This window comes from Cyprinodon tularosa, unplaced genomic scaffold (genome assembly GCF_016077235.1).
Source record: "Cyprinodon tularosa strain WSP-4 unplaced genomic scaffold, ASM1607723v1 ctg314, whole genome shotgun sequence".
NCBI lineage: Eukaryota > Metazoa > Chordata > Actinopteri > Cyprinodontiformes > Cyprinodontidae > Cyprinodon > Cyprinodon tularosa.
The window spans coordinates 911,613-983,701 of record NW_024039024.1 but is presented as its reverse complement, the minus strand read 5'-3'; the positions used below and the strand labels follow the sequence as shown (position 1 = coordinate 983,701).

Genomic DNA, 72,089 nt, shown 5'->3' with positions numbered 1-72,089 from the left:
TTGTGATCTCACCTGGTTAAGTACTAAACAGGCTTATCACCACAATATTTGGAGCTAAAAGTAAACACCTAATAAATGAATATTAAACAGGTGGTTATCTCTTCCTCCATAATTCTCAGATCATGCAGATCTAGTCTCATTCAGTTTTCCTTATACTGTCTCTTATTTTTTATCATGAGGAACTCTCATTCAGTCTATCCAAACTGAGTGGTAGAAAAGTAGACCTATGCCTGGAAGTCTATGCTCATAAATCGCAACAATAAAACAGCAAAACGGCTTATAAATCTACTTACAATGACAAACTATCTTAAGATATGAACTAAAGGTCACAAATCAGTCCTAAAAACATCTTTAGATGAACCCTTGTTGAGCCACAGAACCAGATAAGCGCCTTACAGGGAGTTTTCAATCATTCTGTTTAATGTTATCTGAGTCTATTTCCTAATGCCAGCTGCAGCCAATGGTTTGTCTTACTTTTTGCTGATTAGCTTGCTTTATGTGACATTTTTTCTTCCTAATCTTTAGTAAAACAAAACACAGCAAAGCCCTTTTTAAATTAACCTGGGCATGAACCAGAAATCTACCACAATGATCAAGCTAATTCAAATCAAATGAACTGATTGACACACTCACCATAGCACAGGGGTTTTGATAAAGAACTTCTTCTGCTTTAAAAGTGGTGCGCTCTGCTCCTCACCTATAAGTTAACAGCTGCCAATCAGCTAGCTAACAGCTGTTTCTGTGTGCAGCATGCTCACAAAGTTTTTCTACCCTAATAACAGTCTACAAACAACATTTACTCTCCCAATCATAAAACGGTAAAATCGCGGACAGCTTTAGCCGGGGACAGGTGGTTCAAAACGGGGACTGTGCCCCTAAATCAGGGATACCTGCCAGAGAGTAGCGTTTACAGCTGTAGGTAGACCAGTGGCAGAACCACAACATTTTTTGAGGGATGTATGAAAACTGCAGGTCCCATAACCAGATTAGTCAGTCTAGACTAATCACATTGTACCAAGAGGGAAATGAACAAACACAATAGACAGAACAGGTTTTAATGAAAGGAATGGCTCATAAATATGCACTCATATTTATAAATCTATACTGTTTAAATCAATGATTTATGCTCTGTTTGATACAAAGCTGGATAGAGTTGTCAAAAATTGCTCTTAATTAAGAGCTTTACTTTAACAGATTTCTCTCAAGTAAAAATTAACCAACCAAAATATTACTCAAGCAGTAATAAATATGTTTTCATTAAAAAGGCTACTGATATACTGAGAAACTAATGATCACAGCTGATTATTGTTTAAAATAATATAATCAATTAATGAGACCTCAAAATAATATGCATGAAATATAAATACACCATTTAATGTATATGCAACATAGTGCCAAACATATTTGTTCATCTGCTTATATATGTGTTTGAAATTTGATGATATCCTATTCACAATCTATAGAATTTTGTTGATGGATTTCCACTGCCAGCAAAAGCAACTTTTAGTAATCTGGAAGCATTTACCAAAAGTCTGTTGGGTCCATAGTAATTTGTTTAAAGCAGAATTCAATGCTCCAGTTGAGTTCATCCTAAAAGTGTTGTATACGGTTGAGGTCAGGATTCTGTGCAGGCCAGTCAACTTTCTCTAAATCAAACTGCAAACAGGCTTCAATTGGAAGGGAACCAGACTTTCACTCAGTTTTCTTTTAAAACTGTTTAAACACCCATCCAGGAGTCGTTGTCAATTTGTTGGCTCACACCAGAGCCAAAAGAAGTGACTGCAGTGTATAATAAAGTGAAAAGTGTGGATTTGAGAAAATACAGTGGACCAAAACCAGCAGATAAGCCCAAACCGCTGGTGACTGTGACATTCGTAGCCCATGTGAAGGAGTCATCTATGGGTGGTGGCTCTTGCTGCGTTAACTCCACCCTCACCCTGAACAGATCTTGTTTATCATCTGAACTCTGGCTTCTGCAGCAAAAACTTTTTGTCTTCCCCAGTACTGTATATACTGCTGAAGAACCTTTGTGGGTGTTTTGAATTAATCAGTGAAGGTTTTTTTTTTAACTCCGCCACCGAGATTGTTTTTATTAGCGTCAGTTTTTAAAATAACAACAAAAGTTATGGACAGATTTTAATTACTTTTTTTTAATCAGAATTGCCCCTCAAGCCAGTGAAAAATCTATTCAATTCTGGTGTTAATCCAGATCAGGGTTTGGGTACAGGATGTTTTACAAATATTCTCAAACATTGTGAGGTAGGCATAGAAGTCGTTCCCCACTAAACCACAAGGTGGCAGCAGTAACTATTGGGAGCTTAAAGGAATAGTACACCCAAAACATGATTTGCCTTCATTTTCTACTCACTCCCATGCTGAACAACACTCTGGAGTACTTTTTTGATATCTCAAATGCACCAGATGAAAGTGCGCATTCAGTGTCTGCTCTGCCGATAATGCAAGCGTAGAAGAAGAAATGTGCTGTTTACCTGTGCAAAGAAAGAAACAACGAAAGAAAAATGTCTGAGGACTTCAGTGTTGAGGAAGAGCATGAGTTCTTTGCCGAGCTGAATGCGCACTTTCATCTGGTTTGGTCTGCCGCGGTTTCCGTAGACTCGTGAACGCGCTTTCAGGAAATCCTATACACTACTGTTTATGCTCTAAAAACATTCTAAATGACTTTGTTTCGAGTAAATTATGGACGCTACCCACTCAGGACACTTGGAATACATTGGACGAGCAGTATGGAGGAATATTGACACGTTTTTTGTGGACTTTTATGGACCTTTCTGCCTCGGACACCATAGACCTCCATTATTTGAATGTCAGCAGACAGCAAGAAGCCTCCCAGATCTCCAAATGCATTTGAGATATCAAAAAAGTACTCCAGAGTGTTGTTCAGCATGGGGGTGAGTAGAAAATGAAGGCTAATCATGTTTTGGGTGTACTATTCCTTTAACGCCTTTTAAATATGTACCAGGAGTCATGCAACATGCACCAATGTTATTGCAAATTTTCTGATATTGTGCAGCTTTGGTGGTCACCTCTGACATAAGTGTGGAAAAAGCAAACATCAAATTCCTATGCTTGTGCACAAAACTTGGCTGTTATAGTTGGAGCTCACTCTAATTCTTCAATGCAGTAACAGTTTGTAGTTTTTCTCTCCTTTTAAGATATGACAGACGAGACAGGGAAATTAGAAAGAGATCCCTGGGCCATATCAGACAAAGACAAGGTACTCTTTATCATCTTGCTTTGAGAAACTCTAGAAATGAGCTTGCTAATGCAAAACATATGCAGTATAAATATGTTGGTTGGACGAGCTCTGAAATGTTCTCACATATAACTTTGATATTTTAATATGTCCAGTTTAAAACTGCTCAATCTCGGGGAAGTCGCTATTTCCTGACTGGTCCAACCATCTGTAACATCTGCAACAGGACTGGGCATGTTTCCAAAAATTGCTACTACCAAAAGGTACAACAGCACACCCACCTTTGTTATTGTTTTATGTCTTCCTGTTGGCGATCATATATATATATAAATCCTTGTGCTCTTCAGCAGAAAATTCCCACTTGTGTTCTCTGCGGCGTCCAGGGCCACGTCCAAAGAGACTGTCCCAACCGTCCCTGTTCCACCTGCGGACTGCCCTCACATGGCCTTAGCCCCTGCAAAGTGCCTCCAGTGTGGAAGCAGCACTGCCAGCGCTGTGGCTTGATCGGCCACGTATCGGATGTGAGTTTTTTGTCAGCTCCCACAAGAAACCCCTTGGGGAGATAATTAAAGTTTGTTGAGTTTTTAAGAAAATGGCTGACAGCACATTCTGGTATGTGCTGCTGTGTGATCTCTTTATTTTCTGAAGTGTTTCTCTATTTCTATTTTTGTTGCATCTTTAGTGGTACTACAGTGTGTCATTTCTCATAGTTAAATATCTGTCCTTTGTTTTTTTCATCTCACAGGCTTGTTCAGATACATGGAGACAATACCATCTGACAGTAAGTGGTTGATCTAATTCCTCTTTGCTTATTTTAGCTTCTTTTCGAGGGGAAACACCTGATTTCTTTGAGCCTGATGAGGTATAACTTGTTCAATGCTGTGCAAAATTATTCATCCTAATACTAACTAGGAATATCCTGACACACCTTTTTAATTTCTGATATCAAACTGATTTTACAGCTTTGACACAGAGACAGTGGGTGAAATAAGAATTTAACACACCACCAGCACATATATTTCTAGAGGTGCTATTGACATGACATTTTCACCAGATGTCGGAAAACGATCTTTGCAATCCACACATACAAAGAAATCAAACCATAGATGTCCAGAAATTAAATTATGTGTAATAATGCAGAATCGCATAAGAAAAAAGTATTGAACATGTGAAGAAAGGGAGGCACAAAAAGGCATGAAAAGCCAGGACACCATCTGAAATCTCTCAGTAATTAGAAAGCAATCCTTCCCCTTGTCCGTGCAAATTAATATCAGCTGGTTCAGTCCCAAATGATGGCCTATAAAAAGGTGTCTCTGGTGTCACACAAGAATCATCTCGTGATGGGTAAAAGTAAAGAGCTTTCTTAAGAAAGAAACTTTAATGATGATATTGGTTACACAAGGATTTCTAAACTTCAGAATGTTCCAGTAAGCGCTGTTTGGGCCGTAATCTGGAAGTGGAAAGAACATTATTTCACCACAAACCGACCACAACCAGCTGCTCCTCACAAGATTTCTGACAGAGAGTGAAAATTATTTTCAGAAGAGTTATCCAACTTTTGGTGAGCTACAGAAAAACCTGGAATTAGCAGGTCCAATTGTTTCAAAGAAAACAAAAAGTAGTGAACTCAACAGCCATGGCCTGTATGCATGCTCACCAAGCAAGACTCCATTGCTGAAGAAAAAGCATGTGGAAGCTCGATTAAAGTTTGCTGCACAACATTTAGACAAGCCTTTGGAATACAGGGAGAATATAGTCTTGTTAGATGAAACCAAAATTGAACTCTTTGGATGCCATAATACACATCGTGTTTAGAGGTCAAATGGTACTGCATATCATCCTAAAAACGCCATACCAACAGTGAAGTTTGGGAATGGGAACATCATGGTGTTGGGCTGTTTTTCAGCATATAGTGCAGCAAAACTTCAAATAGTTAAAGGAGGGATAAATCGAAACACCTACAGAGACATTCAGGATAAAAATCTGCTGCCATCAACCAGGATGATGATGAAACTTTGGTGGACATTTCAGCAAGACAATAACCCCAAACACACAGCCAAGTAAACTCTCAATTGGTTTCAGAGAAAGAAAATAAAGCTGCTAGAATCAAACAAAATCAGCAGGAATCATCTATAGTGTAGAATATAAGAAAAGGCTAGATTAAGTGATAACTGTAATTGGTATGAGAGCAACTGACCCATGTATTGTGAACTCATTCACAATACATGGGTCTCATTTAGCTCTAAACTGATGTCACTACCAGGCGCTTCCGCCTCCTGCTGCACCTGCAGGATCAGGCAGGAGGTGAGCGGCTGTGAATAACAAAAAGATCCTGCTGCAGAACCCAAACTGCTAAGGATCTTGATCAGAACTTTTTGAGCTAAAATCTAAACACTCCACTGAATCATGAGGTTAAACATAGAGCGAAGTGCAATCAGGCCATGTGTGGAAAGCCAAAAATGCCAGAAATGTAATACATTAAAGAGTGAAATTTTCTATGTAATTTGAGATGGATCTTAATAGTAAATGAATGAATAATTAAAAAAGGATTTATTTGAATTATTAATAATCATTCAAGCTTGATACTGGTGTGATGGAGACATTCTAAAATATTTTTCTCTCTTGGCAAAGGAAATCATAAAAGCTATTTTAAAGTAATACATTTTTAGACATGCTTTTTATTAAATATTTGATTCAAACTAATATAGCTATATATATTTAATGGATTTGCCAGTTTAATTACTAAATTGATCATTCAATACTTTAGATTTATATATTAAATAGGGCTGATTATTTTTTTATATTAATCAATTAATAATCGGATAGGTAAAGGTTCCTTCAAGAAGGTGGTTTCATTTTAAAAAATAAAACCAAGTGAAACTAAAATTTTTCCACTTGATGAGTTCTGGATAGAGCATATTGAGAAATGAAAATATTTTTATTAATCTTTAATACAAAATTTTAATATATCTTTTTACAATTTTGATATACATACTGCTCTAAATGTGTTGCTCTGTCAGCTAAAGGCATGTTTTAGAGTCTCTATACTCAAGTTAACGATTAATCGATTACTAAAATAATTTTAAATTATTTCATTAATCGATTAATCAAATTAATTGTTTCAGCCCTAATTTCAAGTTTTATTAAATGAGATGTCTGAATTAACCAGATTACAATTAAATTAGCGGATCCCAGAATGCGAGTGTCACTTGTTGGGGTCAGTATCCAGTTATCTGAAAGCTGGGTTAAGCCAAAGCTGTTAGCTGGGCTGCCCCAAAACCACAAATGAATAATCAACCCATGGGAAACACTGAAGGGGCAGGAATACTTGTATAATGTATAATTTACTCTTTCAAGTACAGATTTGAGAATTCATTTGAATACATTTAGAAAATCATCAAAGTCGATTTATGTTTTTTCCAGGTCAGCCTTGGGGTCCCTTTCAGACCCAGAACCGTCTGCAGTGGCAAACCTAAGAGTCACTTTGCTCATTGCTACAACTGCTCAAAAAGGGGACATTATGGTCATGTAAGTAGCTGTATTTCACCATCGGGGATGTTCTGTTTTTTTTGTGTGTTTTTCTTGTTTTCTCCTTATTCTCTCGCACATTTGGGTGATTGACTTTGTCGGTGTCAGGAGTGCGTGAAGAGGAGAATGATCAGTGGCACCTTTCCCTCTCTGCCTTATGTTTGCCACTATGATACCCTGGAGGAGCTTCTACAACAAGGTGAAAATGAGCTAGCACCAGCCAGGGGTGATGAAAATTTGCATTCTGAAGATTTTAGTAAAATATTGTGTGGAATTAAAACAATGGATTCCACTTCACTTCATCCAATATACAAAATGTTTTAAAGGTGAAATCTGACTTCATAATCAAAGCTTAATAACTACTGTGTTTGTTTTCAGAACTTCTAAAAGGTGGATCACTACATTCTACACAGCAAGGACAGCTGGCTAAGAAAACAGGGGATTTATGCAAAGATAGAACATCAGTCCAGGGAAGAAGTAATACCAAACAGGAGCCAGGATCCAATCCTGGAAGGAGGAGGACCTGGCCTGAAAGACGGAGAGAGAGGCGTGAGGTGAAGCGACTGAGGAGGGAGGCCCAGGCCAAGCGCGAAGGAGGACTTCTGGCGAGGCATTGTTGTACCTCTGATGATAGAGATTGTTCTGCTGACCCCTCTGGATACATCCTTCAAAGTCAAAGACAGCCCAAACCCCCTCTCAGATTGGAGAAGGTTAGAAAAAAGAGCAGGAAGAGCAGAGAGGCAGACAGGTGGAGGAAAAGAGGAGGGATAAAACGTGGGCATCTGAATCCCCATTGTGACCTTGACATTGGAAGTGAAAACTTTCTGTCACCAAAGCAGAGAGTTCGTCACAGAAGGAGGTGAAAAATTATGTCTATTTTTATCCTTTTAAGGGCATTAATTTATTATTTTTTTTATTTCACTTTATGTATATTTTTTTAAGAATAAACTGATGATAAATTCCTGACATTCATTCATTATTTTTATTAAGCAAATGTCTCATATTTAAAAACTTAAAATAAATAGAAGTAACCTTTCTTTATAAACAAATTTGATGTATATAAAGAGTATGCATTTATATTTATGCTAAATCATAACTTTTTTGGAGTTCTCAGCTAGAGGCAAAACAGTTTAACGTTACAGCATTTCAGCCAATTTATTTATTTCTGCCTTGTTTAGATGTCAGTCTTATTATGTCAGGGCAGTATATAGGTTCAGCACTAAATCGTATCTGGATTGTTGGAAGCAGTAATATATTGTTACTGGCAGACTGATGGCCATCATGGGTGTCTATTATTTGTGACTAAAACTCTGAAGCTTCAAAGCATATAAATATATTTATTTGTAATTTTTAATTCAAGTCTTAACATCATTATTCCCAAGTCTTGGCACCTCTGTGCTAGAAGGAGAGTTGGCATTATGACGATGGTGTATTGTGAAGGATTAAGACGCGACAATATGTTAAAGCTGAGCTTGGGGTATGTTCAAGTGGGGTTCTTATGTCTTTCATGCAGCAAGGGAGAGCCTTTGAACTCAAATTTAGTTTTAGAGAAGCGCTTTGTTTAATTTTTTATGGAAATTGTAGAAAGATCACAAGCAGGCTACAAAACAAATAGACATACAAATACAAAACAAATGTATTAATACATACCGGTACATATTCATAACAGTATTGAAAATATAATTAATATATACGTGTTATTAAATATATACATATATATATTTATATATGTTCAATATTAGTGTCATGATTTTATTACTTTTGTCAATTTTTATTTACAGGCAGAGAATTTATTTCTGTCTTTAATGGAAGGGTATGTAAACAAACAAGTGAACAAGCCTAATGGAGCTCTTGAATGTGCATTTTGTTGAGCAACACTGAGGCATTCACTGAAATTACTTGTTTTCTTTGATGTTCAGGAAGGTTTCATAAAACTTCTACGCTTCACTGTTAATGAGCAAGGTACTTTAATTTGTCTAGGACAGTTTTTTAGAATTTATTTTAAATAAGAAACTCAAAATCAATATTCTAATTTACTAAATTATAATTTTTTGCATTTTATTTATTATTGCTTTTTCAGTTTTGTGATTTTTTTTTAAATTACTAGTGTTAATTTATAAGTACTAGTTTGTAGTTTGTTCCTTCCTGGGTGGGATCCATGTGCATTTTTTTTCTCCATGAGATACATTTCAATATGCTCTTTGCAGGAGTAACGTAGATGGCACAAAAAAATATCAATAGTGTAATATCCTAAAAGAAATGAAAACACCAATCAACAAAACAAACAAAACAAAAAACTCTGACTGTTATTTTGGTTTTATTACTAAACTTCTGCCACTGATGACAGTATGGATGGTGGGCAACATTTGTTTTTAAACATTCATTATGCAATTTTGAGTTATTTTTGCCCACGCAAAATGTACCTTTATATTTATTTAAATAAAATTATATGTAATGATGTTAGAACTCATTGAATTACATTTGTGGATCCCATTTTCTTTTTTTTATTTTATTTTAGAGTAAAATTTGATTGCCCAGCAGTAAAAAAAAAAAAAAGGGGGGGGGGCTTCTTTGTTCATTGTGGCATTTAAATCGTTCAGTTTTTCTTTGTGTTAATCCAGGTTTAGGTTGTAAGAAAGAAAGTGTCCAGATTAATAATAAACAAGGGGTAGATTTATTTATATAATGATGTGCATTTGTTAATATCTAACGAATAAAACCCGTGTGAAGACTGTTTTTTTTTAAAGCGTTGCTTCATAGTAGTTCTGCTGTGAAGCTGCTGAATTATTAATGAGCGGAGCAGCTGCCTGCGGGTTTTCAGACCAAAGTAGTCAACTCTGATAAAACAAACACCTCATTTTAAAAGGTTTAACGCGGATTGTTGGTACGACAAAAGCAGAATCAAACATATTTAAGAAACCAAGCTTTAATTGTTATTTTGCTTTCAGTATACTTTTGAGATATAGCCCAAACGAGCTGTACAGATCTCTGTTATCGATTGATCGCGACTTGACAGCGATGCGAGACTCCCATTGATTGATCTCCCCTCCACTCCCCGCTGACCAGAGAAAACACCCGATAGCGAATGCGAGAGGGGATTTAAATTGAACAAAAACCCGTCCGCTTTAGTTGCCGGACAACGCTGCCGTCTGCCTTCTCACGCTGGTTGGCGTCGGCCGCTGGTTCTTGTTTCGGAGCTACAGCTAAGCGTTAGCGCAGGGCGGCGTTAGCTGGGCTGTAATGTCGGCACGGTTGGACTTGTTTTCCCCCGTAGACCTCGCTTCCTGTTAGCCTCGGGCTCGCTGGAAAATCGAAATTATGTTAATGAACGAGCGGGTTTAGTTAGCCAACACAAAAGAGGGGGTGTAACTTTGCTATGTGCAATAGCCTGTCCTTCCACCTGACTTCTGTTTTTCCTTATAAATCTATGCTGTTAACTTTTATTTAATGCCCCTTATCCGGGTTAGTTTGCTAGCGCGTGCCAGCTAGCCATCTTTGCTCGGGTTCACGGCTTGAACTGTTAAACTTGGTTAGTTTTTTTTTTTTACGACAAAGAGCAGGCGATTTTAAGTTGATGGTTAATATATGCGAAGGCAGCGAGCTCACTTGTGCCTATTAAATACTTTAAATTCCCGTGACGGTGTTTACTGTGTAAATACCAACGGCTTGTTCTGCTACTTGTCGATTTATTTTGAAGAATACGTGGAAACTACTCTGGATATTTTGATTACAATAATAAAAAAAAAAAAAAGGAAATCAAATAGGAATTGTAAATTTCATGCAGTGTTAGTGGATTGATGCAGATAGTATTTGCATTTTATTTGACATCGGTTCTTCCTCCAATCTGCAGCTTCCAGGTTTGATTTATCTTTATATTCATTTAGATGCAGTTTAGAGGAGCTAATATTTAGAAGTATTTAGTAAGATAGCGGTAGCATCTCCTCATCCATCCATCTATCCACCACCTCCTCTCCGGCCATGGATCCCCCCAGGACTCGGTCGCGCTCTCGATCTGGTTTCTATCACTTTTCAATGAACGGCAGCGTTGCGGGAAACGACGGAGGCTTGATGAACGCCAGCGGAGGAGGGGTGAGCTACCCGCCGCCGAGTAACCCCGGCTGGGCACCGCACCACGGAGGACGGAGCTTCCCGGAGGGCCAGCAGCAGCAACAACCGCTGCCGCCGCCTCAGCAACACGCCCAGGGGAGCTACCTGTCCGCTGGGGTGCAGCGCCACTCCGCACACGGAGCTCACCGACACCCCGGGGCAGGTAAGCGGGGGCCACTACCACACTGGATGCATCATTACGCACTCACACAGGGTGAGCCCCCCTGAGGGATGTAGGTAGGCAGGTAGGCAGGCCACTTGCAGATCTATCAGACTCTGAGTGCCACTGTCAACTGATGCATAGAGGGTCAGCTGGATGCTCTACAGCAGAGGGCTTCAACAGGGGGTCCGTGACCCCTAAGGGGTCCGCAGTGGTACTGCATGGGGGTCGTGAAAGTTTTTTCCACTAATTGAAATGTCTTTAAATACATATTAACATGAACTCAAGACATTGATGTAAACAGATAAATGGAGGCAGAAGATGTCTTTCAGTCTTCAGGAGCTCTTTCAAGCTGGGCACCTTTTCATTCACAACACCTGTCCCATCAACCAGGAATCAGAATCAGAAATACTTTTATAATCCCAGGGTGAAATAACTTTTGTCACATTACTTCATCTGTAATAAAGTGACTATAGGAGCAGTTTGATATAAAGCAATTTCATACAATATGTATAATTAGGGGTATCATCTCGCCCTCAGTTTGGGGTACCTTGGTCTGGAAAACCTTGAAGACCCCTGCTCTACAGTGTAGTTGATCTGCCGGGAAGGGTTTAATCATATGCACCAAAAAAAAAAAAAAAGAAAATGTTGGGTCTACTTAATTTAACAAAACATTGGTTGCACACAACCGGCCACTTTAGGTAAATACAAGTCAACCACTTCCCCAAAGCTGTATTTGATCAATTAAAACAGAAGAGTTGGGTTTTAAGAGATGGGTAACTCCATGGGACCTGCAGGATCAAAGGGGATCAAATATTCCCCTCCAAAAAATGAAAAAAAAAAAAAAAAAATGCAGTTTTCATGCTCAGAGGGCCTACAGGCCACATAGATTAGAGGTTTTCTTTTAGAAACTCTTATGGTTAACTGCTGTATTTAAATGTGACAAATTGGTAGGATTAAAGGAAATTGGAAACGATAGCTTCCTTGTTTCATAATAAAAGTGTGTCATTTCAAACATGTTAGTTAAAAGCATTATGTTTTGTACAGAATTAATGTTTTAATCTATTTTAGCTAAGAGGCAAACATGGGTCTCATATTTACTGAGAGGTCGCTGACATTCACAAAGTTTCAGTTTGTGACTCTAAAAAAACTGCGTTAATAGAAGTGAAAGCTGAATGTTGTATATTATCCATTTTAAGAGTATTTTAATTTGAAATAAAAAAATGTTAAATTTAAATCTGCATTTTCTTAGAAATCTTAGAAAAAAAGGGGTTTACCTATCACATGATCTGCAAGTGTATCATAATTTTATCATTTTGTTTTGCTTTTTGGATTTTCAGGAGCTTTCCTAGCTTCATCACGGTATTAACTGCAGTTTAGAAACAATTTAAATTTCGAGATATGCCGTACTTTAAAATGTATTTTTAAAGGAAAATATGACTTGAAACATTTAGCTACAAAGATATTTACTAAAACTGCTTAAACTTCTGAAAACCTTTAACCCATTTAGGCCTAAAACGCCTGGAAAAAACACCTTAAAAACCTATGGCCGATTTTAAAAAATACCCCTAAAACCTGAAGTTTTTCTGTAAATTCAGCAACTGTGTCAACGCCTTAATTATTGATATCTCAGCTTCTGTAGCAGATAGAACTCAAAATATATTTTATCTTTGAAATTCTTCCAAAAAAAAAAATGTGAAAAGCAGTAATCAAAAAAAAAAAAAAATTCAACCTTTTATTTTTTCCATATGTGATCATGTCTTCATTGAGAATGTGCAATATAAAACGTTTTCAAAATAAAGAACAAACATTACATAAATAACTATCTGATGATTACTTATTAACAGTATTATTATGCATAATAATGCATATGTCTGTGTTATAAATTGCATACAACCTACCTCCAGATGGCCACAAATCTGTCCCGGGACATATTTTGGGGGAACTGCGTCCTGAAGAGAGGTTTACATACACAGCCCAATAAATGTCTTCATCTCCGTCACAGTCACGGGTGACCACTTTGCCATCTTTGCTCTTGTTGGAGTTTGGTTTGTTTGGTCACTGTACCTATTCGTCTCGGTAACTAGATGCATCCAAAGTTCTTCATTAAAAATATGCTCAAATGCCTGCAGCGGTGTGGCGTCTGCAGGCAAATCAACTTTCACTCCAGGTGTGCGGTTGAAAACACTCCGTGCATTGCGGTGGTAGTTCGATTGGTTCAGCGCGTTCAAAGTCATCATTTCATCTATACCGTCATCAAAGCCGACACACTCCTCAAAATCACTGCCTTCCGACAACTCTTCTCTGTCAAACTCCTCCATGTTTGCTTGAAAAAAACTTCTTTCTTCTTGCTTGACTTATATGCTCTCCCGGCGTCAATGGTAGAATGACGCAACAGCACCCCCGGCTTGAATGGTAGAAATGCGGTAATGCTTTCCCGGCCTAAATGGGTTAAGGCAGGAGTTCGTAGACACGTCAGGCTAGGGTTGCAACTATTGATTATTTTGCGAATCGATAAATCTTTTTTTTTTTTTTTTTTTTTCGTATAGCCAAAGGTTCCTTAATGAAAAATTTTTGTAAAATTAAACCTGGTGAAACTTAAACTTTTCCACTTGAGGAGTTCTGGATAGAGTATATTGACAGATGGAAAACAATTTTTATCGCAAATGCAAAATTGTAACTTTTTTATTTTTTTTTATTTTTTTACAATTTTAGTATAGTTGCATTAGATTCTCTACACTCCAGTTAACAATTAACCGTTTACTAAATTGGTTAACGAATATTCCAATAATCTATTATTCATGATTAATCCGATAATTTCAGCCCTGCCTCAGGCTAATGTTTTCTCTCCGTTCTGTTTCTACAAGTTAAACATTTGGCTCATGTTTTCTTTTTTGTTCCAATTAATTGTGTGTATAGAACCTATAGAAGAGTTTTTCTTCTGCTTCAGGAGCTAAGCACTGTGCTTTGAACCTGTAATTATAAGCAATTATTGTTCTACCTGGATTCTGCAGTTCTGTCCACGTTTTTTACACTGCCAGTTGAGTCTAGGCTAAATACTGGAGAAAAAAAAATTCTTTTTAAGATGACTGAATGCAAAAACATTTTCCATTTATCAGATGAGATGAGCCCATATCCCAGAGTTTTAGATATCCAACAGAAAGCTTCGCTCTGTCTACTCCAAATGCATGGCATTCTTTATCCAAAGCACTTCAAAGCCTTGAAGCAGCCCTTCGAAATTTAGTTTGAAATGAAATCCAGCTCCCTGGTTGTGATTTTTATCTTTTTCCCTGTCTGCCTTAGATTGCTTACTGCTGCAACACTAGCTGACTTAGTTTTACTCTGTTCAGTTTTTGTCATTTTTATCCATGATCACTAATTGTCTTAAACTTTGATTCAGCTGCCTTAAAACTCTTGTGCTACCCTAAAATTGTCAGATTTTTGTTAGTGAGTCATGGCAGAAGAAGGTAGATATTTCAAGTACGTGGACCTCAGATCAAATTTTATCTGTAATGACTGACATAAAACATTCATTCATAACAGAAAAGATTGAATAAAACAGATTTTAATATTAAGCTGCAACCAAGACACCCGTATTTCTTCATGCCGTGAGTTTCCACTTCAAGGTTCACTGAGTTTTCCCTGCTGACCACTGGAAAGTTGCTGGAGAAAACTTCTGTCAGCAGTCTGGATTCTATCAAAAAGAAAAGAAAAGGAAAAAAAAAACCCTCTGAGATTGTTTAAAATCCAGCTTTTCCTACAACTGTCATGTTTGTCCCCAAGAAGCTGGAATAAACCACACAGAGAGACGTATTTCCTAATCTAACAAGCTACAGCCAAGTGGGTGGAGGAGACTTGAACATTAATGTTGTCAGCCGAGCACCTGTCTGCGTGTGCGTGCATACAGAGACCGGGTACGTTTATTTGATCGTACTTATTAGAATCTGCTCACATGGACTCACAGCACCACTTTAAATCCAACACCACATTGCTGTAATTAAAGACACTACATCAACACTAAATGCGTTAAACATTTTCTGCCTGCTTAGACCGAATTCTCTGTTTTCTGTCATGCCTTCTGACATTTGTCTGGAGAGGAAGAAATGGTGTCAGTCTTCCCTAGCAACTATGCTTGAAGGAAACAGGGTCACGTCTGCTCGCCAGTGAAACCCTTCTGTTCTGGCTTGAAATCCCTTCTCCTTTTGCCCTTGGGATGAATTGGCGTAACTAGACCTAGTTTTCCATGAAAATGGAGGGATATGTGGACTGAATGCAGAAGAAAGAGCAAAAAAAAAGAATTCTGGATATATAAAGGTGCAGCGTGTTGACCTTGCTGTTGGGCTTTCATCAGCTATTGTCAGGATGTTCTTAGCTTCTAAGCAACTGATGCGTTGGGTGGATGGGCGCCCGTCCAATTTAACCTTAAGAGAGTCGATGCTTTTCTTTTATTAGGGCTAGAACCCAATATTATTGGCAGAGAAGTTTCCTTAGAATAAGTCTTGCTAATTTGCTTGTTAAATACAGTTTGGTTTCCAAAATATTAAACATGGTTAGGTTATAGGTCAGAAAATATTAGTCCTTGTTTGATTAAGATCATATTTACTAAACTATACTCCTAATTCTTTAAATATTTTGAAATGTGATTTATGACCTTTAAAGGAGCATATTGGAAGTTCCAGAGTTTTTATTTTTTTTTAAGTTTTCCTCCTCTGGCAACAAGTTAAAATTTGACCAAAAATGGCCATTCCCATGGCCAATCTGAGCTTCCTCCTTGTTAAAAACATTCCCAAGATTTTTCTCTTTTTAATCTGTTGCCGATTAGACTACTGGCTGATGCTTTCATTGTGGTGGAGACTCAACGAATTAGCCAGGTTAACAAGAGCATGAAGTGCGTCACACCAAAGCTAATGCCCAGAGAATACGATCCAAATCATTCTAATATGAAACCAAACAGGTTACTCTGGTGATTGGAGGATATCTAATTTTACTAGGGTTGCAACTATGATCGATCTATTGATTATTTTTATTTTATTTTTTATTTTTATTTTTTTGACTAATAATGGGACAGAAAAAGGTTCCTTTAATGAAGATTTTTTTTATGAAATTAAAACGGGTGAAATGTTTCCTCTTGAAGAGTTCTGGACAGAGCATATTGACAGATGAGAATGTTTTGTTCTTTTTTTAATCTTTAATGCAAAATGTTTATATATCTATATATTTTTTCTACAATCTTGGTATAATTGCTACTAGTGGATCGCTCTGTCAGCTATAGACAAGTTTTACAGTCTCTATACTCCATTTAACGATTAATCGATTACTAAATTAGTTGACGATTATTTCAATAATCGATTGTTTCAGGCCTACATTTTAAATTTCTTGAATTGTATGCAGGTATGTGAAAGAAAACAAGTTATATTTATTTTTGATAAATCATTAAGCTGGTTTAAAAAAATTGCAATGCAATTTTAATTTCATTTAATTTTGGTTCAACGTTTTTTTTTTTTTATATATTTATATTATTTTGTCTTTACATCTGACTTAGCAATTCAGGCTGCCATAACAAAAAACAACTTTCCTTCTAAATAGATATCAGTTTTTGCCTTCTGTTCGGGACATTATTTATTTAGAGTGTGTGTGTGTGTGTGTGTGTGTGTGTGTGTGTGTGTGTGTGTGTGTGTGTGTATATATATATATATACACACACGTCTGCCCACGTTAGAACTACACTGCATTATTTCCATGTACAAAAACATGACAAAGCATTAGAATGCTGTGGAAAAAATATTTCTGTAGTTTTCTTGTTTTTTTTTTTTTTTCTTAGTCTTTGTTCCTATTCTGACTTTGTAGCCTGCTAAAAAGTAACACACTGTTCGTTCCATGACATCTCTGCGGAACATCCAGATCTTTAAAGCTTCTTTTGTGTTGCTGCACACTAAGTCTAGTTAGCAGCCTCTCAGAAATCTACAGGACACTTACTGGAGAGAGTCCCATAAAGCCTCAAACATCTGAGAGATGCATAGATGGGGGTATCTATTCTACGAACAAACCTGCTTGCATGTATCGCCTCTAAAGCTTTATAGATGTTTGCGGCAATTTGTTTGATAATCTTCAGCCACAGCTCTGCCATGTTGAGAGCAGTGGCTCAGCAGACCAATTAAAGAGTCAACATCCTCTACGTTGAGAAGTTGTATACGTTTGTAATCCCAGTCTGAATCTGGGACACCCCAGTGCAGGTAGAGATGCCTCTACAATAATTTGTAAATGTCTGATGATGGTTGAGGATCCTCTGTGTTAACCAAATCTTTAAAAAATCCCCCCCCAGTCTAGTGTTAGTCCACTTGCATCGTCTGTAGCAGAAACGGCCTAACTCAGGCCAGTAGATGACATGTAACCTCAGTATATCATTTCCTATAATGGGTAACTTGCCATTACTGTTTGTCTCTCTGGTTAACTAAAGATTGTGAGAAAGTTTACCAGAGTAGTCGGATATACATCCATTGTTTGTTCAGGATATCCGAGGGATTGGATTTCCCAGTCCAGGGAGATGGTTTCTGGGCAGGTGGGGGAATTTTCTTCTTTCTTTTTTGCACAAATATGTATATTTTACATATTTGCATACAACAGCTGTCTTATTGAGTACATCACATGATGCTATACATTCAGCCACTCCCCATTGTGACTGTGGTTGGCTTTTGGCCTGGAGCTGATGTCATCAGACGGTGCCCAACCTTCATGGGGTGTTTCGACCCTTAACCACTACACCCTCCAGCTGGCGGGTCAGCAGTGGTGGACAGGTCACTGCCCATCATCTCCAGGCCTCCAGCCCCCCTCCTCCCTCTTAAACCACAGCCAGCATGAGGCTCTCTCTGCTGCCTCCCCAATCCTGCGCACAGCTGTCTTCCTCTCCTTGCCAGATATTCCAAGTGCAGTGAGCACAGACCACATTGACTGTGCTGGGAATCTTCTGCACCCGACCTCCACTAGAAACAGCCATGCTAGTAATTATTTTTATACTGTATTGCTGCCACAATATGGACTCCAGCATAATGTTAATGGCAAAATGCAGAGGGTTTGGTTCTAAGTCAGTCTAAAACTATATTACTTGATAACTGTCATTTCTTTGGCTTTTCATGTGCATAAATAATCTACATCAGTGTTATTGTTTAATTAGGTTTTGCATTAAAAACAAATGATTTTATATAAAGTCTTAAACAAATCTGAATGTTGAGCTCTAATCTAAAATAGTTTTGTTGCAGTGCTTTTCAAAATAATTGTATGCAATTACTCTTTTTAACTTGTAGGAGAAAGAAGGGTGAATGGGGCAGCTTGGCTCCTATTGTGTCGCCATAAGTGGTTAATAGTTTGCCTTCTATCCATTATAAAAGCTTAAAGTCGGTATTTGTGGCTGTAGGTGTTATTAGGTTATAGTGAGAGCTTTTTTGTATCACTGCAGTGTAGAAGAGCAGATTCTCTGTTAAAACCACATTTTGAACCGCCTTTTGCTGCTAATGTTTTGGTTTATTGAATGTAGATAGTAATCCAAAGAATTGGGAGTATGGTTATCAAATTTGCATCTGTTTTCAATTTGCATCCCTTGTTTATCTAACCTGCAATTGCAGCCAAAGCAAATTCAGTTTCTAAAGCTCTAGAACAAAAAAAAAAAAAAATCAACCTTTCTTCATTTGCATAAGAAAATATTGTAAATCCCCGCCTGGTTTGTCGTTATCCTTCTAGGTGCCTTACGTTGACTCTTATAGTAAAGCTGTGAGGTCCAACTAACACATGCTGAGATAATGTACATATCTGTCAGCTGTTGCTTCTTTCTTTTCCCAATTTTCTTTAGGGAACCTGCTGTAAACACTTTATCTTTTAAAGCTGTTAACATTACTAAATCTCTCCCATCAGCATTAAACTGAACTATTCAACAACCTGGTTAACTTGCTGTGGGTGAAAGATGACCCGCCTCCTCTGTTTGTTGTGGATGTGTTTTTGATGGCTAAGCAAACATCAGTCAGTCTTGTGATGTTGTTTTTCTCAGCTCCGTTTTTATCTGATTTGAGTTTTTTAATTCTGTGATCTGCAGGAGGAGTGCTGCATTTTCACCCAGATAATGTGTGCAACGAGGATCGAGACAAAGTAAGAATGAAAGACTGTTGTTCCTGCTTTGCTCCTGGTTTGAATAGAATTTGTATTTCATTGTACACTCAGTCTTATGTCTCCTTCCTTTTTGTCTGCTCTCTCCTTTATGTGCAGATGGAGGACAGCCCGAGCCCCAAAAGGCAGCGTCTTTCCCAGCAGTCCATGTTAGACCTCGGTCCGGCTCCTCAGTCCACTCCCTCCTCCCCCATTCGGCCGTGGGAGCTGCCCCCCAGCCGCAGATCCCACCCCCACTACCTTCCCGAGAGATGCCACACACCCGTCAGAAACCGCCGCAGGTAGGTTATCCGAGAGACATAATAAAAGATCGTAATGCAACAGGTGGGCTTTAGTTTGTATCACTTGGCAGCACATTAGATGATAATCTACCAAGGAAGACAAAACGCACAGAAAACATGGCATCCCCTTGTATGTTGACAAAGGGAATCATTAGCAATAAAAAAACTGATGCACTGCATCTATCTGCTAATTCTAGAATATTCAAATCTGAATATGAAGTGAACAATAACTGAAGGAAAAATTAAGTTTTTAAGTGGTTTCTATTTATTCTTTTCTTATATAACCACAGACTGAAAAAAGTGTGTTTGATTTAACCATAATAAATTAATAAATTACAGCATTAATTCTGTTTTCAGGAGACCTGGAGAATTTTTTTTCCAATTTTAAAAGTTTCAGAAGGCTATTTGATCATTTGAATTATATTCATGGTTCCTTGTTCTTAAAAAAGTCTCCTTCCTGCTTCATTTAGGAGAGTATGTGTAAAAATCTAGACTGAGGGGGAAATAAATGCTCTGTGTGCCTTTAGCCTCACATTTCTGGTCAAATTTGAACTTTTAAAATTATATTTTAATAATTGTTCGCATACATATGATTAAAGCTGTTCTGTGTAGTAGGGATTGATGATCAATGAAGGTTTTTAATGTTGCCATCAGTCTACAATGATATAATGATATAATATAATGATCAACAATATGTGCTGCAGATTTCTTTTTTTCCCCCTTTTCTTTTGGGCTGATTTAAAAGATGAAATAACACACGGGTTATAAAATGTTACTCAAAGATTGCTCACCATGAAATCAAGGTTAAGGCAATAAAGCAATGGTACAGTAACAGCCGAATGCCTCTACAAAAGACAAAAATAGGTGATTGATGTGTTTAGTTGGAAACCATGTGTTTAAATATCTCTTAAACAAAAACAGGAATATTAATAATCTTGCATAACAGTCAAAAGATTGCCAAAAGAATTTAACTACCTGTACTCCTTTGAGAAAAATCTCTGTAAAGAAAATTTCTTTGATCTTTTCAGTTGTGTCCCTGTTGTTTTATCACTGAGATTTTATTTCATATCCAGATTATATTCTACCAAAAAGAATGCTGTTTGTGATATATCATTTGTTTAGCCTAAATATTTATGGCGTCTGACATTGAATGTTTAGGGTTTACCCAGATATTCTTGAGTTTTATTATTTTATCAACACGATTCCCATTGCCCCTCCTTTAGTTTATGTGTCTGTGTTTAACTTCAGTCCTCCAATGAGACGCCAGCGTGGCCGGAGAGACCGTTTGACTCGCCACCACCACCACTATAACAGCAACAACAATCACCATCACCACCCAAACAGCCACCATCATCACCATCTGCACTCCCACCATGGCCCGTCGCAGGGACATCAGGATGAGAACTACCGGCACCCGGCTCCTCCTCAGGGTTACCCACCCTACAGCCAGCAGCCTCCCAGGGGGCCAATTCCAGGCCCTGAAGACCGCCCAGGTTACCATCCGCCTAACCCCTCCCCTAGGCCCCTTCATCATCAATCACCAAACCCGTCTCCCAGGCTGCTGCACCCTGGCGCCCATCCACAGCACCCACATCCCCACCCATCCCAGCAACAGAGCAGTGGGGTCCTAGATCTGCAGGAGCAGGTGGGTTTTATGAGAACAAAGCGGCTTCATTTGTAGTAAATGTGCTGAAAAAAATCAGGCATTGTTAAGAATAAAGAGAAGATTCTAGAAAATAAAAAAAATAAACTTAAGATGATGAGACGGACCTGCTGTTTATATATTCGCAGTAAACTTGGTGTAGTTGGATTTTAAAAAATACCTTGTAATTTTGTCTTGAAGATTAAATCTACGTGTTGGAAATGCTCCAGAACTAATTTGAATAACACAGGGGTAATAAAATGTTAGCCAAATATCACTTCTTCTTCATGTGAATAACACAGACACATTGATGCTTTTCCTTTGGCACATTTTTTTATTTTTTTAGAAAAAAATTCACCTAAAATCAACGCAATGTGGAAATGAAATAAAAGCCCAGACTAATAATAGCAGATATAGTTGAACAGTTTGTCAGATTGTCTGATTTGTAATTGCCAGCTCACATAAAAAATCTAAAAGCATTTTGATTCTGTAAAATCAACTTATCTTTTTCCATCTCTTCTCCAAGTTAAACCTTTTCTAAATCCTCCTGATTTTAAAAAAGGTAATTTGTGTCCTAATTGGCTCCAGAATATTTTTATTTCGGTTTCTCTTTCATCCCTCAATTGCCTTCATCTTGTCCAAAATGCAGCTTCCAGTCTTCTAGCCGATGCCTCCAAAATCATCACGTTAAATCAGGTTTTATTAGATACCAAAGATCAGATCCAAACACTGGTGAGCAGCCGTTCTCAGTGGCAGCGCCCCAAACTGATCACCACTGATCCAAATCTGTTTCAACAAAAATACTCAGTAATTCAGGCTAGCTTTTAATAAAAACATTTCCACATTCTTTTCAGTGATTTGTATTTTCTTAATTGTTGTAGTTCTTACAGTCAGTGTTATGTGTTCTTTATCCTTGTCTTTATTTTTAGTTGTAAAGCAAATTGTGTCCCTTATTCTCAGTGTTGAGGGCTCAATCGATTTTTGTTTCCATTGATATACCTCACTGGACAATAAAAACTTTTGATGTGTTAGAATGTATTTATTTTAACCAGGACATCTGTGAATATTGCTGCTACTGCTCCGGTGCTCTGTCAGAACAGCATACGCTGTCAGATCTGCATACATTGTTCTAATATGCATGTGAGCACAGGCGAAACAGAATTAATCCCACATTGAATTTTAGCAGCAGTGTACTGACAGTCAAAAACATGTTTATTGTAACTTTTAAAAAAGAAAATCAGCTTTGATTATACTGTTATTTCGTGGATGCAAAAACGGCCAGACATGATAGAAGTTTCCGGGATGTTCAGAGAAGAAGACTCTTTAGATAAAACCATATTAGTAGATATGAATTTAAAATAAGTTATTTTAGTAGTTAAAAAAAAAAAAAAAAAACTTGTGCGGGAACTTAAATGTTTGATTTTCATGTTGAAAATCATAGAAAAAATTGGCTATGCTTTATATTGTGACTCAGAATTCATTTAGGTTAGATCCAATCTGAATGGCGAATGCTGTTCTGGTAGAACACCGGGCTCTCTGCTCGGTTTTAGTCTGTGTGTATAAAGTTGTGAATATGTTCTCTTTGGGTTCTTGTTTCAGGGTCCAGTTTCGGTATCATATCCTGTGTCTCCTCCGGGTATGCCACCAGGCCTTCCCCCCCGCTCTGCTCCGCAGCAGATCCCAGCATGCTCTGTGGTTTTCAGCGGGCAGCATTATCCCGTCTGCAGTGTCCCTCCTCCTGTAAGTGTGTTTGTATTCTGTTTCTGTAAAACAGGTATTCTTTACCCTCCCTTTTCGTATTTTTAACATTTTTCATCCAGCATACCTCACTCACTAAAACCTTTTTTAATGTTTCAGGTTCTGCAGACTTGTTCCGTTCAGCATCTGCCCATGCCCTACCCGTTCCCGTCATTGCTGTCAAGTGACCCTACTTTCCTGATTCCTCCTCCTCACCTCACCCACCCTCCAACGCATCTCTCCCACCACCCGCCACACTTGCCGCAGGCCGCCCAGTTTGGACCTTACCCAGCACAGCAGGCCCGATCGGTGAGTACGAAGTCAGAGTATACAGACATTCGTATTTTACATAATAATGATAATAATAATAATTATCTCTAAAACTAGAGATAATAGGTATGCCATGTTACAGCGGATTACCTTCATCACTTGGAACAGAACAGCAGGCTGCATTAATAAAAATGTTGAAGTATTTGGAACATATAATATTGGTTTAACTGATCAAGAGAGCGATGCAGCAGAAAAAGCATTTGAATAATACGAGAATTACTAAACATTTGGTAAATCTGTCAAAGTCTTCAAAGTACAAATTTAATTCCTGTTCAAATTGTGTCAAAGAGAGAGAATAGGGGTGAGTATTGGCATGGTTGTTGTGATTTGATATGTGTCAAGATACAATATTATTAAAATATTGTATTCAAATTAAATCTGTATTGAATAAAAATGATGTAATGTACCACTGCATGATTCCCTTTTCAAAACGGTTTAACCTGCTTCACTGAAGCTCATTACAAATTTATAGGATTAGTACATCTCTCTGTTCCACTGAAGGATGGGATGGTCTTCTTTTGCCACAAGAGGCTCAGCTATTTATACTCTTTTCTATAAAAGAACTTTATACTTTTGTCTAATTGTTAGGCTTTTGATCTTGTAATGCTCTTTTTCAGTTTTCTAATATTTCTTTTGTTTCTTTTTTTACATAAAACAAGTAGGAGATTGACTGTAAAATTACAACTGATTTTATTATTCATGTGAATCCAAATTATGAGCACTTGAAGCTGATTCCAATTGTTTTAATTTGTAATCTAGTTAATTATTTTTTTTAATTATATTTTGTTTGTGTTATCAGCTCAAGTTTTGTATAACTTTGTAAATTTCATTTTATGTTACAGTCCCTGTCTTAGACTTGTAAAGTGAAGAATTTTTCATTCAGTACAGCTTTATGGAAAGAGGTTTTCACATCTAATGGAAAATCACCTAGTTAAGTAAAATGGGAAAAAAACTAAACCTGCAGTTGAGTGAAATTTCACAATTTCAGGCACATCTAAAATGCAACCCATTAACTTGGTTTATATTCACCAATCTAAGAATTTTACATTTCTTCCATGTTAATTTTTTTATTTTTTTTTGTAGCTTTTTTGATAGCATGTTTTTCAGTTTTCTTTCCTATTTTTTTTTCTTTTAAAGCATCTTCAACCTGATGTGCATTTTGTTTGCTCATGATAATCATTAGTACAAATGAATTATGTTATACTTTATAAGAGACACTAAGAACCGGCGGGTTATTCATTTTATAATGCTTAAAAAATTGTCCACATCTTTTGTGAATTAATTAAAAAAAAACATTTAGATTGAAATCTACATGGAAAACATGACTTCTTTAAGTTATGTCAAAGGGATATCTGCTCTTTCTTGTTAGATGCAACCTTTTGGTTAGAATAATATGTAATTAATAAAAGCTTTAAAGCAGCATGGTAACTTTTTCTCAACATACAATTTTGGACCAGCAGACTGGAAAGTCATGAGCTCGATCCGAATACCTCATATAGCTACTGTGTTATACATGCTAATGTACTCGTCTTCATATGTTTTGGGTTTTATAATCCAGTCCAGTCACTACATTTGTGAGGAATTTTTTTTTTTGTAGTTATTTTCCAGAAGGCTGTATTCCCACTTTTACTAGTATAATATGTGTAAATATCGCCACGCAATGACATCCATAAGGCTGAAGGCTGCCTGGATTCAGCACAGCAGTCAGAGGGTAGCGGCTATAATCTGAGGCATTCGGATCGAGTCATGGCATTACTTTTAAAGACAAGGCCACAATCAGCCCTTTAGATTAAATCCTACATCAGCACCTAAAATACATCTGATCAGGTAAGCGTCATATCTGTTCTGTTGCCAAGCAACAACTTTTGAGGGTGAACTCCATTGTTTAAGTGGAGCTCAGACTGCTATAAGGTGACTGATCCGACCCTCCAAAGTTGCATAGGGAGTTTGTTTTTTTTAGGTCAGCCTGCATAGAGCTTTGATACGTTCCAAGTACTGTATACTGACCTAAAAAGTCCTTTTAAGCTGCTGATTAATCATAATCTCTAACTGATGGATGTTTTTTTTACTCCCTGTCAGGATGGCCGTTACTTGACTCTATTCAATATCCGGGTTTTTCATTTGAAAAAAGATGATATTTTTGTTTTTCAATCATATTGGGTTACAATATATTTGGAGTGTTTTGAATTTATTATTTGTAAAACACTTAAATTGGATGAGTTTTAAACTGTTTTTGAATGTGTTTAAAATGTGTTTTTTTTTGTGCTGTTTTGTTTTGCCTCTCCAGCCTTTACAGAGAATAGAAAATGATGTGGAGCTGCTGGGCGAGCATCTGTCTCTGGGTGCTGGGCTTCACTACTCCCCAGCTGCACACCCAGCCCTCACCCCACACTCTACACCCCTCCACTTCCTCTCCCATGAGCCCCTGACACAGGAGTTTTTTGGAGTGGTGAGCTTTGACAACCAAGTGCATTTAAAAGGCGGACATTTCTTCTTTGTGGGTGTGAACATTCTGACATATCACCATGTTATTTATCTTCCCTTTAGTCTTATCCAAACTTCATCCCTCGACGTCTCCCAGGGCGGCGGTACCGTTCCCAACAGCTTCCACCTTCGCCTTATCACCCCAGCCTCCTGCCTTACGTGCTGTATGTTCACTGGGTAGCTTGCCAATCAAAAAGAAAAGATGATTACCATTTAAAACGGCTTCTCTTAAATGTTTTTGTGGATTTCTTTGCACACAGATCAATGCTGCCAGTCCAGCCCACAGGTCCTGCAATCAGCCTGGAGCTGGATGTAGATGATGGAGAAGTGGAGAATTATGAGGTATCTTATTTCCCGCCACTGTTTGTGTGCTGTTACCAGATACAGACTTTTAACTCTGGTGTTGTTCCGCATGTTTTCTCCAAAGGCCCTCCTCAATCTTGCGGAGCGCCTGGGAGAGGCCAAACTCCGAGGACTGACCAAGGGGGACATTGAACAACTCCCTTCCTATCGCTTCAACCCAAATAACCATCAGTCTGAGCAAACACTGTAAGTGCTGTCCTTTCAAAAAGCCTTTATATGCTGATATACGGCAAGTATTGTTTGTTCTTTTTTTGAACCTTGTGCCACAGACTGCAGTTAAGTTCTAGCTTTAATCTGCATATTTTGTAATTTCTCTAAATCCAGAAGCAACTCGAAGTTTTCCACACATGGTGCCTGAAAGGTGATTTTGGTACTTTAAGACAACTGTAGCTATTTGTCTGCTGTTGGAATAACATGACCTAAACAGACAAGGTCTCCGAATAATGTTGTCAATCTCTGTTACAGGTTCAAGTACGATCTTCCAAAAAAATGTTTGCATTGCTTAGGGCGTGTTTACAGTGTGAATTGAATGTTGCAGCACAGTACACTAACACATGTCTGGTTACAGGTGTGTGGTATGTATGAGTGATTTTGAATCCCGTCAACTGCTGCGAGTTCTTCCCTGCAGTCACGAGTTCCATGGGAAGTGTGTCGACAAGTGGCTGAGGGTGAGTCGGCACCCCCTGACCCCAGAATCTATCACATACTCTAAACTTTTATTTAAGTTGTCGTCTCTGTGATTTATTCCATGTTTAAAACTTGTATTCAAACAGTGATACATGTCGAGCTTATTACAGTTAATTTGGGAGATAATGGCTTACAGTTAATGCAAACAAAAAAATCTGTTCTGTAGAAAATTAAGGTTGTTATGAGACCAATATACCCTATTTGCCCAAATATAAGACAAGGGTTTTTTTTGTTTTTTTTTGTGAGAAACGTGGAAATGTGTGGTCGTCTTATAATTGGGGGTCTAACCAATTATACAGGCTAACAGTTGTCTCGGATCGCTACACGACCGCAACAGCAGAGGGCACCAGTTTCTGGTAAAGCCTGTGACCTCACTGTGGCTTTGGTTATTGTTTTAATCACAACAGAGAAGAAGTGACAAGGATGCTACTAATAGTCACTGCCCAGAACGGACTGGATCAAAAGTAGGACAAGTTTGCAGACATTTGAGGCAGAGCTATGACGCCAATTTTAAAACAATGGTGGTCAATGCAGATGCACAGTTACAGAGTGCAATATCAGAAGATGGAACGTTCAAAAAGACCAGAAAAATGCAGGCGCGCTGGAAGCTGTTTCAAGCGAGGGGGGCTGATGGCTGGGTTGGAAAACACGTGACGTCCTTATGTTGAGGGCTGTGGCTTACATTTTTAACATAATATTGTAGGCCTACATTTGTCGCCAAAAACTGCCATTTAAAATGCATCGGAACAAAGCATGAACATTTTAAACTTTATTTCTTCTCTTTTAATCATTCAAAACAAACAACAGCTCCCAATCAACAGGATCAGGAATACTTGAATGAAACATGGCCTAAATATAGCCTAAACTGAGCATTGAACGTCTTGAAAGTCCATTCGACTATGGATATGGGGAATGATTTCATATCTGAAAAAAAGAAATTAACCAATTTATTATTTTATCACTAAATAGCTTAATACAGACATAATATTTAGTGATATGCAGCCTTATTCTAGCGTAGACTTCTTCAGCCACAGGACTAAGACGAATAGGCACAGCATATAGAAATAAATAAGAAATAAATAACGCTAAATAAATGCTCGGCGGCAGTATAGGGGAATTAAAACCATTTCTTACCTCGAAATAGTCAGAAATACGTTTCTGCTGCCTATTGCTAGCCATGCCTTAACGAATGTGAGGTGGCGGAAGCTTCCGGGGGAGTAGCCTAGTTTTTTATGAAATATTAAAATAATGAATCATTAGTTTATATCTTATACACAGCCCATCATTTTAATCCCATATCAAACACAGTCTTTTAAAAAATAAATATATAAATAATTTCATGTTTTTAAGTACAATATTATGTTACTCCACAGCCCCCCACCATGGGGGGCTGATGCTATGACGAGGGAGGCTGCAGCCCCCGCAGCACCCCCCTTCCCGTGCCACTGGAAAAATGCAATTGGCAAAAGAACACTTGCACACAAATGCAGAGCTGCAGGGTGAGAGTAGGAGTGATGAGGCATAAGGACGTTTGTGTAAAAACCTCATAATAATGATAATTGAAATTTATTGATCTAACACTGGAGAAATTTACCTCTGCATTTAACCCTTCCCCTTGGGAGTGGTGGGCTGTCACTTTGCAACACCTGGGGAGCAGTGTGGGGTTAAAGGTCTTGCTCAGGGACCCAGAGTGGAGGCTGTGGGGATCGAACCAGTTACATGCAACCTTTTCAGAGCACAAGCGCACTGCTCTAACCCACTAGACCAACACTCCCCTATTTCTTCTCTGAGAAAAGTTCAGATTGTATTTAAGTTGAAGTGTTGCAAGATTTCAATTAAATGTGCCATTACTGTGTTTTTTTTTTCTCCTTTATATTGTTTAATTACACAAATCCTTCGATGCAATATTATTTCAATGAAATTGTTAGTTCTTCAATATAAAATAGTTGATTAAAATGGTCATTCTTTTCTTTTTGTTTTGCTCTTAAAAACCGGTCCCCGAAAGAGAGGGTCGTCTTTTAATCAGGGTCGTCCTATATTCGGTTCAGTACGGTAAAAGGGGTTTTGATATGGAAAGTATGTCCATTAAGGCTTTTGCATTGTCCTTTAACATGAGGTACTGCATTAATGCAGCGCGGCTCTGAGGCGTTCAAGGAGCTCCGTTTTCTTTCATAGCAATCTTTAGTACGTCTAAATTGGTTCATCAATACCCCATATAGATCACTGCAGGGTTTAGGTCCCATCTGATTTAAGCTCATGATAATTAAAGCCGGTATTGATGCCTCAGACAGTTTGGACAGGTTCCTGCTTGAAAAGTCATATCAGCATCTCTGTAAGTGAATCCGAGAGTCGCTTTATGAAGCTCTCACTCAGACTCCGGTACGCGTTTTGTAAATGTCCCTCCAGTTCTTAAATGGATTTTATTTTAAATCATGCTTTTATTTTGCTTGAGGGTCTTTTTCTGCCACGACTAGTTCTGCCATCTTAACTTTCTATGAAAGTGCTTGTGTGCAGCGCTCTGTAAAGCTTCTTTAACAATAGCCTTTTGGGACTCAGCCCGCTGGAAGAGAGTAGCTGAACTCCCCATTCCTATAATAAAATACCCTTTATTAGTCTGATGCTCTAATACTATGAAAAACAGAATTTTGGGTTTTCATAAACTCTCTAAATTTCCCCTCTGTTATTCTCCAGGCCAACAGGACGTGTCCTATCTGTCGAGCCGATGCCTCGGAGGTCCAGCGAGACTCGGAGTGACCACAGGAGGGAGCCATGCACTTCCTGCCTTCGGCCTAACTCATCTAGCACTGCCTGCTCCTGATGGACACACAGACACATGCAGCGTTACCTTTCATGTTGGTGGAGCACTTTATTCTCCATGGTCGTTTCTTTCTTTGATAAATATTTTATTGTACATTTAATGTTTTCTTCAAACCTAAAAACTTGTCACACTCCTTTCCTTTCTGTACATGCACAATGTTTAAGTGAATGACTCGCCTTCCTGCAGTAGTGTGTGAGTGTGTGTGGGTCTGCATACAAACATTGATCTGCTCTGTAATGCAGGGCTTTGGTACACGAGTGTTTGTGTTTGTAGATGTGGGAGAGATTTGAGGTATCCTAGAGTATGCATGAGATGTTTTGTACTGGACAAGAGTAACAGATGTTTTTTTTTGTTTTTTTTTCTTTGTCATTTCCTCCCATTTTCTATGATTATGCACTGTCTGGATGCATACTCGGTGTGTATGTATGTTATAGACTTTTCTCGGGTTTGACACTATGGGTCCATGCTGTTGCTGTGTTTTTCAGTTGCCGTTATTATTATTAGTTGTTTTCTGTCTGACCGTTACCTCATTATGTATTTCTAATTACAAATGCTTCATTACACCATTTTGACATTTAACAAATATTTTCCTTTTCTTTTTAAAGGAAGTTTGTCCGTGGTTTTGCAGTGGCACATGTTACATATATATATCTATAAATATATATATATATATATATACTGTAAAAATCTATGAATATCTATATACCAAATAAAATGCTTGATATGATTTTTTTTTAAATGTTGTATTTTGTAATTGTTCTTAAGTCCAGGGTGAGACCCAGTGTAAAAGTTTTAATTCGGATAGGTCGGTTTACTTTGTTTAAATGTAATTAGAGCACTGGTTTTAATGAGTGTATTTGGCTTAACTGCCACTAGATGGTGCTGCTACACTTCTGCATCTGAACACTTAAACCTCAGGGTAAAAACCATTTGTATAAAAATAATGAACAAAATGTAAAGGGGGATAATTAGAAAATGGTAAAATAACGAGATCACCTTAATTAAAAATCGTAGTCTGCTCTATAACAAACATCTCATACTTTTAGGAGCTAAGATTTCCAAACTAGTTTGGAGTATTTTTATTCAAAGTGATTTCTTTTTTTTTTTATTTCCCAACACATACTTGCTGAAGGCTAAACCTTGACTGGACCTCATTAACATTATTTTCTTTAATTTGTGCTCTTCTGGTGTAGATTTTTTTTTTCTTCTTCTTCCCATGGTCTTTATTCTGTTCCATGACTCTGTTTGGCCAAGTTTCAGCTGGCAAACACTTTGCTGCACATTTACCTCTAAAATGCATTACTCTGCGGAGAAGTTAAGTTTAATTTAGTGACTGATAAATAGCCTAATCCTTCGGCTCCAAAATGAGCCCCAGTCACCAGCCAATAACCACCAGTACAGTTGTTAAAGCAGACTTTTTGTTTTGTTCTTTTGAAAGCGGGTTTTTCCCTGGGCTTAAACTCACAGGAAAACTGGAAAAATGCTTGATAAAGCTGGGATTGATCCCACTGTACAAAACCCCCCCCGGACATTTGAAATTGACTTAAGATCCTTTAAATTTTCTGCATTAGTATTATTGCACATGTCCTTTCACTCTGCAATTATTTACATGCACATAAGCAAACAAGTAATATGCTTGATGTTTAATATAAACAGATGTGGCAAAATCTATTGGTTATTTAATTATTTTGCTAAGCAGCAGCTGCCAGCTGATCTCTTAAATCCAATAGCAGCAGTAATGGTTTATAACTTTTAACATAGGTTTTCCATATCTGCATCTAAATAAATGAAGTGTCAAAACACTTTTTTGTATGTTTTTCTTTTGCATTGAAATTGGCTTAAAACTCTCAAAGATGATCTTTTTAATCTTGGCTGTATTTTGTTCATGAATTAATCTCTGATTTTACAGTAACTGAAGTGTACTCATTGTGTTTGCACAGTACAGATGATTTATCCACCATGTTTTCCTGCAGCTGTGCTGTTGTCCTGTGCCTTCTGTTGAGTAAGAGCGACTGTTACTGTATAGACCTATAAAATGCTGTAATGTTTAAATACAAAGGCCAGGTGTCACCTCCAGGCTTTGCTGCATAAGTGGCCTCATTTTAACAAGCAGCCTGCCCTGGGCTGGTTAAGGCTAACAAAATACAAATGTCACTGTTCGTAATGGAGCAAAAAATACAGAGCACATCATACTATTACTTCAGTCTCTAAATATTCCATTGTCAAATTCAGATCTGGCTTTAGAGCCAAATATCTGAATTATGCGTTTACTCACTTACACAATGTAATGACTCCATCCAGACAGGATAGGACCACTCTTGTGCAAGAGAGAAAGTCTTCCAGTGACCCTGCAGTGTGTTGAGTTAAAAACAGTCAATTATGACAGCTTAGTCATTTGTGAATTTCTGATACACTAAGATTTTTTAGTGTCTGTATGAAAGACCTGTTTGTGTTTTTTTTTTTTTTTTCCTCTATTCCTCGATGAAATATTTCAACGTTGATATAAAACAATGACAAGCTGCTCTCCATTGACCAACACACCCGGTCCCCCAATGAAGCTCATTCTACACAACAAAAGCTGGACATTTGTTTTAAAATATGCACACATTAATCATAAATAAAACTAATTATATTTTATTCCATAAAACCTATGTTTTACAACATTTACAATCATTTTTAACAATTCAGTTCAGGTTTGACAGGTCTTAATGTTGTTTCTAGAAGGATGAGTTTCAGTCTCAGTGTTTTTTTTTTTAGATTTGGGAATAATACAATTTTAATTCTTGCAGCTCATTTAGTTAGGTCTAAATACTATAAATAGGCCTACATAAGATTCTCAAACTAGAGGTGGTCCAAACCAGCCTCTAAAAACTGAAATAATCCTTTGGATTTAACCTGTCAAAAGCCATGCAGTAGAATATGCTAGCCACAAGGGGGCATTCCCATTGACTATATAGGTAAATCAGCAATTGGAAATTCTTTGAAAGTATTAAACCAACACTAACTGTGAAATTCCTTTTAATTAACAGAAAAAAGGGAGGTGCACCTTACATCGTGATAAGTCATACTTAGACTAGATTCATATACACAATTTAACCTCTCAGAAAACCATTAGGAGCCTTTAAGCACATAGTGATTGTTATTAATGCTTCATTAAACCCCAAAACAAAATTCTAATAATCAGTCACTATAGATTTTTCAGTTTATTTTGTTTGAAAAAACAGATATTTGACTCTGCTTAGACCTTTTTTGTGCTGCATGAATTTTAGCTTTCACCTGGGCTTTTTAAATACCTCCACTAATTTTTTTTACAAATTTAACAACTGATTTTAACTTTCCTGAGTTAGGATTTCCATCGGTCAGATATTCATGGATAACAGTTCTTGCCAAGTTGAATGACATGTTGGGATTTTCCAAGGAATGAGGTCATTTACAAAGCAATGCCTGGTGGACCCTCTTTGGCAGTGTCCTAAACACTATATTTAAAGGCATTTAGTGAAATGTCTTTGTTTTTGATGAAAAGAACTAAGGAAAATTTTTTGTGAAGAACTGCAGGTATATTTTCAGATGGACTTTGGAAAGACTTCACACACCATCTCTACATGTTGTTCTCAAATCTTTCACATACATTGCTGGGTTGGCCATGTGCGCCTAAACAGCTACAACTCAGGGCTTACCAATTTAGCATAGGAGCCAAAGGACCAAAATGTTGACATGAAGACAATCAGGGCTCATCTTTACCACAAAAAACGAAACAAAAACAACAGTCTGACAAAGGAGGTGTCAGATAAGGAAAGGGACAAAATGAGGATCAAGATTGGCCTGGTCTTTCCAGGATGGAGAGCCCTTTAGTAGAAGCAGTTCCAGTTTGACTGAGAGATAGTTGTTCTCCTAGACTGCTGAGAAACAATGTAAAGTCAGATGTTTGTTTTTGTTTGTGTAACAGTCTTGTAATACTTGTGCTGCTGTGTCGTGCAAAACGGACACAGGAGATGTTAAAAATAGGATTACAAGAGAATGAAAGATCATAAAGATACAGTAAAATATAATTGCTGGAGCTGTCAAGATACTAACATGTGGGGTATATTCTTAAAATAAAATACGTTCTTTACCAGATAAGCCCAGATGAAGCATTCCAAAGCTCCATCCCTACCACATCATTTACACAAATGCAACTCGTATATGGCCACCAAAGCTCACGGACATAAACAAATCTCATCAAACATCATGCAAACACTTTGTCTGCACTAATGAAAACTTCCTATGAAGATGCTTCTTGTTCATTCTGCAAAAAATATCAATGGTCAGCTGATTTTCAAATATTAGAGAAAAAGGCATGACTGTGATATTATATCAACAGTACAATACACTGTGCTAATACATGGAACCACTTTTGATCCCAATAAAAGTGGCCTAAAACAATCAGGACATGGAGAAAAAAAGAGGATACTTCATTGAAGATACAGGACTTTGAGTTTAACAAAAATTTTCTTCGTTTTACATAAACTAAACTATTTTACTCCATGCAAACATGCCTGGGAAGAAAAGAAACAGTGTGACAGCAGCTCTGATTTTAAAGTTATTGTTTAATGAAACAAGAAGCATAATTTTATAGGCTTGATGAGTCAGAGACTTTTTTTTTTTGTTCCACCCGATTTTTAGCCTCTAGTCCTCAGTTTTTGTTTTTCAATGCATCCCGTAACACACCCTAATCTTCCACTCCATCACCTCATTTCCTGCATTTGCTCTCTCTCTTCAAACACTTCTTTCTTTCCCTGTACATTGACCTGACCCTCTTTCCTTTCTTCTTGTCTTTATACTTTTGTTTCCTTCCTCTGCCTCTTTGCTGCTGCCATGATCGCCACCCACTCCCTTAACCTGCTTCCGCTGCACTGAACTGGAAGCGATGGGGAATTTCTGTCTGGAGCTGGCGGCCCAGTTACTTCCAGAAACAGACGCCATTTGCCTTGTCTTAGCCATGTTTCACACATATATTACTAACTAAGGCTGCTCATAGTTTCCCAAAAATTAATAGCAGATGAGCAAATTATGCTAAAAAGATTCTATAATTTCTACAATAATGAAGGTTAAACCTCACAGCCTGTATGCCATTCAAGTTTTAAACATTGTGCATATTTGTCACAGTTACAAAACACTTTGCAATGCATCACATTTGATTTACACATGGACTACTTCCTTCATTATTTATTTTTTTCCCACAGCTGAGCTTTAGCACCCGAGAGGAGTCTCCGTGTAAAAGTTCTGGTTTGAATGTTCTGTTTGGTTGGTTAGTCTCACTCTGAGTGCTCATGTGTGTGTTGATGTCTTGAGGCTTTGCCCTGACGGCTGACGCGTTCCAGACAGCTTGTCTCGCAGTGACTACAAAGAAGATCAGTTTTCTCCATTTGTGTCTGTCAGAATCAGATTAGATGGAAGGAGAGGGGACATCACATTGAGTACTTATGTAATCACTTGATGCAGTCATTTCTTGAGGAAGCATTTATTTTAATTAGTTATGCAAATGTTTTCTACCATCAGATCAATGGGTATTTTTCAAGCCAGACTTTGTGTTTTTTCTATTCTCAGATTGTTTTTTTAATCTTATTCAATTCTATGAATAAGATGTTTAAGATATTTTAAAATTATTAATGACATTTTTTCTAAGCATAAATGCAAGAGTTCAGAAGACATTTCTTGCCAAAAGTAATTGCTTACTCAATCACTTCCATTGCCAAAGGTGTATAAAATCAAGCACCTACTGTTGGCATGCAGACTGTTGTTACAAACACTTGTGAAGAAATGGGTCGCTCACAGGAGCTCAGTGAATTTCAGCGTAGAACTGTAATAGGATGCAACAGTCAACTGTCAACTGCATCATGAGAAAATGGAAGTGTTTTGGAAGGACAGAAACTCTGCCACGAAATGGTAGGCTACGTAAACTGAAGGAGCGTGTTCTGCAGATTCTGAAGTTCATACTGCGAAGAGGTCACCAACTTTCTGCAGAATCAATCACTACACTGCAACAACGATCTAAAAATAAGTAAAAAAACAACTTTAATTAAGTGTATTTTCTCCTAGTTTGACTGGGTAAATAAGATGATTTGCCAATGGAATGAGTTTTTTATTCTTAAAATAAGATTAGATAACTTGCACTTGAATTCATTTTATGTAAATTGCCTTGTTCCATTGGCAGTGTCTCACTTACCTCCTCAATTCAAGATAAAAGCAATTACATTAGGAAAAATTGCTTGTTTAGATTTTTTTGTTTTGCATTGTATAACCTCCAAACTCCATATGGCCTTCAAATTAGCTCAAAAACAGAGAGCTTCATGGAACGGGTTTCTATGGTCGAGTAGCTGCATCCAACCTGTAAATCACCAAGTGCATTGGATTCAGTGGTGTATAGCACGCCACCACTGGACTCTGGAGTAGCATTCTGTAGCGCGATGAGTTGCTTCTTCATCTGGAAATTGATGCATGAGTCTGGGTTTATCGACTGCCAGGAGAGGAGTACTTATCTGACTGCATTGTGCAAAGTGTAAAGTTTGGTGAAGGGGGGGATGATGCTGCAGGGTTGTTCTTCAGGAGTTGGGCATGGCCCCTTAGTTCCAGTGAAAGGAACAGTTTGGAGCTGCACCCCTTCCTTCAACAGTGCACAAAGCAAGGTCCATAAAGATATGGACAGCAGAGTCGATTGTAGATTAACTTGATGGGCCTGCCCAGAGCTCTGACCTCAAACCCATAGAAAACCTTTGGGATAAATAAGAAAAGAGTCTTCCTGTCCAACATGAGTGTGTGACCTCACAAATGCACTTCTGAAAAAAAAAATACACTCCCAAAAACACACCTAAAACTTGTGGACAGACTTCCAATATCCTAATTAGCCCCTATGGATGGATGAAGCCTTTAGACAATAGGGTTGAAGATAGTTTAGACTAGAATTCTGTGTGTTATCAAAAAACCTCTTCTTTCATTCAGTTTCCTCTTTTTCTCAGATTGTTATGTGCACAATTATAAAACAAGAAAAAAAAAGAAAGGCTGCTTGCATGAGAGAGACAGAGAGAGCATGTGTGTAGTGTGCAGAGTGTCCTGAGCTGACAGGGTACATGACTTCTCCATCCTACTCTTATATAAAAAGAAAGTGAGGGCATCAAGCTCTGGCTGCCTCATGTTTGTTCACACATAAGCGGGTATGTACCGGCAAACTCTTTGTTAGCCTTTCTCCAACCCCCCCTTTTTTTAACCCTCCACTATCAGCAGTGTGATGCTTTGACATCAACACACATTAGGTTGTTTTCTGTCTGTTTCTCTGAGTGAAACCTGTGCAATATTTATTTCAAAGGGTTCTTAATCTCTCCCAGGTGGATGACTGATGGCAATGCTATCATGCTCTACACTGTTAAAGTACATTTCTGTCACTCGTGGAGTATGAGGTGTGTTTCAGCCAGATATAGAATTACATTAGATTCAACATTTATTTCTCTATGAGGCAGATTTGGACAAAAGCTTTGAATCTTACAGGGTAGAGCTTAATGAAAAATAGCTCAATGACAGAATTTACTGTGTTTGTAATACTATATCAACACATTATGTGTTGTACTATAGAGCTACACATACTGAACATGGACAGCAGGAGCCTCTGGTCATCGTCTCAGTCTGATGGATAATTCTCTCTCCAGGGTGCTGGTACAAACCGAAGAAAGAGATGAGCAAAGTTCAGGAAGTCATCCGATGATATAAAACCCATACTGCTACTATCCTTTAGAGTGCAAAATAAAGTATTATCCATTTCAGAGCAACCAAAAAGCACTGCTGCAGTGTCAAATTAGCAGTTTAATTAGATACTTGTAACTTGAAAATAAATAACCCATTCTTTTTCTTTAGTCTTATATATAGGTATATAAAGTTTGTGTTTTTTTTTTATTTTAACTTCTCTGTGACTGAAATCTTTCGATATTATCTACATTATTTTCATCAGTTTGTCCATCATATGTTTAGGCTAATATATTGATGAAATTCATCTGCAGAGAGACAGGAAGACCTTGAACAGATGAATGAGTTTTTTTGCTGGTAAACAAAAATTAGTTAAAACAATTAAAGTAGTTTCATCTGTTGCTAAACTTTGTATTTAACCTTGCCAGCCGGTTTGAAAATGTGTCGTGCTCAGGTTTGTGTGTTTGTAAATTTAAAAATGATGCGAGTATTCAGCTTGCAGGCAAGTTTTAGTTTTTTATTTATTCATGGTTTGATTAAAAATAAAATCTCCTCTTTTTGTATCAAGCTACAAAATGAAAAATAATTTATCCAAGGATGTTTTCCAGAATAAAATATGTGACCATTATTTACTTACTTTTACTTATATATTGAAAGAGTTTATTTTATTTAATAAGTTATTTTCTCCACTTTAAAGCCCCCTAGTTAACTGAGATAACATAAGTGAGTAAGCACAACATCTGATGCCATTTTACATGATGATTAGTTTAAAGTAATGTTATCCTCACTAGATTTTCTTTCTGCTCTGAATATAATATCAGATCCAGCTATCAAAATAAAATCTCTTGCTTTGTTCTAGGATTGGTTTTGTGAAATGTCAACAGTCTCAGCAGAGACTCCCAGATTTTGCTCTTCACAGACACCTCCTCCTGCTCTGCTGGGGGAAGACTGAGGCGCTCCTAGGCCAGCCGAGAGACATAACCCCTCCAGCGTATCCTGGGTTGTCCCCTGGGCCCCCTCTTGGTGGGAAGTGACTGGAACACCCCCAGAGAGAGGCATCCAGGCGGCATCCAAAAAAATGTCCAAGCCACCTCAGCTGACTCCTCTTAATGTGGAAATGAAAAACTACTTTGGTCTATATAACAGTGGGTTGAGATGAAGGTCAAGGTCATTTAAATGAGTGAGCCTAAGCAAATGGCAAAATTCACAGATATCCAATCAAAGCTAAATTATCTTTTTTTCAAAGTGTTCTTAATTTCTTTTCACAAAATTCCTTTCATTAAAAACGTTTGCTTCCGACAGGAGGTCCAGCTTTCATCTACATTCCAAAAACAAAAGTAAGGTTAGTCAGCATCATTTTCTTTATAACCTGTATGCATCAGTTTTTGTCTGCCTTCTTTTCAGTGAATTGACTATTTTATCTTGGTGATGGCTACTTACTTGTATTCGTAGTGCCAACTTCCACTTTTCCAGGACTTAGTCCGAGGTGTTGCAGTCTCTGCAGAGACTCCCAGACTTCCCTCTCCACAGACATTTCCTTAAGCTCTTTTTGGGGAAGTCGAGAGAAATAGTTCCTCTAGAGCATCGTGGGTCATCCCCCAGGTCTCCTCCCAGTGCACTGCAAAAACGATGCAGAAATAAGAAAGAATTTCTTAAATTAAGTGTATTTAACCTTAATTTCGGTAGGTAAACAAGATGATCTGCCAATGAAATTAGTATTATTACTCTTAAAATAAGATATTTAGATAATATACACTTGAAATAAGACAATGGAATTGTTTTTTCTTATTTTAAATGTAAATTGTCTTGTTCCATTGGCAAAGTGTCTCAATTACCTCCTCAATTTAAGGCAAAATGCACTTATTTAAGAAAATAATAATAAGAAGAAAATGCAGTGTGGCATATGCCTGGAAAAACCTTAGAGAGAGAGGCATCCAGGGGGCATCTGAAAGGAATGTCCAGGCCACCTCAGCTCTAAATGTGGAGGAGAGATGGCTCTACTCCAAGCCTTTACTCCTCACCTTATCTCTTCCAGCCACCCTTTGTCCTTTCAGTCATCATTCAGATACCATGATCATAGATGAAGGTAGAAACAACCAATAAATTCAAAGCTTTGCTTTTTCACTCAGCTCTCTTTTCACTCAAACAGGCTGGTGCTATGTCCACATTAAAGGTGTAGCTGCACTGATCAGTCTATTGATCACCTGCTAAGTTCTACATCCACTTGTGAACAAAAATACAAAATACTTGAACTCCTCCCCCTGAGGCAGGAACTCTCCTCCAACCTGAAGGGTACAAACTACCTACTTCTGGTCGATAATGATGGCTTAAGACTTGGAGGGACTGATTCTCATCCCAGCAGCTTTCGTACTCGGCTGTGAACTGACCCAGTGCATGCTGTAGGTCTTGGCAGGAGGAAGCCAGCAGAACATTGTCATCTACAAAGCGCAGGGAAGGTATCGTTCCTAGGGAGGCTGAAAAGTGTGATTTCCCCTCTATGAGCACCAGAGATGGGAAGTAACGAAGTACAAATACTTCCTTACTGTACTCAAGTAGATTTTTCTGATATTTTTACTTTACTTTACTACTTATTTTTATGGCAACTTTTTACTTCTACTCCTTACATTTTTTACACAAATATCTGTACTTTCTACTCCTTACATTTTAAAAATTGGCTCGTTACTTTAGTTTTGAATCATTTCAATGGAGTTACCGTTATTATTTTTCACGTCATCAATACCAAATTCAATCTAACTGGATGGGAATCTACGTTGCATTTGACGCACCACTACAAGATGAATCGACAGATTCGGCGGTATTCATTCGCGGCAAATCATTGCAGCTTGGTGGCGGTGGCGTTAGCATAGTAGCATGGACGACGAGATGATTGAAAATGAACACAACGGAGATCTAGTCCTATTGGCAGACATCCATTTAAAATGTAGGCAACGGCATGAAAAAAGTGGTTTCTACTTTTACTTTTATACTTTAAGTAAATTTACAAGTCTGTACTTTGTTACTTTTACTTGAGTAAAGAAGTTTAATCAGTACTTCCACTTTTACCAGAGTATTTTTTAACACAAGTATCTGTACTTTTACTCAAGTACGGAAAGTGAGTACTTTTGCCATCTCTGATGAGCACTGATCCTGACCTCCAAATGAAATTGAACAGGATTTTCAGCCATGGCAGGCCCATAGCATCCTGAGATCTAAAGTACTCAAGGCAGACCTCAACCATCTCTGAATCTATTCTCTGGATTGACAAATCATGCTTCTCCATTTGGAAATCTAATGGACGAGTCTGGGTTTGGTGGCTGCCAGGAGTACAGTACTTGCTTTATTGCATTGTGCCAAGTGTAGAGTTTGGTCGAGGGGGGATTATGTTGTGGGCTTGTTTTTCAGGAGCTGGGCTTAGTTCCAGTGAAGGAAACTGTGAATGTTTCAGCATACTAAGACATTTTGGACAGTTTCATGCCCCCAATTTTGTGGGAATAGTTTGGAGCTGGCCCCTTCCTCTTCCAACATGACTGTGCACCAGTGGACATAAGAAGGTCCATAAAGACATGGATGGCAGTGCAAAGGATCCTGACCTCGAGGACCTTTCAGATGAATTAGAGCGGAGACTAAGAGCCAGGCCTTCTCATCCTACCTACCTACCTACCTACCTACCTACCTACCTACCTACCTACCTACCTACCTACCTACCTACCTACCTACCTACCTACCTACCTACCTACCGACCTACCGACCTACCGACCTACCTACCTACCTACCTACCTACCTACCTACCTACCTACCTACCTACCTACCTACCTACCTACCTACCTACCTACCTACCCACCTACCCACCTACCCACCTACCTACCTACCTATATATATATATATATATATATATATATATATATATATATATATATATATATAAGCTTTGTTATGGCCTAGAAAACATGCAAATTGAACCACCATAACAAGGCTTTGTTGGGCTACTCTATCAAGCTTGGAACTCAGTGCTAATCCAGACATTTGGAATTGAAAAGGCCTTCATGGATGGGAAGCAAAACCAAAACGTCTTGAAACATGGAAAACAAAGTCCAGTGCTTTTTTTTATTTTATTTTTTTTTTTTTTACTTTTTTGGTTTGACAACACAGCAAAACCAACACAGTTCATCACGCTGCACACACATGTACACACCTTCACAACTGTCAAACAGGTTTGGACCTGTTTTACTTCACCAGGGCTAAAATGGATGGGAAGATTGATGGAGCCAAATACAGAAGAAGAATAAAACCGTCTGCAAAAGACCAGTGACTAGGACAGGCACTTATCTTTAAAGAAAATGATCCAAAACATAAATTCAATTCAATTTATTTATATAGCACCAATCACAAAACATGTAATCTTCAAGTCAGATTGACTTGAAGATTAAAGGAAAAACCAGCTGATTGCATCAATTCATTGACTCAAAGCAATCCCTCACACCAAGCATGCTTGTAGTGACAGTGGAGAGGAAAACTCCCTTTATACAGGAAGAAACCTCCAGGAGATGTATAAAAAGTTAACTGTCAACCCGCTCCACACCAGTTCAGGAAATACACAGCCAGGCAGATGAGCTCCGAGGCAGCTCCCATGTTAGAGGATGAAAGAACATCAAATTTTTCAAAGTCAGAGAAACAGGTCTACACTGAAAAACAAGCTAAATTCCAACATCTATAAACAAAGGCGTTGATGGCAGCAGCTGATATTCCTCTCCAGGATGGTTTTAAAGCAAAGCAGGAAAGGAGCAGATGAAGCTACTATGATGAGAAAAAGCAGAGAGTACATAATGTTATAGATTGATCTAACAAATACTGCAGACTGGGAGAATAGATAGAGAATGAAGCAGAGTGATGGAAAGGTTGTTATCATATAGGGCTTTGAAAATTATTTGTACATTTCCATTTGTTTGAAAAACCCAAACTATCCTGGCCTACTGTAAGAATACTATTATCAGCATTACGGAATATGGATTAGCTGTAATTAGCCACAAATTATTTGTTTATTTGCCTTACCTGTAAAACTACTTAAACAGAACCCTTCTGGTCTGAAAACATGAAGCAGGATAAAAAACTTTAAAAGCAACACACCACAACCAGACCTAAAGAAATTTAAGCTTTAAGCACAAGAAAGTCTCTGACATCTATTTGTCTACAATGTGTTACATTCTCTTGGTTTACACAGTGGTACACTACAAAACAAAAGGAAAAACTACAAAATTATACTAAGAGTCAATCAACAACTAACCCATGGGGTCATAAAAAGCCCCAGAGACATACAAACTACTGTGGACATCATTGCGGAACGAGCAGAGATGTTATTGGTTTGTTAGCAGGATCAATTGAAAACGTATGAATAGATTTTTTTTTTTCTTTACCAGAGGCTTACTTGGCCAAGGAACGGAAAATAACTAACTTAAACGTGGTAATAATCCAGATCATGTGTGAATTTTAGCTATATGGATGTCACTATTTGGGGCAAAATATGCTTCTTGGTGGAGGTCTGTGCTCTCCAAGTGCTGTTCTAGTTTCAACTTGTTTGCTAAAGATCTCAGATTGTCCATCATGATTGGTGGAACAGATGAATCCCCTCCTTCGCTTTCTTCTCCTTGCTCCTGCTCTGCATCCTGGGAGCAACCTTTTCAAGTTATGCCTGGAACTTGTGGAAGTTATTTCAGTATAATTTCAGCTTTTGAGATTTCTACCTTTAGGAAGAAAAAAAAAAAAAACTTGCAATGGTTATTTATCATAACAACTGTCCCAAAATAAGCTTGCAGAAAGAAGGTTCTAGGTTCAATTCCTGGCCTGCGGTCAGTCACACTGAGCAGTGGAATTCTAGAAACCAAGCCTAACTTGACCAAACCTGCTATAAATCATATTAGGCTCTTATCTGGTTACCTTTCTATTTTCTTTGCCTTTCAATGACATTGCTATCGGAGTTAACATTAAAAACCTCTGCTTAGAGGAAAAGCTAAATTAATTACAACTCATTAGATACAATAAATCAGATTCTACCCATTTTCCAAGCCCTCTTGTTTTTCAGTTTCAAGGAGGGTTTGAAAAGAGTCTAGACTATCACTGAATGGAAACACAAATCAAGCCCTAAAACATGAACTGAAATCTCTCATATGTCACCTTCAATAAGAACAAAGAAAGAGCTCAGATTGTATCATTATATTTAATGCTTGTGTGCAAGTCTTGCTGTTTTGGTGATTCCCCCTCTCTGATGAAATCTTTATTCATCTTTGCGGCTTTTAGGCTGCATCTTCATCAGGATTAGCCAGCTGTAACATGGCAGGACAGGCTAATAGAATGCATTTTAAACTTGAGCTGTGACAATTTTATCAGTGAAATGTTTGCAAGAGTATAAAATGCAAATGTATCAAATAAATGAGAGCATAATATGTTAATTTTTGTGAAAAATTCAATCATCTCTTTTGTTTAGTTCACATTAAGTAATCTTTTCTACATTGACACAAGTTGGTCCACCAGCGTGTTTTAGTCAGCTTCTTGCTTGATCATATTTGATACAAAAACCCTGGTTTATTTATATCATAAGGTGTAATTTGTTCAGAGCTTTAGTGGAAATAAATAGGGTAGCAATGTTGATGTAGATAAGAGATCTATGGTTTTTATGCTTTTGGCAAGAAATCAACTCTCAAGATATTGACTTCATGAATTTCATTTGGGAATTCATTTAAATTGGATTAGTTTGGTTTCATTAACTAATGGGTTTTAAAGGTTATCAGAAGGACATCTCTGAGGTTTTGATAACTTCTCTTGTTTATAGATGTTGGAGATCGGCCTGTTTTTCCAGTGTAGTCCTGTTTCTCTGACTGTGACTGGCTGGATGTGCTCTCTTCATCCACTGACATGGGAGTTGGCTCTGAGCTCTTCTGCCTGGCTGTGTGTTTCCTGTACAGTTGCTTTTTGTATCTCTGCTTCTGTCACCTTGAACCCCAGTCGGCCTCAGCAGATGGCCGCCCACTGAACCTGGTTCTGCTGGAGGTTTCTTCCTGTTATAAGGTAGTTTTTCCTCTCCACTGTCATTGCAAGCATGCTTAGTGTGAGGGGTTGCATTGGAGTCAATGAGTTGATGCAATCAACTTGTTTTTCTTAGATAGAAAACTTTATAGAAATAAACTGAATTGCATTGAAAATTCCCTTCTGCGGCCAAAATTTCAAACCGTGTGGATCAATCAGCAGAGAGCAAAACGGACGAAGTCAATGCGATGTGAGGACCCGAGAGATTTCATCTTTTACCCTAAGAATGATCAGTTTAAAACAAAAAAACAACAATATTCAAGTCTCTCTTGCATCTAACTAGTAATTTCTATTAAAGAAACTTCGCTTCCCTAAGGAAAACATGCTTCTTTTCCCTGCGCGCAATCACAGCAGCTGAAGTCGGTGCGCTGTTGCGGAAGACCTCCCTGCAGTCTGCAGCATGCGCTCCTCTCCATCTTCTAGATGCACAAAGACCTTCATCAAATGCCTTTCAGCTACAGAGTCTGATAGTATGGCACCGCTGTAATGTTTTTTATTGCTTTTTTTGTTTTGTTTTTATTTTGGTTTGACGCACTGATTTAGGGAACTTAAAACGCAACAATCTCCGTTTATGTGGAAGTTTGGGAGCGTGTGTCGCTCCGGAGGAGAGGCAGTGATGGCGGTCCCCCTGAAAACAGCGCTGGCTCTGTTGGTTTCTGCCCTGGCAGGTGAGTCGTTTTCTAAAATATTGCTTTTTTTCTTTCGTTGTTTTTTTTATTTTGGATTGGCGTCTTGAACCTGCCTTTACTTGCTTCTTGTTGCACAGTATCTTGACCATATTAATTATTCCTCGTCTGTAGTAAAAGGTTATTGCATTTCCTGACCCAAAGCATGAAATATTTGTTTATTAAGTTCAGAGACTACATTTGGAACTGTATTATACATTGTATATTTTTTCTGTGCAAGTGTTTAATCAATAGTTAATTTTATCGTGTAAAAATACCATCATGCCGCATGCAGTAAGAGTAGGACATTACAGCAGGGTTCAATTAACTTCCTTTAATCAAAGAACAGGTGGAGTGAAATATGATTGTGTGTGCATTGATTGCATACCTTTGATTTAAACCTTAATCTAAGAAGCAAAAAATTGTGTTTTATGTTTTGTAATGTGGCTGCATAGCGTGCAAAAATAAGGTAATTCAAATTAGGAAAAAATCCTATTTCTTATTTGCCCAACAGTATATACACTACTTTGACTTTCAACATAACATTTTACATACTTAATGTTACAACCACAAACTTTGGGGGGTTATTTTGATTTTTTTTTAGTAGAGTCCCTAATAGGCTCTATGCACAGCTCCACTACTTCCTGAATTTAAGGCAGCTCCTTTGTTTCCTGTCTTTCTTGATTGGATGCACTGATTAATCCAGGTGTGTATGACCTAAGTAACTGGCCAGACACACCTGGATTAATCAGTTCGTCCAGTAATGAAAGACAGGAAACAAAGGAGCTGCCTTAAATTCAGGAAGTAGTGGAGCTGTGCATAGAGCCCATTGTAACAGGTGTACTGATGCATAAATCATGCATGGTTTAAAAAAACAAACAAAAATAAATTGGCCCTCACATCTACATAGAACCTTTTGGACCACGATTTTTAGAGCAATTTGACTGGTACAAATCACACACCTACACTGCTCATGCAAACAAGTCTTCTTACAGATTATTTTCAACTCTGTGTTTTGTTTAACCACTTTTATAAAAAAGTTGCCCTATTTCCCAACTAAGCTTTGATCTCTGGAGCTCCTATGGATTTAGCTTGGGCCTGCCATGGTTTTGGTTCTGTTTAAATTTTATCTTTGAGTTTTCATTGGTTTTATTTCCATTTATTTGTTATTCTAGTTATTTTTGATTGTATCTGAGTTCTTAGGTATTTCTTGTTTGCACTCTGTTGCCCTCTTGTGTCAGTCTCATTTTCCCTAGCTCCCTTCTAGACTCCTCTGTTCACACCTGCTCCCAATCTGCTGATTAGTCTTTGTTTCTCTCTCCCATATATGCACCTCCTGCTCAGTCACTGTTTGCTGGTTTCATTTCTTCCCCTGTTAGTTTTTTGTATTTCTTCTTCTTCTTTTTTTTTTTTGCTGTTGCTTCTGTTGCCTTTTTTCTTTTTAGATAAATCTACAAGAAACCACCTTCAGCTTCAATCTCTGCATTTGGGTCCTCTTTTCAAACCTCCATTCAGCCTGACAGGGCATGATGGAGTAAACAGTTTTCTTTTAAGGTACTCAAATCATGGAATATGTTGAACTGTCCAAATCCTCATTTAATCTTCCTTTTTTTAACAGTCTTGGTCTCATGAAACTGTTTAGTTTCTTATTTTCTGTAACAAACCTCTGAGGCCTTTATAGAAGACATGCATCTGATGTCAGTCAATTTTGTTACTCGCTACTCCACTTTGGACAATAAAATAAAATGCACATAGAACACGACCTGAAGCTATTTATTTATTTTTTTTCTCTATATAACCTTGAAAACACAGAGACAAATGGGATCATGGATCAGGATTATGCTCAGCATATCGGTGTACCAACTGACAAGGAAAAAAGACTATTTCATTTTATCGCTCCCCTAAAGCCCCAAAAGGCCAATAATATGGGTGGGTGCCATGAAGAGACGGAGCTGGCAAGCAGAGTTTGCAGCGATCACTTCTTAAGGTGCATTCAGGCCGACAGCTGTGTCCACAATAATTTCATGTATGATGCTTGAAACATGTTTTTAAAAGTTTAATTTGTAAAAACCTTAAACAAACCTTTTTGAAATGTTTTTTTTTTTTTTAGATTGGCACTCCTTTTTGTGTTAGTCTGATAAAATACATTGTTTGTGGATGCAAAATATTAAAAAGATGAAGGGATTTGATATGTTTCCAAAGTTTTAAATGTACACTAAGAGCATGCTACCATTCAGAAACAAACTGTCCCTACCACCTAGAGGAGTAGTTGGAGAGCAAGGGTCCGTTTCATGAAGTAGGTTTAATAAATTCAGATTCAAATCCACAACTCTAAATTGATCTAGCCAAAGTTGGGAACTCTGAGTGTTTGGTTTCACAATGGGTGCCATCAATTAGTTCAATCAATTTTAACTAGGTCCACTCAGAGTTAAGCGTGTATGCAAAAAAGTAATGCAAAGCCATTGGTGGAGCACCAATTTGACAAGTCACCATGACAACAGGCAACAGGAAGTGCCTATTTCAGCCCACTGAAACTAGAGATTTTAATGCAGAAAAGGAAAATGTGTTTAAAGCACAGAGAAACAGCGCTACAGCTACAAAGGAGTGGCAAATGGCTAAGGAGAAGATTGTTGCTCCAGTTAAAGCATGTTTATATGAGGTGGGCTTTGGCAGGCTGTTTTTACATTTACTAAAAGCACTTCTCTAGACTTCCAGAATGTTTATTCTAGATGTGGAGAATGTCATTTTGTTTGAAATGGTAATTTAAACAATGAAAACATGTCCAGTAAAACTAGTACAGATCATACATATCTAGTACATATCATACATATCTAGTACATATCAAAACAGCTTGCCATAGCCTGTTGTTACCGTGAAAATATTACGGGATATTTCATGAATGGTAGTAGATCAATGTATCTATTTAGTTGAAATCTTCTGGCAGCAGGTGAGGATGAAGAATAAAAACATTGTTCTAATATATAGAACCTGTGGTTCATACCATGCGTCCCTCCTTATGTTGATTCAGTCTTCTTTTACACAGTTAAGTGGCTGTTTGCAGGCAAATTGCCATTATAAGCTGCAATCAATCCCATAGAATGCCCTCAAATCTTTAGGTTGTTATTGACTGAATCCTAATCCTAAACCTAAATTAATTCCTTTCCTCCCGTGGAATGAATGAATCTATTTATGTGTAATCTGAGAATAATTTCAGTAGTTCTTCATGTGCTGTAAATATAACTAAATAAAAAATAAAATGATCCATATCTCGCTGATATTAAACAAACCAAAAAAAAAAAGGAATCTCATGTCCTGTCACTGAGTTTTGGAATTCTCTCCCTATAAATATCTAATTTGCTGTGAAAAAGTGCTGATCATTCTTTAATAAGATCCTCATCGAAAGGACATACATCATTTGTGTGTGACCGGGTGAATGATATATATATGAAGCCTTATGCAGCAAATAAACCAGGGTTTTTGTATGGCCTAATAATTTTAAGATTTAAACAAAGCCCGTTTGATCACTGTTCCATGTACAATTTCTCTAAATAACCCATATTTTTAATTGGTATCTTAAGTCTTCTCTTTGCAGCTGACTCACTCCATTTTTTTTAAACATGTTTCAGTTTTTTAGGGAGATCAACAATTTAACTAATAATGATTTTGTGCCTAAAAAAAACTCACATTTTTATTTTTCCCACCGAATAAATATACTAATAACATCCTAACAATTCCTCCTTAAAGGAATAGTACACCCAAAACATGATTAGCCTTCATTTTCTACTCACCCCCATGCTGAACAAAACTCTGGAGTACTTTTTTGATATCTCAAATGCATCTGGAGATCTGGGAGGCTTCTTGCTGTCTGCTGACATTCAAATAATGGAGGTCTATGGCGCCCGAGGCAGAAAGGTCCACAAAAGTCCACAAAAACGTGTCAATATTCCTCCATACTGCTCGTCCAATGTAATCCAAGTGTCCTGAGTGGGTAGCATCCAGAATTTACTCGAAACGAAGTCATTTAGAACGTTTTTAGAGCCTAAACAGTAGTGTATAGGATTTCCTAATAGCGCCCCCATGCGCGCTCACGATTCTACGGAAGCCGGCAGACCAAACCGGAAGTCAGCGTCTGCTCTGCCAGTAATGCAAGCGTAGAAGAAGAAATGTGCTGTTTACCTGTGCAAAGAAAGAAACAACGAAAGAAAAATGTCTGAGGACTTCAGTGTTGAGGAAGAGCATGAGTTCTTTGCCGAGCTGAATGCGCTGACGCTGACTTCCGGTTTGGTCTGCCGGCTTCCGTAGAATCGTGAGCGCGCATGGGGGCGCTATTAGGAAATCCTATACACTACTGTTTAGGCTCTAAAAACATTCTAAATGACTTCGTTTCGAGTAAATTCTGGATGCTACCCACTCAGGACACTTGGATTACATTGGACGAGCAGTATGGAGGAATATTGACACGTTTTTGTGGACTTTTATGGACCTTTCTGTCTCGGGCACCATAGACCTCCATTATTTGAATGTCAGCAGACAGCAAGAAGCCTCCCAGATCTCCAGATGCATTTGAGATATCAAAAAAGTACTCCAGAGTTTTGTTCAGCATGGGGGTGAGTAGAAAATGAAGGCTAATCATGTTTTGGGTGTACTATTCCTTTAAGATTTATAGTGTTTGGCTAAGCATATTGTATGTATTTAGTGTGTGTATATTATTTCGAATTTAGGTAGAACCCAAGCTGACCTTTCTTTTAAAAGTCACAATGCTGTAGCTGAGAACATATTAAATCTATTTTCAGAGCTTGATATGTCCCTTTTTAGTGTAAACAGGTATATATGTCTGGTCACTTCATTGAATGAAAACTCAGGGTAGGAACGAATCCAGTGAGATGGAGTTATTACTTTGGTTATCTTCCGCATTGTTCTAATAGGAAATATTCTCAAAAGAGGAGAGAACGAGGCAAAGGACCCAAAAGAAGTCAGATTCCTCAAGATAATAATAGATAATAGATAATAAACATCTGGTAGGATCAGAACAAATGGTTGAGGATGGATGAGTGGTCTCCCAATACCTAATCTCTTCCCCCCAAATTTCATTTTGTATACCCTCTATGTATAGCAATTTCTATAGCTCCAACAAGGAGGACATTATGCTGCATATCAATAAATTACTAAGGTATACATAATAATCTGGTAAAGTCTCATTTCTAGTACAATTTTGAGGTTTTTAAAGAGGATACTTGTGTATCTGAATAGCAAAAAATATCAATGAAAAGTCAAAAAGAGTTAAAAATATTTGGATTTACTCAATACATTGTGGTGTTTAAAATGTGACTACTGAGCTGAATCTTTCAAACGCAGAATGCCACAAAGCATAACGTGTGGACTTAAATATAAAACGTAACATTCAGGATAAAAATAGCCTAATATTTTATTCAAATAACAAAAGAGATTGTAAAAATACACATTCAACTGCTCAAAAAGCATACCTTTTTATTTAAAGAGCTTCTGTGTTTTGGGAAGTTGTCTTCAGTGTCTGTGAGTGTGCAGCAGAACTGTTTTTATGTTCATCTCTTTAGCTGTGGGTCTACCTTTCTGTAGGAATGGTGATGTTTTACAGTATTGCCCACCTTGCACAGCTCCACAGCAGTTATTTTCGCATCCAGGGGCGACAAACATTCATGAAAAAAAGCCCTCTTTGAAGAGTTGTGTATTAATTCTGTTTACCCGTACTCGCATGCAGTTCAGTTGCAGGTTTTCCTTGACTGCTAATGTCCACATTGCATCGGCAAAGTATGCAGAAGTCATGGAATGATTCTGGACTACATTTGGTTATGAAGTCATGCTCATTTGTCCCTTCAGAGATAAATGAGGTCTTGCTTTTTTTCAATATATAACTAAGCAGCACTTTGATCTTTGTTTACTTTTTTAACCAATGACAAGCAAATTTTTCTGACACGGGACCACTCTTGGCCAATCATCTGTTAGACCAGATAGTCAATGCATTTTTTTTTACATCCTATGATTGGGTATTGGGCTGCACCCCAGCAAAAATGGAAAAAAAAATGCTCTACAAGCCTTGTGTCTCATAAAGGAGGACAAATACATGTCAGTCTGGATGCTCCGCAGTACGCTGTACAATGCAATGAAAATCCGGACTGTCCGGCCTAAAACTAGACATCCGGCCACTCCAGTTGTGGTCCTCACAAGCTTTTTTGCTTACATTAAGGTAAGGGTTATGCCGTGAATCGAGTATAATGTAGGGTTCAGGTGAGGTATGCACCGGTAAAGGTCAGGTGTAGGGTTATTTTCAGGGTTAGGGCATAGAGAGGGTTAAAAAGGACTGAAAAACATTGTAAGTCATGGGAGTCATATGGTCCTCAATACAGGTGCTGGTCATAAAATTAGAATATCATGAAAAAGTAGATTGATTTCAGTAATTCCATTTAAAAAGTGAAACTTGTATATTATATTCATACATTACATACAAACTCATATATTTCAGATGTTTATTTTGTTTAATTTTGATGATTACAAATGACAACAAATGAAAATCTCAAATTCATCATATCAGAAAATTAGAATATTACTGAAGACCAATAAAAACAAAGGATTTATAGAAATGTTGGCCAACTGAAAAGTATGAACATGAAAAGTATGAGCATGTACAGCACTCAGTATTTAGTTGGGCCTCCTTTGGCCTGTATTACTGCAGCAATGCGGCGTGGCATGGAGTCGATCAGTCTGTGGCACTGCTCAGGTGTTATGATAGCCCAGGTTGCTCTAATAGTGGCTTTTAGCTCTTCTGAATTGTTGGGTCTGGTGTATTGCATCTTCTTCTTCACAATACCCCATAGATTTTCTATGGGGTTAAGGTCAGGAGAGTTTGCTGGCCAATTAAGAACAGGGATACCATGGTCCTTCAACCAGGTACTGGTAGCTTTGGCACTGTGTGCAGGTGCCAAGTCCTGTTGGAAAATGAAATCTGCATCTCCAAAAAGTTGGTCAGCTGCAGGAAGCATGAAGTGCTCTAAAACTTCCTGGTATGTGGCTGCGTTGACCCTGGACCTCAGAAAACACAATGGACCAACACCAGCAGATGACATGGCACCCCAAACCATCACTGACTGTGGAAACTTTACACTGGACTTCAAGCAACGTGGATGAAGTGCCTCTCTTCTTTTCCTCCAGACTCTGGGACCTTGATTTCCAAAGGAAATGCAAAATTTACTTTCATCAGAGAACATGACTTTGGACCACTCACCAGCAGTCCAGTCCTGTTTCTCTTTAGCCCAGGCAAGACGCTTCTGACGCTGTCTGTGGTTCAAGAGTGGCTTGACACAAGGAATGCGACAGCAGAAACCCATGTCTTTCATACGTCTGTGTGTGGTGGTTCTTGAAGCACTCACTCCAGCTGCAGTCCACTCTTTGTGAATCTCCCCCACATTTTTGAATGGGTTTTGTTTCACAATCCTCTCCAGGGTGCGGTTATCTCTCTTGCTTGTACACTTTTTTCGACCACATCTTTTCCTTCCCTTCGCCTCTCTATTAATGTGCTTGGACACTGAGCTCTGTGAACAGCCAGCCTCTTTAGCGATGACCTTTTGTGTCTTGCCCTCCTTGTGCAAGGTGTCGATGGTCGTCTTTTGGACAACTGTCAAGTCAGCAGTCTTCCCCATGATTGTGTAGCCTATAGAACTAGACTGAAAGACCATTTAAAGGCTTTTGCAGGTGGTTTGAGTTAATTAGCTGATTAGAGTGTGGCACCAGGGGCCATCAATTTTGAACCTTTTCACAATATTCTAATTTTCTGATATGATGAATTTGAGATTTTCATTTGTTGTCATTTGTAATCATCAAAATTAAACAAAATAAACATCTGAAATATATGAGTTTGTATGTAATGTATGAATATAACATACAAGTTTCACTTTTTAAATGGAATTACTGAAATCAATCTACTTTTTCATGATATTCTAATTTTATGACCAGCACCTGTACATATAGCAAGACAAGAAGGTATATAACTGTGTGTTTGTTGGCCAACAATCCTTTGGTAACATTGATGTTAGCTACTGTTAACTAACACAATACCGTATTACCTACCTAAATACTATACTTTGAACAATACCAAATCTGATCACACATTTCACATATTTGATTCCTGATTTGATCACAAATTCTGTTAATAAAAATAAGTTATGGAGACTAATGGTAGTGGAGATAATGAAGTCGCTTTGTAAAAAATGACCTGGGTGGAGTTGGACAATATTGACGGTCAAAGTTGCTTTAAATGTGAGAAAGGAAATCTGGTGTTTAAGTGGGACAGTCAGAGAGTCTAAGAATTAAAGGTTCGTAGAAGGTTCCATAGAAACAGCACTTGTGGGAGAATGGGGTAGTGATGCAAAAATTGTAATTTCTTATAATTTATGAAAAAATTATGAGAAATGGATATAAGGCAGAAACTTGTTTTATGTGGAATACCTGGGATATGAATAAATTATTGCTTCTCATTTAAAAGGTTTTAATGAATTACAACACATTGGGTCATTTTTACCCCACGTGTGCATCTAAGGGTTAAAAGAACAAGGGATTAGGGCAGCGTACTGAGTAAATCCAAGTACAGCTGAAGCCTGAATTGTTTTGGTCCACCAGAGATGGCAGTTTACTGAATTATTTACCATCCTAAAAAGAAATCCAAAGGATGCAGAAGATTTTTTTTTCATCAATAGTCACCTGACGACAGAATCTGTCTCATTTGAACACACCAGCAAATCTATATCATAATTATCTCTTTGTCTGATGGACTTTTCTATTTTTGTTTTTGTTTTAGGAGGATGGTAAAGTGCTGAAGATTAATCTATGATTATGTTTTAGTCTCTCTGCACCACAGAAGATGGTATTTTTATTTGAGTGGCCATGAATTATTGACGTGAGGAGAGTGCATTGAGGCGGACCGAAGTGTCTTTCTCTGTGGGTGTGCATACATGTGTTATGAGATTCACTGTTAGACACAAAACTCAGTCTTAGCTTACGTCAGCCTATACATCTTATTCTCACCTTATTTGCTCTTTAGATCTATGCTGTCAGAATTAACACTTACGTCAGCTCTCAAGATCTGCACAACATCTCTCCAAGATTTCCATCCTCTCCAGCAAACACATTAAGACATTTTTCTTTCCCAGTTGATGAATATTTTGTGGTCCAGTTTATTTTTATACTGCCCCTTTTACATTTTTAAAGTAAAGCTGACATCTTAAGTTGCCTGTAGATCAGCCAAGAAGATAGCAAAAAAGAAAACCCCACTGAAGGGCCCACTTTTCAAGGTGAAAACGCTGCAATAAGAATCCTAAATTTTATTCCTTTTGCTGAAATTTGCTCTTGATTGTGCTTGTCATTAAATACACAGTGCTTGCAATAATAACCATACCCTTTAAAACTATTCAAAATTTGCCCAGGAACTTCAATATTTGCCTTTTTATTGAGATTTTCATAATTGTGCAGTGTAAGGAAAACTATACAGGATTTCTAAAACATTTGACCTAACATTTGACCCATTCGAAGTGTGGCAGGCATTTGATTTCAATCTTTTGACTCCATACTTTGTTTCACCAATTTTAAGGTGGGTGGGAGATCTTTCTGACTAGACTTTTTAAAAAATCAGGAAACTCTGAATAAATGAAGAGTGTCAATAAAAAGCCATTTTTAATTCTTGTTGAAAAATCTTTTCTTGGATTAAGGGTTGGGCTTTAACTAGGCCATTCTAATGTATTCTCATCTGAAACTATGGCTGCAACAACGAATCAATAAAATCGATAAAAATCGACTTTTAAAAGCGAAAACGAATTTCATCATCGATTAGTTGTGTTGCGCGATTAATGCGTCATCCGCTGCCGCCGTCATCACTGCCACTTGACTGAAACGGGGGAAGAAAAAAAAATGCAAAGTGTTGCAAACTCAGCGACTTTGTCGCTATATTTAGCGACTTTTCAGTCCCCTCCAGCGACTATTTTTCAAAAAAGCGACTAGCGACAAATCTGGCGACTTTTTACGGTGTTACTGGCGGCTTTTGGAGACTCTTACGTGAAAGCATGTATCGTTCCTAAACTTGTCCTCCAGCGGCAGCTGCTGCCGAGAGGCGCCTCCCCCCTCCCCACCCCGTTCTCCCGCAGGAATCCTTCTCAGCGCTGGTGTCAGGATGTTTACCCTCAGCATTCAGACTGCAAATAAAGCGAACATGCGCCGGGATTGACGGCGCAAATTGATCACAATAATTAAAACAGCCTTTATAAATAAATTAACTTGCAAATTATGAGGGCAAGGCTTTTAAAGTTTAAATCTTCTGGCAAAGATAAAGTAAAGAAGATCCTGCAATTTATGGAAGTAAAGCAGAATAAAATCCAGCAAGATCAGTAATATGTCAATTAATTATATGCTACATTCCCATGTAAATATCTGTCTTTGGAGGATGTGTTTTTTTACCAGCCCTAGTTCTCTCATTTTTATTCCAAATACAATTTATAATTTTAATCACAGGGCTATTTTTATCTCTATGGTTCAGTATTTTCTCAAGTAGCAACTTTAACTGCTATACTTTCCTGTCTTCAAAGGCAGAACTCTTCTAGTCTAAAAAAACCTCATTTGTTGAAATGGGGAGGCCTATTGTTTGAACCCCTTAGGGGCTTTTAAAAACAAAAATTTCTTTTTTTGCGCTTTATGAAACAAAGTACCCTATATTTTGTGGATATACAGCTACATTTCTCATGTAAGTTTGCGTAGTTTATTTATTGCGTAACATTTATTTTTCATATTGCACCAGTACAGTTAATGAGCAACCTGTACTTGTGTGGCTGTTTGTTCTGTCTAAAATGTTTATTTTGGAATAAAGAGGTTAATATAAAAAAATTTTTTTTGTCCGATTCATCGATTAATCGAAAAAATAATCGGCCGATTCATCGATTTTTAAAATAATTGTTAGTTGCAGCCCTATCTGAAACATCCTACTGCCGCACTGGTTGTTGTTTTGGGTGAATATTCAGCTGGAAGATAATTATTGTCTTAGTCTAAAATCTTCTGCAGTCTCCAAAAGACTTTAAAAGGTAAATAAGATGGCATTTGAACAGCATTTGACATTTTAAAAATGCTTCCTGCAACTTAAGCTTCATAACAAGTAAAAAGTGCCCATTAGAATTTGAGGAAAAAGTATGAATTTGGTCAATTATAGAGAATTAAATCATGTGCTTTCTTTTTTACCTTTCAGATTCAGGTGAAATGCTAACTTAATATAGCTTTATGCTTAAAACTACTTTGGAGATCATTTATTTTAAACTCAATTACAATAGTTATTATTAATCTACATTCTTTGGGTATAATTAGTCATGTTTGAAGAAGGTTGTCCAAACATCTGGTCTGCTGACTGAAATTTTTTATCTATCTCCAAACTTGTTATCTAGTACTCTCAGAAATATTCTATCACAGATGTGTTTTTTCTCTCAAACTAATTTAAAGTTATGTATGAAGCATGATTCTGTTGTATTTTCCTTTACTTTTTTCTTTGCACTTTGACTTAGGCTACAAATAGCACAATAAATAATATTTTTATTTATTATTTATTTTTTAAAACTTTTTTTGATTGGCCATCTCTATGGCTTTGAACCTCATCTTTCTTTTACACTGACTTTCAATCTGCTCATTTTAATTGGGGAATCCATCTGCACAGAAATCTTTGTAGATCCCCTGCAACATGCCCACTTAGTGCACGTACAAAAAAATGACACATGCAATTTGACTCCTCTCATATAGAATCTTTTAAGATCATGATCTTAGTCTGCATTTTGTTAGAGGCTTGTTGGAGAGTGATCCGGAGTAAAATTGACCGGTATACCCTTGTTCTACTGGAATATTCTATGTAAAGGTTAGTTTCTCTCAGAGCATCTATTACCTCTTAAAATAAAAGATAAGATTCCTGCAAGACCTTACAGTAATGGTGGTGTTAGCATCCATAGTGAGATTCTTGTTGCACTGGTGGCTTCCACAAAATAAATGGAACAATAAAGTAAGGGAAAATACCGACTGAGAAAACTTTGGTTGCAAAGACATTGAAAAGATTTCATCATTTACGTCCAAAGGACGTCTATATTTGAGTGAAAAGTGAAAAGCAAACACAGTTTTCATTGTCTTTTCAACAATCTAAAAATTACGTCTTTTCATCTTTAATAATATGTATTATTGGACTATAGTGGTACAAAATCCGACTGACTGAACGCAGCCTAATTTTTAACAACAATTTCTGGAATAAATCAAGATTATGATGAACCAACAAGATCTAGCCTAAAAACCAATGTCTTAATAATGTCTGGTGTTTAAGGGGATTATTTGAGTTAAGACGTGTTGACCACTGCCTTCCGAAGCATCCCATTCTTTTGCTTAAGGTTTAGATAGCCAGCTTCAATACTTATGGTTGTCACTCCAGCAGACATGCCTAAGGTGATCCCACATGAGTTTAAAGAGGTCAGAGAATAGTGGAGGCCGTTCTATCCTCTTCACTCCTTTGTTCTTGAGTTGTGCTCTAGCCCCTTCTCCACTGAAAGCGGAGGGTTTTAAAGTGCCAGGATTTCTAATAGCTAGGTAACTGGCTAATTCATCAGCTGTCTTTCCCATGACTCACAAGGCCCCGTGACAACTTTACTACACCATCAGTATAGAAGGCGGTAATTGGAACATCAAGTGGTTCTCCCTTTACTTCCAGCTGACAAGCTGTAAGTAAATGCTAACCTTAAAATATTTATTTGAACTTTAATTCTTTTATCAACATAAATCTTGCCAGATTTGCTTTTTAATTTTATGATTCATTAAAAATAAAAACTCAAAACTAATTAAGACAGTTTTTTTTATGAGAGTGACCAGCCAAATCTTAGATATCTACATCACAAACAGGAAATGTTTTAAGTCAAAATGTTTCATGAGTCCACATGTCCACATAAGCGTATATTTATATAAAGTACAAGCTTTAGATTTGATGATGGAAAAATCCCCACAAGCCAAGAAACGGCGACCAACTTGTGATCTCTCTTGCCGTCCTGTTAGCATAGAATCGTGAAAGACTTTAAATTAAAAATTGTGTTTTTATACATGTAGTGTTGAGATCCTCAGGCTTGCCCACCAGAGGGCGCCGAGGATCCTCTTCTGCTCTCTTTGTCTTTTCTTTAGGGCTGGAGTCACTGTTAAGGTTCTGGAGATTACCCTCTGCCTCCAGCAGAGTGCGCCGTGGGTCCTCCTGAGCTGAGCCTCCCACACACCTGTGGCTGATCTACTCATCAGGAGGACCACAGTATTTAAGCTGCCTTCAAACCTTGATTCCACGCCGCAGTGTTGATCTTAGTTGGTTAGCTTCCTGAACCTTCTGCTATAGACTGAGTCTTGGTTGTTCCTAGGTTGAGGTCAGATTCTAATCTCTCCTTTATCTGTGCCACACAGGAATCCTGTCTCCTCGTGAAGCTCTGGATGAGCTTAACCTCCTGTCTCCTTGTGAAGCTCTGGATGAGCTTAACCACCTGTCTCCTTGTGAAGCTCAGGGAGAGCACCCTCACTGGAACCCTGTCTCTGGTCTGCAGCTCTGGGAGAGCTGCGTCTCAGGAAACCAGTCTCAAGCCAGAAGCTCTTGGAAAGCCTAACCTGCTAATCTGCCCTGGTGAGCCAACCCGAAGATCCCCACGTGGATGAAACCTGATGACTTCTTTGAGGAATTTCCCTAGAGGTTCCCATGTGGATTATCCCCTGTTGTTCTCTGCGTTGAGCTGGAAGCTCAGATCCTAGCTAGCCTTGCTAAGCATACAGCTAGAGGCCTAGCCCCTCATGATCTCAGTTAACCAGCCATCCCCCGTTCCCTGCACAGACCCAAGTGAACCAGCCCCCGGACTGAACTGTCCCTGTTTATTTCTATGTGCTTGTGTCTTTAAATAAACTCTTTGGACTTTTACCAGCGTTCTCCGTGTGTGTTCTGCATCTTGGGCTTTACTCTCTGAAACCCAATCATGACATGTAGAGGGTTATACTCTACAGTAGTTATACATGAAAAGTCATTCTAAAGAGAACGTGTAATTCTTGTTTCTAAAAAGAAAAGTAACAGAGCCCCTGTAGCTCATTACTCTGAATAGTTTTCTTTAAACTGTGGCAAAGCAATCAAATTCATACCTACATTAACCAACAGTCAAAACTTTCTTGTGAAACATTACATTTTAAATTGTGACTCTCGCAGTTTTAACACATACCTCATGAGTGGTTTATATTCTCTTTCAGTCACTGCAGACAAATACAGATATCAGGACATCATTGCGCTGCTGGCTGGGCTTTACAGCTCCCTTTCAGGATTCCCACTGTTACTACCATCTGCTTAGCCTTACTGGCCTACTAGCTAGACAGGACTATTAGACTTAGACAGATTTATTTTTTCATTTTGTGTACACAAATGTAAACAAAAAGAAATTTCGTTAAGAACAGCTCTCCAGGCAATTAAATTTTTTAAAAGTGCAGCCTTAAAAAACACACAAAAAAATACATAAAAAGAGTAATATAAACATAGGACTGTATATTTTCATTTCTAACATTTCATGGTTTTTAATAATAAATATAATAAATAATAACTCTTCAAATAATAAAATATGATAAATATAATAAAATACAATAAAATAACCAATTTTACAAAACATTCAGCTAATGGCAGTGGGGAAGAAACTGTTATGGAATCTGCTGGTCCTGCATTGAATGCTGTGAAGCCTCTTCCTAGAGGGCAGCAGGGATAACAGTCCATGGTGGGGGTGTGAGGGGTCATTTATGATGTTACGGGCTCGGGACACTCAGCGTTGGGATGAAATGTCTTTAATGGAGGGAAGACATCCTGGCGCTTTAAAACCCTTCGCTTTCAGTGGAGAAGGGGCTAGAGCATAACTCATATTAGAGGTTATAATATAAGAGGTTAGGGACTGCCACTGTAAAAATATATTTAAAAGTACAATCATAATTTTAATAATTAAGTTTCAAATTTTGATCATTTGATGGATTAAGTTTTGTACTTTCTTGTTTAAAAACATATTTCATGAAAAAACTTTTTCATACTGCTCTTCACTGGTTACTGCCACCACTGTTGAAACAAAGCACTGCAGCTGTACACAAACCACCCCTCAAAAATCCAAAACGTACTTGGTCTCTAGGGTGACCAGAGTCCCAGGACAGTAAAGACATGGGAATCTGAATTTACCTCGGTTAATGTGTATGGAAAGGCTTTCAAATGCTCCAGGCCTTTTAATTGCAATGGAAATGGGGCAGTCAAGCGTTAGCATTTCATTGAACAAGGTTTGGTCCATTAGAGACGAAATATGAGATTGCTACTGGTTGCAAAGTATAATCTTTATATTTTTCTGGATTAAAATTGCTTTCTGATAATAGGTGTTATTTTGTATGGAGGGAGATGCTAATCCACATCCTCATACTGCCACTAAGGGCTCTTTACCACTGATGGAGTTTGCAAAGGCTGAGCAGTAGTAATTGTGACTTTATATGCCTATAATATCTGAAGTAAAACCAAGAGCACACTTTTTAAATTTAAGAGCAGGATTTCCTTTACTTGCACTCAAAACTTGTACTTGCATCTATTTTCTCCTCTCCTTTACGTCCTTCTCCTCGCATGCAAACCAGTCTCGGTTTGAGTCACTGATATGCTCGGAAACCCATCGGCTGAGCTTGTGGATTTTTTCGCTCTCTCTGGAATCGGATCGTCGCCTTGCAACCATTCCAGCCAATAGAACGAAAGCCTCAGAAAGGGTGCACTTGTTTTCTTCTACTGAGTTTTCCTGTTACTCCTTGCTGATAATGAAATTGCTTTGCAATATAAATTCTGATAAGATATGAAGCTGAAAACAAAAATAATTTGAAAAAAAATTAATAAAAGCCTAGAAATTTCTAAGGGGCGATTCCACAACCAACAATGAAAAGTTACCTAATTTCTGATGAAGGCAGCATTTGCACATGCCCTGACTAACATATTATGAAAAAGGAAGCAAGTCTCAAGTAAGTAGCCTACTTTTATTGAGGCTAAAATTTTTAATTAACCCATTTATTTTATTTCCTATGAGTTCATGTATTTGATCTGGCATATAAGAAGAAAACATTTGAAAACGATTTTATTATTAGTACCAGTAAGCAGTAACTGCAAACTCAGTAGAAGAAAAGAACTGGACTCTTAGGCTGAGGCTGTCTTTCTATTTGCTGGACAGTTGCTAGGTGACGATCAAACTCCAGCGTGAGAGAGAGAGAGAGCGAAAAAAATCCAAAAGCAGAGCCGACGGGTTTCCGAACATATCTCTGACTGGAGAAGAGAGTGGTTTGCACCCAAAGAGAAGGAAGTAAACAAGAGGAGGAATTATCTGTGAGAAGCATTAGATCCATGAGCAGGAACAAAGATTTGATGGAGAAGATAATGTATTTGAGAGAAAGCAGAAGTCTTGAATTTGAGCATTAAAAGTTTTTTATTGCAAGTAGAGGAAATCTCAAATTAAAAATATGTGCTCTCTGTTTTTGGCAGGAAAGATCTTCCATAGAAAGGCATAAAGTATAACAGGCAAAGAAACACAAATCACAATGGGAGCTTTAGAAAACGCCTTTAGCTTATGCAAGACTGGTATGACAATGACAATGACCTTCAGTCCATAATGTATAGTTTGTTTCCAGCAGTTTCTTATTTTTTGTCTGTATGTTTATCTGTTTATGTACCCAGCTGCCCTGTGTGCAGACGTAGAGGAGAGGCTGGTGAGTCAGCTGTTGTCACCGGAGCGGTATAACAAGCTGATCAGGCCAGCTGTCAACAACAGCCAGCAGGTCACAATTTACATACAGGTGTCTCTGGCCCAGCTGATCAACGTGGTAATTAAACACAGGATCCCACCACTGAAAGGACAAACTGCTATAACACCATCAGATCTTATGAATGTCTATTTTAAAGGATTCTTTTGTTTTCTTTGTCTGAATTGTGTTTCCATGTTTGTCGGTGTTTCAGAATGAGAGGGAGCAGATCATGACCACTAACTGCTGGTTAACCCAGGTTTGTTCAGTTGAACTCTACTGTTTGTCACTTTAAAAGTGTGTGTGTGAGAATGCATCATATCTGTGGTTCATGTTAGTCGTCATATGCACATAAATGCATTGAGGTTTGTCACAGTGCAGTGGTTTGTGGAAAATTGTGCACAGACATAAAGCCGGTTCACTGGTGAGGTCAGCTCACAGCATGTTAGTCAAAAATTCTGGTGTACTATTATAAATACACCGTGACAGCTGACTCAACCAATACTTCCTTTCATGGATGAACCAGCCTTGTTTACATATGACCTCAAAATTCATTTATGTTGCTTTGTATGAATTGAATCATTTCAAAGTTCCTAGCGAAGGTAAATAATGGATATCTTTTAAACAAGCCCTTGCTTGTTTTTACATGTTATCTCATAACTTTTATCTTGCATCAGGGTTGGAACGACTACCGATTAATGTGGGATCCCAACGAGTATGAGGGAATAAAGAAAATACGACTGCCGTCACAGCACATCTGGCTTCCAGATATCGTCCTCTATAACAAGTAAGATAGCTTCATGACAGATACAGTAAATGTGTGTGGGTCTGTGACCAATGTTGCAGTAAAATCAGTGGTTTAAGAAAATTTGTTTTGTTTAGATGTTACTTTTTTCAATTTTGGCTTTCTATTTCCTGTTTTCAACGTTATTATTTCAAGTTTTCAACGTTAACAAAATCAAATCACTCAAAACCATCAAAGGATGTGATAAACTAAAGAAGCATTTAAAAAGAAAACTCCAAAATAAACAAATTTAACAAACAACAACACAAACAAACAAATAACGAGCAAGAAAACTGACTAAAAAACAGAAATCTTAACAGATCACAAATAATTACACAGAGTCACTATACCATAACAAAACATTTTGTAATGCTGGAGAGCAATGTGTGTGCTCTGAAGCCAAATCAAGGTCTAAAGTAGAGACAGGTTTTAGAAAGAGCAGCCAGATTAGATAAATTATCATCAGAGTTTAGCAAAAAGGACACAATTTTCTCTAATCTGATAAATGAAAGAGCTCACTTGAGTACACAGGAAGTGAAAAACCCTGAGGTAGAGCACCAAAGAGGGCAATGAGTGGGATGGCTGAAGCTTTGAAAGATGTGATCTAGTTCACCTCGCTGCAGCATGCTGAAAGGCTCAGAGACTGACCACATAACAGACCCATACCATATTTGGAAGAGGTTGCGTTGGACTACGGAAATAAAGGGGGAGCTATGTCCTATTCCAGCTGCTGTTTGTCACGTTTATGTTTTTTTTCAGTTAAAAAATCTTGTGACTTGTTACAGTTGTTTCATGTTTTTTTTTTTTAAAGATTATATGATTTAGAAGATTATATTAAATACACAACAGGTCCACATAAAATGCCAAATGTAAGATGGATAAAAAAGAAAAAGAGTGCAGTGAAAGCTTTTTTCTATAAAAATGGAAGACAGAAAAAAGTAATATTAAGATAGGATATCAGTTTTATAGATTGAGGTATGCCACAGGGTACTTTACTTGGTCCTCTTCTAATTTAAAATCTTATCAACAACCTTCTTCTTGCTTGCACTGACTGCAATATTCAACTATTTGCAGGTGATACCTTTAGTAATCGTTTCAAATCCAATATAATCTCTTCAGCAGGACTTTGACACAGCTCAGGTCTAGCTTCAAGCCCATAAATTGATTCTTAGTTCAGAAGAAAAACTTAATATCTGCCTCTGAGCCTTATTTACATGTCAGGATTCTACATCAATTGCTCCAGTTGAGTTGTTTTAATATGAAGGCCTCTGGTTGATGCTTTGGTTTCATTCACCTCTCATATACATTGTGTTACCAAGTTTCTAAAAAATAGATATCATTTGAAACTTCTTCATCAATCAGATAGTTGTTTTACTTTCTTCTTGGGAAAAGTATTATTTCTTTCTTTAGAGTATTTTTTGGGTACTGTGATATCATTTAGTAAAATGCCAAATCTACTAGTCTCCATCCACTTAATGTTGTATATAACAATTTGTATAGGTTTACTCTTCAATGCTCTTTCAGAACCCACCATGTGTTCTACCATCATCTGTTCTGGCTCAAAAATCCTTGAGAAAACAATATAATTTATTATTGATGTCAAAATATTAGTTATCCTGATTATGTAAAAAAAATACCAAATTCAGCTTAGTGTATAGTCTTGTATATTGACCTCAAATGTTTTTTGTTGTCTCCATAAAAAAAATAAAAAAATATTTGTATCTCTTGAATTTTTAACCTCTGTTTATTCATTTAAGAAGGCCCTTACTTATGTTTTTCACTCTGTTTTGTGTATGATAACCATTATATTGTGTTCTGAATCTTTATTTGAGAGCTTTGTGCATTTGAATTTATAGTGTGATTGTTCAATGCCTTAGCTCCCACCTTTTTATAGTTTTTGCAAAAACAAATTGCATACCCAAACTGCCATTAGCCAGTAAAATAACATAAATCCACCGGCTCGTGATGTAACTCTTTTGAAAGCTAACATCTTTTAGTTTCTGGAGATATCTGTACAAGCTCTGTAACATTTTCACAACTTGAGCTAAATAACTTTAAACATGTTCAAAAAATATTTTTTTCTCCCTCGCTTTAAAAAATAATATATGTTTAATATTTTATATCTTGGGTATAATTCATAGTTGACCTCTCCAACTCACTACACTTGTTGTTTAAGTTGTGGACAACTTTGTAAAATGTCCAATCTCTAGTCATAAGCATTATAAAATGTTGACCTTTTTTTCATGCAAAAGGTCAATTAGGCACATTTGATTAAAAAAGGAACCAAAAACGCCAAACTGCATTATTTGAATCTCATCTCTAATTTAACCATAAAAATTACATTTCTATATGTAGTTTTACACAAATGTTCCTTTGAGCACTTATTTTTAGATTTCCAATTTTCAGCTTTCAGTATTATCACTTCATTTTCTGTGCTTATCCAATTATTTCTACTCTCCTCTCACTCCTTACACACATAAATAATAAATAAATAAATCATCTTTACAGCCCACCTCAACACTTCCAATATAGCATTGCAAGGCTTCTTTTACTGGCTAACAAAATATGTCAAAGTTTGATTGGTCACTAGGGCCCAGTCCCAATACTCACACTAAACCCTAAGCCCCTCTTTGAAGAGTGCACCTAATCATCTAATCATTAAATATATATATATATATATATATATATATATATATATATATATATATATATATATATATATATATATATATATATATATATATATATATATATATATATATATATATATATATATATATATATATGTATATGTGTATATATATATATATATGTATATATATGTATATATATATGTATATATGTATATATGTATATATGTATATATATATATATATATATATATATATATATATATATATATGTATATATGTATGTATATATATATATATATATATATATATATATATATATATATATATATATATGTATGTATATATGTATATATATATATGTATATATGTATATATATATATATATATATATATATATATATATATATATATATGTATATGTGTGTGTGTGTGTGTGTGACTGCTTTCCATTTGAATAAAATGACTATTTGAATAGCAGAAGGACCAACTTAGACTGTCAGTCTAGAATATATGTTTCAGGGTTCTGCCCCCTGTTTAAGTCTGTTTTAAGTTTCTTAGTAATTCTCTGTCTTTGTAGTTGTTTTCTGGCAGTGTTGTGTGTGAGTTACACTCTGTTGCCCCCTTGTGCTTGTTTCCTTTCCCCTTGGCTCCCTTCTGGTTTGTTCTATTCACACCTGCTCCATATCAGCCCATTAGCCCACCCTTTGTTCTGTTCCTCATATATACACTACCTCTGCAGTTCCTCTTTGCTGGTTTCTTGTAGTTTTTAAGTATCTTGGCTCCCTGCATGTGTATCTCCCTGGCATATTTTGTAGGAAATAAAAGATTATGCTCTATACCTTTAACTACGACACACCCCTAACACATAGGAACAACAGTAAGAAGAGTAGGTATTTAAGATATATATTTCAATTTAACATATAGAAGCACCAAATGTGAAGAAAGTTGACAAAATAACAGAAATGTGACAGTGAAATCTTTCATCACAGCCATGTTCATTTCATCACCGTCTTATTGTCATGGAAATAAGCTTTGTCATGAACGGTCTCATCTTGCATTTGTCTTGTAAGCTTTTGATAGATAACGCATTTATAAATAACATACAAGACAAGTTATTTTCTTCCAGTGATCAAAATCCATCTCCTCTGAGTGTTCCCATTGTTATTTAATGCTCCCGATGCAGTACCTTCTTATGAACTTGTCTAATAAGAAAGACATTATGTGGTAACACTTATATGATGATTTTTTTTTTTTTGTTACCCCCAAAATTACTCTTTTTATATTGTCATGTTGTTTTGGGGACATGTCTGTGCCATTCTCTGTCAGAAATAAACCAAATCTTATTTTAAACATTAGTAAAAGTTTGTAAGATGCAACAATAGAAAAGGCAGGATTTGACTTTCTCCTTTCGATCTCTTTGTTTCCTTCAGTGCTGATGGAACATATGAAGTTTCCTTCTACTCCAATGCTTTAGTTTCCAACAACGGAGATGTTGACTGGCTCCCACCTGCCATCTACAAATCTGCCTGTAAAATTGAAGTGCGGGATTTCCCTTTTGACCAGCAGAACTGCACCCTCAAGTTTCGTTCCTGGACGTATGACCACACAGAGATAGATCTCATCCTCCTCAGTGATTATGCCTCACGGGATGACTTCAAACCCAGTGGTGAGTGGGATATTGTTTCCCTACCAGGACGCAAGAATGAAGACCCAAATGATATCAGGTACCTGGACATCACCTATGATTTCATCATCAAGAGGAAACCTTTGTTCTACACCATCAACCTGATCATCCCCTGCATCCTCATCACCTCCTTGGCTATCCTGGTGTTTTACCTTCCATCAGACTGTGGTGAAAAGATGACTCTTTGCATCTCCGTACTCCTGGCCCTGACTGTGTTTTTACTTCTTATTTCAAAAATTGTGCCACCAACATCTTTAGCAGTGCCTCTGATTGGGAAGTACCTCATGTTTACAATGGTGCTGGTCACCTTCTCTATTGTCACAAGTGTTTGCGTGCTCAATGTCCACCACCGCTCCCCGAGCACACACACCATGCCACCTTGGGTCAAACGGGTTTTTCTGCACCGGCTTCCTTCTTTTCTCTTCATGAGGAGACCAGGGAACTCCAATATCCGCGAGAGGTTCAGGAAAAAATACCAGAGGCAGAAGTCCTCAGACCAGATCCCATGTGGAGCAGAGGGTGGGACAGGACAGGGGGTGGGAGTGGCCGATTCTTCCTCATCTTTCTTTGTTAACGAAGGGTCAGCCAAACGCTACGGCTGGCGAAGTAGTGACTTATCAGAGAACACAGACATTAGGAGGAGGATGACACTCAAGAGCAATATTGATATGGAAGAAGCAGTGGATGGTGTTCGCTACATTGCTGACAAAATGAAGAGTGAAGATGATGATGAGGGAGTAAGTATTTGGAGGAAGTGTTAAAACTGTTTTTTATTGTAAAAGCACAATACAATGTAGTGCAAAGATAGTAAGTGAAAGTTTGACGCAATTTTGAATTAAAATCAACAAGAATACTTTGCATTTTAATTCAGCCCACTCAGTTGGTTATGCATTGAACTAGCTCTCAGTTCAATACCCAACTAGTTGTGTTTCCAGCTGTGTACATGCAGTGACTGAGTTCTTTGCAGAATCTGCTTTGTAAGAAAACTAAAGGTTAGACTGGATGGAAGTGTGCATAAACTACAGCAGGCATCCCCAAACTCGGTCCTCAAGGCCCCCTGTCCTGCAGGTTTTAGAGGTTTCACTGCTTCAGCACAGCTGGTTATAATGATTACACTAGACCAAAAGCCTGTTAATCAGCTTTCAATTAAAATCAGCTGTGCTGGAGCAAGAAAACCTCTAAACCTGCAGGACAGGGGGCATTGAGGACCGAGTTTGGGGATGCCTGAACTACAGTATTTGAACTTTTCCTTTTGGATTTAAATCTAGACTTTTAAAAGGACCATTTGTTGGTATGTGTAGGGTGGTCAAAAAACAAACACCTGCACCATTCTCAAGTATTTGCAACTTAAAACAGGGTTTTTCCTAGAATCTTACTGATTGATCAATGTTTGACCAGAGGGAACATTAATACAGACCCTTTAAACACCAGTAACTTCTTCTTACCTCTAAAGAACCAAATTTTGAGGTGACTGTGAATGATCATTATACTGACATCTAATTTCTTTCTCACTTAATATCCCAATATCCATATACCAAACTAAACAATTAAGAAAAGGATGATTGCATGCAGAAGTGGTTCTAAAACCTATTAATAAATCCAGAAGAAATTTTGTTCTGAACAAGTTTAAAACTGACAAAGGTTGACTCCAGGTGCAAAAGCAAATAAGCCAAGGGAGACGTTTTAGGTCACTTGCACTTTCAGTGAGATGCATTTCAAATCAACGGCGTCCCTCCCATCTGTTGGATACCTGCTGGTCTCTAAAAGGCAGCTTGATCAGCTATTCCCTCGAGGAAGGCATTTTTTGTTTTATCAACTAGGAAAAAAATCATCCAAACTATTTTGTTGAGGAAAAAACCTAAATGCTTGCTAAGATGTCCAAGATGGTTACTGTTGTATTTGAATAAGATCTAGCATGCTTCTGGTTCTAAGAACAACTTAGTGATTAGTCAGGTATATTTTTAGAAGTTCATAGAGTCATTATTAATAGTTGGTTGGGTTTTGATATTGGTCTGATATTAAAGCAAATATATTTTATATTATATGTTGTTTCTTAGTCTCAAGCATATGTTTTTATTAAAAAATATCATACACTGGAAAACTTTGAATTGAACAAAAAACTTGAAAAACCTATTGAAATAAAAACACCACTGAGATAAATATAGTGCCAGTTACAACTAAGATTTGACACATCACAGTCAAAAATCAGTTCTTCCAAAATGAGCAATCATAATATTTAAGATGATGAACAATTAATTGTCAATTCAAGATTGTGAATAAAGCAATGACATTTAACATCTTCTCTGATTTTCTGCAGATAATTGAAGACTGGAAATATGTGGCCATGGTGATTGACCGCCTCTTCCTGTGGATTTTTGTATGTGTGTGTGTGGTCGGCACTGCAGGACTTTTCATGCAGCCCCTTTTCCAGAGTTACAACACCCCAGTTGCTGAAGATACAGAGCATAAATGAAATCTGAAACTCCACCTTTAAGTTTTGAAATGACTCAGACAGAAAATTTACTTTACTGGAAAGAAACATTTCTCTGCAGATCCAGAATGACCATCACTTATAAAACCCTGACCTGTATACCCAAGTGCTCCCTCACCACCTGCTGATCTCTGATCTTCTGATTTGATCTTTCTTTGAACACTAAATACCAGCATGCCCACATCCCTTAATTTATAACCCAACATTTTGGAAAAGGTATTGATTAAAAATAAAATCCAAAAGCATACTGGGTGGGCTTCTCTTTTAATATTTTGCCACGTTAAAAGTTTAATGCATTATTTTTGGTAGAGATACACGAATCTGAAACCTGGATTTTTATGTCAAGACTATTGGCTTCACTCACATGGCAAGATATATCAATATTGAATATACTGATGAATATATCTTGAATATATCTCTGCCTTGGCACTGTATCTGGAAATAAAACGGATCAGTCCATTTCAACTTTCTGAGATTTTTTTGCAGTAGTCAGTCCTACAAGGTCGCTGTCTTCTGTGTTTCAAATGTTTCAACCCAAATAAATCAAAGTAACTGGTAATTTGCTTGCTTTTGTAGAACATGAGTGTATGCTGAGGTAATGAATCTGTTGAATTATCTGTATTAGGGCAGGGATACGTCTAAAGCAGGGGTCTTTATTCCTGGTCCAGCATGTTTTAGGTGTTCCTACCTCCATACACCTGACTTAGATAAATGGGTGATTAACAGGTCCCTTCAGCCCTTGGAGGCTGATGAGGTGGAAATGCAGTCATTTGACTCAGGTGTGCTCAAGCAGAGATGCATCTAAGGCTACGTTCACACCTCAGCCTGAAGTGACCCAAATCCGATTTTTTGGCCCATATGCGCTCTGGATCTGATCTTTTCATGGCAGTCTGAACAACACAGATCCAATTTTTTCCAATGCAACCCAGGCCACTTGGCTATGTGGTCCTGAATCCAATACGAATCAGATCTTTTCAAATGCGACCTGTGTCTGAACGGCCAGGTCACATTCATTCGACCTGAACGCCGTTAATACCCGACATAGGTCACTATTCTGCATCTTGCTACACATAAGCTGCAAGAAAAAACAAACACCATGGTGGACGATGATGGGGAGAGCAGTCATTTTTTTTTACTATTTTGAAAAGATTGAGGTTTTAAGGTTTGGAAAGATCGCTAGATGCGCTCCAGCACTGCATCCATGTTTACTTCTGCAAACAAGAAGCATGCTGGCTTGTAATGTCATTGCATCCTCTAGTGTGCATGCAGGACACATAAGCTGTATGAATGCAGTTTACACAGGAGATCACATACAACTTGCATATATATGGAAATGTAAACGGCAACGCAAAAAAATACGATTTCACAAAAAAATCGGAATTGAGCATCAAGTCCTGCAGCGTGAACGTAGCCTAAAGCATGCAGGACAGTGGGCCCAGAGAACCACGGATGAAGGCCATTGATGAAGCATACAGGAGAACAGCCTTTGAGGTCTGGTACAACGTGGTACAAAACTGCAAAGGGAAAATGATACAGTACATAATTTTCAAGTTAAAAGCCTGAAAAGGCCAGGTCCGCTTTTACTCTGATACCCTTGGATTGAATTCAGTGCAACCCAATGTCCTTAGCCTGGGTGCCATTCCGAACTTAGTCCCGCCCACAAGGTTTGAGGTTGGGAAGTTCGGTCTGGCTCTGCTCCATAGTAGCGCGAGTATGATCGCCCACCCTCTGGCGATCCAATCAAATTGTCAGGGCGGGCTTTATACGATGATGGACAGATGATCAACAGTAACGTACTGTAATCAACCACGTGACCAAAGCGCGCTTGGGCGACAACAACAATGGCTGCCGCCGGAGAGTTGAGGTGAGTAGATTCTGCTATTAGGTCTGTTCTAGAAGATATCGACAGCAAATTAATTTTAAAAGAGGAAAAGAGAAACGCGATCACGGCTAATCTTCTTATTCCAGGCGCGCAACTGCACGCTTTGATTTTTGTTGACAACAGCTATGCTTGGCTTAACATACGTCACGCACTCCGTTGCTCTTATTGGTTGTAGATCTATCCAATTGAGTGCAGAGGCATTTTTTTTCCTGGTCCGTTCAAAACACGCCCCATAATCACAGCTCTATGGAGCAGTATCAGACTCATATTCTGACTGGGATTGAGTAGGACTACGTCAGGCTACAATGTCCTTAGAAGTTACCTAAATAGAAGACCTCATTAGGTTTGTTACTTCATGTTACGTTTCCATTAACCATCAAATTGTAGTTTAGACAATAAATTTGCTAAATGGAAATCTTAAATAGTTTTTCAATAAAAAGCTTTTATGTTTTGATGAGGTGCTTTTCCGGTCCTATCCAATTGTTATAATTCACTGCGATGAAAATAAAGCAACTGCAATGAAAACACTTTTTTTCCCGCATCACACGAGTCACGTCATCTGCAACTGGACCTTACTGCCTTGTAAAAAGAGGAAGAAGACTGGAAATAGTTAGAGGATGGTGGCAGCCACTAGAAATGTGGATGTATCTCATATGTTTACATTCCGCACTGCCATGTTGTTTTCAGTTATCGCGTGAACAAGTGTATTCACGTGCAATTTTGATGTATTTGCTATTTAATGAAAATAGCACAATTGCAGAACTTTGAATTTTGGTATTTAGCAGAATACAGACAGAGTTTTGCACATATTTGTAATTGAAACAT

General features: G+C 37.7%; 3 protein-coding genes across 5 annotated transcripts in view; all 3 read left to right on the top strand.

Moving 5' to 3' along the window:
- The window catches only part of LOC119788306 (zinc finger CCHC domain-containing protein 7-like), a 9,070-nt gene extending 1,356 nt beyond the window's left edge, over positions 1-7,714 (top strand). For 2 of the 3 annotated variants that reach the window (XM_038292562.1, XM_038292561.1), the window contains exons 3-9: positions 3,174-3,235; positions 3,370-3,477; positions 3,562-3,735; positions 3,960-3,995; positions 6,638-6,742; positions 6,851-6,941; positions 7,121-7,714. In XM_038292562.1, coding sequence (XP_038148490.1) covers positions 3,174-3,235; positions 3,370-3,477; positions 3,562-3,735; positions 3,960-3,995; positions 6,638-6,742; positions 6,851-6,941; positions 7,121-7,605 — 1,061 coding nt within the window. In that variant the 3' untranslated portion in view covers positions 7,606-7,714. The remainder of the gene's footprint in view (positions 1-3,173; positions 3,236-3,369; positions 3,478-3,561; positions 3,736-3,959; positions 3,996-6,637; positions 6,743-6,850; positions 6,942-7,120) is intronic. The other variant, XM_038292563.1, reaches the window with a different exon arrangement.
- A 2,057-nt stretch (positions 7,715-9,771) lies between these two features.
- LOC119788314 (E3 ubiquitin-protein ligase RNF38-like) lies at positions 9,772-30,244 on the top strand. The gene is made up of 12 exons (XM_038292569.1): positions 9,772-11,012; positions 19,093-19,145; positions 19,263-19,444; positions 20,693-21,089; positions 22,686-22,826; positions 22,944-23,132; positions 25,441-25,602; positions 25,701-25,801; positions 25,898-25,979; positions 26,065-26,186; positions 26,569-26,668; positions 29,379-30,244. Exons 1-12 carry the CDS (start codon positions 10,721-10,723, stop codon positions 29,439-29,441), a joined length of 1,884 nt encoding a protein of 627 aa, XP_038148497.1. The 5' UTR covers positions 9,772-10,720; the 3' UTR covers positions 29,442-30,244.
- A 14,416-nt stretch (positions 30,245-44,660) lies between these two features.
- On the top strand, positions 44,661-70,993 carry LOC119788310 (neuronal acetylcholine receptor subunit beta-2-like). Its single transcript, XM_038292565.1, has 6 exons — positions 44,661-44,963; positions 61,726-61,871; positions 62,005-62,049; positions 62,468-62,577; positions 66,638-67,628; positions 69,209-70,993. The coding sequence occupies exons 1-6, from the start codon at positions 44,867-44,869 to the stop codon at positions 69,362-69,364; spliced, it is 1,545 nt and encodes a 514-aa protein (XP_038148493.1). The 5' UTR covers positions 44,661-44,866; the 3' UTR covers positions 69,365-70,993.
- The last annotated feature ends 1,096 nt before the right edge of the window (positions 70,994-72,089 follow it).

Bases quoted from the DNA above. Each gene is read 5' to 3' on its own strand.
- LOC119788314 (XM_038292569.1), top strand. From the start codon at position 10,721: ATGGATCCCCCCAGGACTCGGTCGCGCTCTCGATCTGGTTTCTATCAC. The intron at 19,445-20,692 runs GTAGGTTATCCG...GTTTAACTTCAG, and splicing joins CCCGTCAGAAACCGCCGCAG to TCCTCCAATGAGACGCCAGC. The intron at 22,827-22,943 runs GTAAGTGTGTTT...TTAATGTTTCAG, and splicing joins TCTGCAGTGTCCCTCCTCCT to GTTCTGCAGACTTGTTCCGT.
- LOC119788310 (XM_038292565.1), top strand. From the start codon at position 44,867: ATGTGGAAGTTTGGGAGCGTGTGTCGCTCCGGAGGAGAGGCAGTGATG. The intron at 44,964-61,725 runs GTGAGTCGTTTT...TTATGTACCCAG, and splicing joins GTTGGTTTCTGCCCTGGCAG to CTGCCCTGTGTGCAGACGTA. The intron at 61,872-62,004 runs GTAATTAAACAC...TCGGTGTTTCAG, and splicing joins TGGCCCAGCTGATCAACGTG to AATGAGAGGGAGCAGATCAT.